Source organism: Hyposmocoma kahamanoa, unplaced genomic scaffold (assembly GCF_003589595.1).
Source record: "Hyposmocoma kahamanoa isolate Upper Pololo Valley unplaced genomic scaffold, ASM358959v1 182, whole genome shotgun sequence".
In the NCBI taxonomy this organism is placed as follows: domain Eukaryota; kingdom Metazoa; phylum Arthropoda; class Insecta; order Lepidoptera; family Cosmopterigidae; genus Hyposmocoma; species Hyposmocoma kahamanoa.
Window position 1 is genome coordinate 6,410,774 of NW_020653713.1, and position 70,833 is coordinate 6,481,606.

At 36.2% G+C, this 70,833-nt stretch overlaps 4 protein-coding genes across 4 annotated transcripts in view; 2 read left to right on the forward strand and 2 right to left on the reverse strand.

Moving 5' to 3' along the window:
• The window catches only part of LOC113226110 (long-chain-fatty-acid--CoA ligase 4), an 85,426-nt gene extending 80,103 nt beyond the window's left edge, over positions 1-5,323 (reverse strand). The window contains exon 1 of the mRNA XM_026458639.1: positions 5,308-5,323. The gene's annotated coding sequence lies outside the window, so the exon portion shown is untranslated. The remainder of the gene's footprint in view (positions 1-5,307) is intronic.
• Positions 5,324-7,233: 1,910 nt separating this feature from the next.
• Positions 7,234-21,619, forward strand: LOC113226169. The gene is made up of 16 exons (XM_026458701.1): positions 7,234-7,319; positions 8,044-8,190; positions 8,318-8,450; positions 8,597-8,723; positions 10,570-10,695; positions 10,847-10,978; positions 13,280-13,414; positions 14,088-14,140; positions 14,263-14,406; positions 15,369-15,547; positions 15,777-15,936; positions 17,116-17,353; positions 17,426-17,528; positions 18,089-18,228; positions 19,122-19,299; positions 20,485-21,619. The coding sequence occupies exons 2-16, from the start codon at positions 8,053-8,055 to the stop codon at positions 20,611-20,613; spliced, it is 2,115 nt and encodes a 704-aa protein (XP_026314486.1). The 5' UTR covers positions 7,234-7,319; positions 8,044-8,052; the 3' UTR covers positions 20,614-21,619.
• A 3,888-nt stretch (positions 21,620-25,507) lies between these two features.
• On the reverse strand, positions 25,508-30,910 carry LOC113226162 (sentrin-specific protease 1-like). Its single transcript, XM_026458695.1, has 7 exons — positions 30,777-30,910; positions 30,479-30,573; positions 30,156-30,400; positions 28,795-29,876; positions 28,445-28,631; positions 26,816-27,040; positions 25,508-25,964 (listed from the first exon to the last, which is right to left on the reverse strand). Exons 1-7 carry the CDS (start codon positions 30,860-30,862, stop codon positions 25,803-25,805), a joined length of 2,082 nt encoding a protein of 693 aa, XP_026314480.1. The 5' UTR covers positions 30,863-30,910; the 3' UTR covers positions 25,508-25,802.
• A 2,369-nt stretch (positions 30,911-33,279) lies between these two features.
• Positions 33,280-36,538, forward strand: LOC113226195 (septum formation protein Maf). The gene is made up of 4 exons (XM_026458731.1): positions 33,280-33,476; positions 34,014-34,255; positions 34,798-34,944; positions 36,336-36,538. Exons 1-4 carry the CDS (start codon positions 33,378-33,380, stop codon positions 36,475-36,477), a joined length of 630 nt encoding a protein of 209 aa, XP_026314516.1. The 5' UTR covers positions 33,280-33,377; the 3' UTR covers positions 36,478-36,538.
• The last annotated feature ends 34,295 nt before the right edge of the window (positions 36,539-70,833 follow it).

A 70,833-nucleotide genomic window follows, 5' to 3' on the forward strand; every position in this document is an offset into this window, starting at 1 on the left:
AGTGATAAACTGTCCAAGTTTTGTTTTGATAAAACTAGTGTTAAAGTTAAATAACACTGTTTTAGACAACTGTTATACAAAAATAATGTCCTAGATATAATTATGAATCACAAGTCAATTAATCTAATCAGTAATTAATTACACAATTCCGACATTGAACTATAGACTGTGTTATCGTTAGAAGGTTGCCCTTTTGGACAGATATAACAAAAATATATATGTCAGATATCAGCTGATCCTATATAATATCCTGTAAGGTTAGCACGACAGGGCGCGACTTCAGCGAGAGCGATATAAAGTGTGACATACTGCTACTCTCGCTCGCTCTCGTTATGTCGCTCTCGTGCAAGTTGCGCCCTATCGTGCTAGCCCTATTGACTAATATACTGATATCTTTTTAAAAGCATGTTCAATAGACGACAAAGCACTATGGATATCCTCCTGCAATCACGAAAAGTAGTTAAATAGTAATGGGTTGACCAAACAGTCCGTGCGTTTCAGATAAAAAATATTTTTTTTATTTAAAAATGTTTTCAATAAAAAATCAGGCCATCCGTTTGAGAGCTATGATACATAGACAAAGGTTTCAAACTTAGACTTACCCCTTTTGCGTCAGAGGTTAAAAAAATACGAACGTGGGATCACCCACGTATGTCAATTGGCTGATCCCAAATATGACTTTTAATTTAGTTTAAAAACTATGTATCACTTTTATTTAATACGTTTTTTTTATTATTTTTACAAGGTTTCCCAAAAACATTCCTATTCGAAATTCGTCATTTTATTATCAAGAATGCATAATGTACTTAAAAAATTGTACGATCTTTGTTTGCTTAAATTGATTAAAAGAAAAGTTACCAGTTACAAAGTTACAGAAGTTCACTAAATTCAGAGAAAAAAAATTATGACGTCACTACACCCACGTATTTGTGAAACCTGGTGGGAGATTATTGTGCACCAGTAATAAAACACATTTTAATAATACTCGTTTACGTCCCTGAATTTCCGCCTATAGGGAGTTCGCAAAGCCGATCACCTTTATTGAAAATATAAAAAGAAAATTAAAAAAAAATAAAAAAATAGTCTACAATTTTGATAGACGGAAAACACTGATTTGCGTTTGGAATTTAACGTTAAAAGAGAAAATTTAAGAAAAAATACATTTCCAAGCTCAAAAACATCAAAACCCTGCCTACGACAATTTCAATAAAAAAACTTACTGTATAATAATAATATGTATACTTTGAAAAATAAATTTTAGTTAAAAAAACCGACCTTAAAAGTCATTCATCCATTAGTTTGCTACCCTTAGGGTCGGATTCCAGAACTCTACTCAATGCTCAAGTCAGGATTTGAGCAGACTTGAGTATGATTTCAAGCACCGGAAACACGACCCTAATGGCAAGGACTTGAGTATGATTTTCAGTGCTCACTGCAATACTCAAGTCCTGACTTGAGTATTGAGTAGAGTTCTGGAATACGACCGTTAGAGGTGGAATATTTTCTTCAAAATTAAATGGGACCACTTCTGGGGTACCGTCTTTCCAACAAACAAAGAATCATCAAAATCGGTTCACAAATGCCGGCCGGAGTTATCGCGTAACATACATAAAAAAAACATACAGTCGAATTGTGAACTTCCTCCTTTTTTTGGAAGTCGGTAAAAAATGCCTGAATATTTTTGATATAGCTGTACAGAAGTCCACCAAGCATGTTTTTGCACTAGGTATTCAAGAAACATTGCATCCCATATTGTGGATCTAGAATTACTACCATCCAAAATTAACAATACAATTAACAAACATGGTTTACTATGAGAAATAAATACGTTTGAAGTTTGATCGGTAACAATAAATCCTCGGAATAAGCAAAACGCCGTGTTGCCGCGCGATATAAGACTGGTAGAAGGTCAAGATCGAAACAAGGTTGAGTACTTTGCTCTTCCTGCGTTGTTACTGTTTCCTATACGTGTTTACTCATATACGGACTTAAAGAGCTATAGTCTAATAGTGGAATTTTTCTAAGTATACTTGAAAATTCTTGATTTTAATGATGTGTTCTAATTTCTGCGTTTATAAAATGTGTATTATTCCCAAATACATTAAAGAAGTTAGGCGTTAAGCGCATCATCCGTTGCTTTGAAAAAAAAATATTTCTAACCAGTTTCAAAAAAAGGAGGAGATTCTCTTATAATAATATTATGATATCTTTTTTTTGGTACGTATGTTACTCGACAACTCGTATTTGTATTTTTAAACCGATTTGGATGTTTCCTTTTTGTTGGAAATTTGAAGAATATATTCCACGTCTAAGGATATCAAACTAGGGGACGAATCCGATTTCACGCACTTTCCGGTAACCGATTTCAATAAAACTTGGCAAACTGATGTAATTCCACGAACTTTTGAGATCGGTTTTTCGTACTCTGTACTGAGATTATTATGAATGGAAGATGAAATGATGGACGATTTCACCACGCCTTACAAGCCAGTGCCAAAAGTCGCTAAATCGAATGGTTAAATAACACAAATCACCGTTTTAAATAGCACAAAACTCTCTTTTAAAAACAGTTAAAATTAGTTAAAGTGTTCAACGTATCGCAACTTACCCTAGCGATGCGAGACTTTGAATGTTATAATACTAATACTAATCATTCGAATGGGCAAATCATTCAATCATTTTTTCACTTAACCGCGTTCTAGCTAGGGGCCGGCAGACTATTGCACCGACTTTAGCATACTTTAAAAAAAATTACGTATCCACACTAGAATGTAGCTTTCGATTAGAAACCAAAATACAACCACCACTCCTGTAACTGTACTACTTCATTAAGCAGCATGCTGCCTCAATTGTTACAAGTTTTGCTTCAATAAACTAGATAGTATTATAGTCAAAAACACGTTACATTTTAATTTGGTTAATGCAACTCGTTGTTAATTATATACACCCATGTTAATTAATATCTAGGAAGTCACAGTTTCGAGATTCAATTGTCTTAACACGATCACAGCGTGTGAGGTATACTAGACGACGAGGCCGCGAACTTTGCTCTTCCTGTCCTAAATCAATTGGAACTCCCTCCATACAATCACGTGATACACCACGTGTGAGTCGGTTACAGATTGATTGGAAAGTAAAGTTCTACTTAGTAGGACTGAAGTCCTAGGTCTTTAAAATCTTATTTTGTATAATGTTATATGTCAATTGCGACTTTTAACTACAGTATACGTGAAGTAATTCTATTTGCACGAACATTGTTGTAATATCCTTACCTATTTCTACGGCCAAGCAGTAATGTGAACTTTACTGAGTTCCGGTTTTGAAGGGTAAGTAAGGGTGCTGGAGAAATTACAGGCACATGAGACTTGTAAACTTATGTCTCAAGGTGATGGGCGCAGTGGCAGTGCCCCTGAGATCTTTATATAAAGTTCTGAGTGGTAATGCAACTGCTATGGAAAGGCGTGTCTTGTTCGTTACGACACTTGGTATCACAAAAAAAAACAAAGAGTATATTCCGAACGTACCTCTAATTTAGAAATTACTTTTTAATGCTGTTGGAACAAGTACATACCAAATTTTCTGATAAGCTATCTTGAACTTAAGTAGTTATTCCTCACTCACCTTTAGGAACATAAAATACAACATTTATGTGACAGATAAAGCAAATAAAGATAGAGATGATTGGCAAATGAGAAATGGTTATCGGTAAGGGTCACATTTGTGTAACAATTTTACGTACATATAAAATCATCATCATTTTCATCACGTTGGTGTTTAAATGTCTATTTTCGATATGTAGATAAAATTCTGGCCATCACATTAATATTTTTATTGTACCTTGTACAAATACTGCAGGAGAACGTTAATTCTCTTATCGGACAAAATTTGTAAGGAATGGAAAAAATCTGTGGGTGAAATGGGGACGTAAAATGAAATGTTTAAGCATTCTGTAAAATGACTGTTGACTCAACTAAGCAAATACTTTTCTAGGAAAAATCTCTATGGAGAATTCATTACACATGATGTAGATTGTTGAAATTATAGGAGATGCCGCTGCCAAGTCCTGAATTACCTTTCAATGGCTTTATACACTAATTAAAGATTTTTTAATTTTATTTCAACAATAGTCAACTGTAAAATTGTGAAATGATTTGTTTATCAATATGATACAAAATGCAAGAAACAGTCTTTAAACATAAATGTGTCTCATAGGCAAACAATATCATTGACTGTCTATTATGTACTAATTATTAACAAAAATATAAAATGTATGTAAATAAGTAGTGTGCAATAAGACTATTAATGTGACTAGATTAATAAAGATTTTCATATTTGTTTGTTTTTACTCGTAGTTATCATGATAGTTACTATCATGATATTTTAAGTGTTAAAAATAATAAATGTGACATGCAAGTGTATAAAATTATCACCAGGTTACTATATCACCAGACATCAGAGTGTATTTACTTCAACTTCAAGTACTAAACATAAATCTGATAAGTGTGAAATTCACAATAAATGAAATATTAACGGAAGAACTGAAATAAATATTCAGTCTATATCTTAATAGATGATAAGATACCGTAAAAAGTGTAAATGGAAATCAGGCATGTTGATCTCATTTAGTGTCTTGAATATCAAATGAATAATAAAATTGTTGAAAAAATTATTAAAACACACGTTGATACCAGATACATAATAGTAATACTGTCTTATATTTTTCAATCTACCCACTTTTGGTTATCTTGAGAAAAGACAATAGCCTACCTACAATGTCGTTGTATTTAATAAAAACTATTTTTTAACATCAGTGACATCAATTAGCAAATTAAATTTACGTTACGAAGTTATCTTGTATTGCGCTGCAGGGGCACCGTGTTTAGATGAAATATTGAACTTTCCGAGAATGATGGCAAGATTGTTCTGAGTAAAACCTACAAGAGTCGACAAAGTTTCGTGTAGAATCATTGCAACGTGTAGGTTAAACTCGCAATTAAAATTTTCGCACACTCTAATAAGAATAATTAGTTTTAAATTACGAAAATAAGATACAATGTGGAAAATATTACTATCGCGCGCAACACTTTTACACAAAATATTTTTACATAAAACCTAGAAGTTTAGCAAAGATTTACACAATCAAGTGTCTCAGTTATATTCTGCATTCATATTTGTCCTTTTACTATTCCAAACCCCTACAAATGAAGAGAAATAGACTCACTGGTCAGTGGAGGTTATAAAAACGAATAGTCATAAAAAAGTACACACGCAATCGCGAACTAAAGGTATACTGAAAGTAGGACTTACCTGAGGCCTGCCTGCGTCTAAAGCCAATATTACACTTGTAAATTACCACTTAATTTTCAAATAATCTCGATGTAAACACTGTTTTCAGAAACCCCGCACGTAACGTCCTGCGAGACCGAATTGGTGATGTGTAGTGTTCATTTGACGTGTATATGACAGCTCACCAATAATCGATTATGAAAAACCAATAATTAAAAAGTTTTGTTAAAGATTTTCGTGCAAAGCAATAATCGCGAAGCTTGAATATAACTCCTTTACGAGTAATATTCGTAACAGTAAATTATCTAAAAATTGTAAATAATTTATCGTCTTCAGTTCACAGGAAAGTAACTTTTATCATTTCACATATAATCGATTTTAAGGTTCTTATTCGAATGAGTCGGACTTTTACAACACTAGACATGTTGAATGTGTCGGATTTTCTCAGTGGAATGGGAAGCATGTCTACCAATCAGCGTGCAGGGATTGGTCTCAAGAAGGTGGCGTGATCGCTACGTCACATTAACAATACATACCTTTCTGAGCTATAGTATGTATTGTGATCAATATCAGAAAACTAAAGTCTTATAACCCTCTATCGGAAGCTGACATTAGAAATAATCTGTTTTAGAGCATTTATGTCAAATAGAAAGTAGACATTCATTGAAGTTACGTCTGGACAAAATATTCGAATAAGTGGCGCCATCTATTGCAAGCACGGAGAATTAATTATTTCTAAAGTTTGACCTATTAAACAACTTTAGTATATTTTAATTGTATTATTTTATGCATAAATTAGTTAGCACCATTTTATAATATATATTTACAAGATTTGAAACATAATATCAACCAGTATAAAATTAATGTATTTTAATTAGAACGCCACTTGACGTATTCAGAACATTCAGCTATTTTCAAAACTTCTTCCAGCTTCTTTACCAAATTCATGGTTCCTGTCATCATGAAACTTCTTTCGAAATTGTCAAATATTTTTTAAACATTATTTAATTTTACGATTTTTAAGAAACGTGTGTATAAATGAACTTAAATAAATATTATTTAGAGTTTGCATAGAAGGCAAAAATGTTCAAATACTACAAAGATTTGTGCGATGTGGTGTCAGTGCTAATTTACTGTCCTAGCGATAAATCTTATCTACTTACCAAGGAAAACAACGGTGAATTTTGGATTCCATGGAGTAAAGTTGAACGAAACTGCTGGAAGAGCACGGCAAACAAAATAATTTCCGAAGTATATATAAAATATTTTTTCGCGCGCGTGTTTTGTTGCGAGTGCGCATTGTTGTGTAACGCCGGTTCCCACTGAAATGAAAAAATTGAAGTTGACTGATGTGAAGTTTTAAAAGTTTTATTTCAGAAGTACTAAGTTTTAATCTCCTGTTTAGCCTAAATTAAGAAATCGTTGGTTTTAGTGTCATAATAAGTAGAATCGTCATAAAGTAGATTGGTTATTTTGATCCTGCTACTCAATAGCTCCAGTTATATATATATATATATATATTTTTTTTTTTAAAGCTGATCGGCGCTTGTATATCGTCGGGGATAGTGCAATTCCGCGTTAACAAAAGCATTAATAAAAGGCGCGTACCAAATTGTGCAGGAGAGGGAAATAAATTTATAGGGTACTTTATTATTTCAATGGCTACGACTTTTGTTTTTGCATAGTTAGTATTAATTTATGTTATGTACGGAATGATAACAATAGATTTTCGGAAATTACGCTAATTTGGTTGCTATGACATTTATGCAAATTTGATTTGGCCATTAAATTACCGAAATGGAAATTCCTAATCAAATGCTAGTTACGCGTAATTGCGCTATACCCGACAATATGCAATTTATTGTCTATTACGACGTCTTCCTCAGATATTCGGCACGGACTGCTTGTCTCAATGTCAACCACTTCGGATGTACAAGATATGGCTCCCGAACCATCAGCTAAACTGTGTTTACCATGCCGTGTATAAAGCAACAGTGAAAGCTGATGTTAAAAAGAGAATAAAAACGACAAAAGTATTAAATTTGTACTACTTCGTAGTTCATAGTAGTTGTAGGTATTAGGAACATCGAAACCTATACATTAGTGGATTTTGTTCACAAATCGTATAATGTTTTTAATAGTGTATTTATTAACTTGACTTCAAAAAAAGAAGGAGGTTCTCAATTCGACCGTATGTTTTATTTTGTATGTATGTTACGCGATTTGTGAACCAATTTTGATGATTCTTTTTTTTGTTAGAAAGAGAGCACCCCATTTTTGGTCCCATTTAAATTTGAAGAAAATATTCCACCTGTAAGGGTGGCAAACTAGGTGATGATTACGGTTTCGCGCACTTTCCGATAACCGATTTAAAAAACTTGGCTAATAGATGTAATTCCATGTACTTTTGAGATTGGTTTAAACTGCCTCTGTGGACGAACGGTTACCATGCCGGACTGCCACGCAGAGGTCCCAGGTTCGATTCCCGGGCCGGGAGAAATAGTTGTATGCCCTACAATTATTTCTCTCGTGAGTTTGGGTGTAATTTGTGGATGTCTATGTGTGTGTACATGGCACCCGCGACACAGGGTTTCCCTTTGGCGGGGCTATGTTGAGTGTGTGCGTTATCTATTTGTATTTATTTATTTGGTTTTTGTAGTACTCTGTACTGAGATTGTTAAAGAAACCATACGTGAACTCGTAAATAAAACACAGTTTACAGTTATTTATTTCGCGTTGTCTCTATGCAACTTACAGCAGACGGGCATGCGTAATCGGTTACAATGGCTCAACATTGTGGAGTTGGAGCGTCATCGTGCTCATACTACCCTCAGAAGTCCCGAGCTAATGGACTTTGTTTCTCTGGCAACTGGAGAACAACAAAGCAAAGATAACAACAACCCAGTAAGTTCTATGAAAATGACTCGTACTTTACTTTTTTTGAGCCACCAGTTGGCACTTTCCAGGCAAATGGTCTTATATTTGTCGAAATACTTTTTAAATGTTTGCAATAACAGACTTTTATTAACAGGACGTGGATGGGAGTTTATTAGTAGAGATCAGCGAGGATAACATTATCGTCGGAGCGGACTACAGCGGAGCAAATACATCAGTAATGTCTCAAAATTACCAACTGTTACAAGCTGCCAATTACAAAAAACATGGTAATTATAACTGTTGTTAGTTTTAATTCAAGGTAGACTGAGAGACGTTCTATCGTATTTTAACGTTAAATGTCACTAATTGCAATTATTTTATTATAATTACTTTGTCGTAAAAATACTTACCTGAGCAATTTATTGCTTTGCAGACCAGACACGTATTTACCGTGAGTTCGTGGTGATGGTGTATCCTGCATCATACATGGGACCTCAATCGTTTGTGCAATTCATGGTAGACATTGGCTGGCAAAAACCACACTGTTCCAGTCTTTTCAGGTGCCAATTACAACACTTATTATTAATTTAGCAGAATGAAAGAAAATGATTCCTGCTATTTGGACGCTACTGAAGAACTGCTAAATAAGCTTGAACTACTGCAAAACCTAAGGTATAAGGTTCGTCTTTGGGCTTCGTAAATATGACCGAATTTCACATTTCCGCAGTCAGCTCAAATGGCTTTCCATCCGTCTCCGCAGGAATTTGCATATTGTCTCCATTCTTTATAATATTTTACATAACCCTGTGTCTCCCGGGTACCTGAAAGAGCGTTTCAACTTCCTTGGGTCCTAGGTTAAACCCTGTCGCTCTCTTGTTAGGTCCCAGTTATCTTTTCCATGCTTCAATTCCGGTTTCTATTCTCACTCCTTCACTGTTTATAAGGTCAGACTTTGGAATATACTTCCTATTACTGTTCACGAAAGTAAATCGTTATCTGTTTTTAAAATGAGAGTTAAAGAGCATTATTTATCTACTATTCCATCCATATCTTAAGTATTATATTATAAAATATGTATTTATCTAAGTATTTATATAATTTATAACAGTTTAATATTATTATATTATTTTTATATTATATATTTTTTCTTGTTTTGTTGTGCACATATGTCCGTTCTTTTAGTTATAGTGTCCGGTATTTAGGTCTGCAGGAAGAAATTTCTATTAGAAATAAGCAGAACCTTTTGTTTTTAATTTCCCTTGTATTCTTTGTGACTTGTTGTATTTTTCCTGTACAATAAACTATTAAATAAATAATAGAGCTATAAATTTGGTAGTATAAAGAAGGTTTCTACTGGAGCAGCCTGTGGGTGAAGTATACGAAACGTTGCGTATAGCGAGCGCCATGTTCAATATAACAACGCTTTTAAAGTGCTGATGGGACTGCCAAGCTGGTGCAATGCCTCCTGGTGCAATGCCTCGGTCACGTTTGCGGAAGCTCACTCGGACGGCTTCCAGGCCGTAAAACGGAAAAAGATTGTCTCGCTGTTGAGTCGCGTGAGGCAAAGTCCCAACAGCATTCAAAGTGCAATTGCGGGAAGATTTGACTGTCCAATTGTAAAATTCTGGATAGATCAAATTAAGGGCGTAGCCCAATTTATTGTGTAGTTATAAATTATGTCTGCATTGTATTATACTTACTTTGTTTTTAAATTTTCGTACTAACATAGGCACTATGGATATTTTTAATGGTCCGATTTTTTTTTGTAACATCTAGTGACGGGATGAACATGATGGTAAGCTACACGTCTGTCCATAACAGTTATAGTGCCAGTCAGAGCTTTAAATTGCAAAGATCTGAGGGGAACTACCACTGCGCTCGTCACCCTGAGACATAAGTTGACAAGCCCCATGTGCCTGTAGTTTCACCAGCACCCTTACCCTTCGGAACCGGAATGCAGTAATGGTCACATTACTGCTTAGCGGCAGAAATAGGTAAGGAGTACTTCACTGGACGAACTCTTTCACAAGGAGCTCTACTGCTACTAAAATAATTATTATTGAAGGTAAAAAATTATTATTATTAAAAGAACTGTAGTGAAGGCTGACAAGTTACATATTCAACACTCCATTTTGCGAAATATGTGTTTTTATTTGGATTACTGATAACGCGAATATTATCACTAATATCAGGTTTCTTACCACGGTATGACTTCTTTTTATTTTCCCCATATTTCGGAACGGTTGCACACTCCATGGTCATGGGTTGACTGGCAACCTGATATTAGTGATAATCATTTAGTGAATAACCACGAAAGTCTTAAAATCTATATAACGTGAATATTGTTGTGAAAAGTCAATATTGCGCTTGTTTCGGGGTTAACAACTAACAAAATTTTTCACACAGGGCCGCAGATATAACAAATCGCGGTGGACTTACGTTCTCGGAGCTGCTGATGTGGTCAGCGGCGATAGAACCTGCAACACAACACAACGGTACAATCGCGGAGATACGTTGCCGATATATCTTTAGGTCAGGAAACAAACACTGCTGCAAAAACCCTGTTTTATAGGTCTGAAATAAAAAAATAATTATTTTTGTTCTATACAGTACATAGTAAATAGTACATTGTAATTATTTACTCCGTGTATAGATAGCGTAATAGCTGATTTTTGCTCAACAGATATTTCGACAGCAATAGCGATATGAAGCTAGAATACGTCGAGTTCAAAGAGCTGGTTGCAGCTGCACGTGGTAGTCGACAATTATCAGTCGACGCCTTAAGCGTTGCAAGAGATGCTGATGCTTGTCTTAGGTATTGATTTCAGGTCTTATAAAAATGTAACATGTATTTTTTTTTGTAATGTCAAGTGACGGGATAGACAAGTCGTGCGCCTGCTACACGCCTGTCCATAACAGTTTCAGTCCTACTCAACTCTATACCTACATATATCGCAAAGATCTTAAGCGCACTGCCACTGCGCCCCTCATCCTGAGACATAAATTGACAAGTAACGTAATTTCACCAGCACGTAAGGGTGCCGGTTTTGAAGGGTAAGCCTTTCAAAACCGGAACTCAGTCAGGCTGACATTATTGCTTGGCGGCAGAAATAGATAACGTGGCAGTAACTACTTCTCTGGGCGAACTCTTTCACAATGGGCTCTACTGCTACTAACTCAACTGCCTCTGTGGCCGAACGATTACCATGCCGGACTGCCAGGTCCCAGGTTCGATTCCCGGGCCTACATTTATTTGTCTCGTGAATTTGGGTGTAATTTGTGGTCGTCTATGTGTGTGTCCATGGCACCCGCGACACAAGGTTTCCCTAGTGCGGGGCTATGTTGAGTGTGTGCGTGGTGCATTATTATTATAATGTATTATATATACGAGACCTGTACCCCACCTACGGTGGGGTCGAGCTCTTCGGTGGCACAGCAGTTAGTACACACCATAAGCGCTTGATGAGGATGTCGATTCCCGATTTGGACTAATTTAAGAAACGAACATTTCTAAGTTCGTTTCGGTCTGAGTATTCTGGGTCGTATAGTTACCTTCATACGATAGCGTGCGTACGCTTCGGGCTTCGCCCTCCGCGGACCTGGGCCTACGGCTTCGGCACTTATGACTTTGTTTTAAAAAAAATGAAATAGCTATTTAATGGCGGCCATATTTAAAAATAGCAAAGATATATTTTGACCACTAATTTTTATCAAACAATTTAGAAATCTTTTCGTGCCGATCTTCAGTCCGAACAAAGCAAGTTTTTTCAACAGCCATTTACATAAAAAATTACGGCTGTATAAAAAAACGGCGGAAACAAAATTTTTACCCCAAATTATGATTGAAGCTATGCCATTTTCAGTGGAATTAGGAAAAAAAATGATCTACCACCAAAAAAGTTTGTATGGCAGCCATATTGACAAATGGCGAGAAATAAATTTTGACCGCTAATTATTATTAAACCCTCATAGAGACTCCCACCTGTACATTTTCAATCGAATTAGAGCAAATTTTTATATGCCGCTAAAAAAGTTTGTATGGCAGCCATATTGAAAAAAGACGAAAAAGAAATTTTAACCTCAAAATATTATCAAACAACTATAGAGCCACATACCGATTACCAGTTGAATTAGAGCTAAAAGCTTTTTATAAACGCATGTATGGCGGCCATATTAACAAATGGCGAAAAACAAATTTTGATCACAAATTATTATCAAGCACTCCTAGAGTCCTCCGCATGCCAATTTTCAGCCGAATCAGAGCAAGTCTGTTTCGGCAGCCACTTTTGACGAAAAAAACGATTATATGGCAGCCATATTAAAAAATGGCGAAGAAAACCTTTTGATTAAGGACTCCTGGGCGTCTTTAGGATGCCAATTTTCAGCCGGATCGAAGCGAGTTTTTCTTCAGTCGCCATTTTGAATTCGCAATTTTGATTTTTTTTTAATCCAGGTACTTGACCACTATTACCCTCTATGATATTCCTTCGAGCACATCGTACTTATCTCTAATAGTTTCCGTGGCAGAAGGCTTCGAAATGTGTTAATTAAAATGGAAGTAAGTTAATTTGCTACTCCGCGAACCCAGTGAAGGTTAAATCGTGCAAAATAGCTACGCTCGTGTTGAATTTTAATATATAATTGTATTTTAGAAAAATATTTATTTAGAAAATATTTTTTCATGCAGTTAATTAAATTTAAATGAATTTAAAAAAAAAATTCAACACAAGCGTAGCTATTTTGCACGATTTAACCTTCACTGGGTTCGCGGAGTAGCAAATTAACTTACTTCCATTTTTATTAACATGGACTTCCGCAAAGTAACGCCTGAATCTGTTAATTACTTCGAAATTTGTATGGCGGCTATCTTGTTTATTCGAATTTCGAACATTTTTTATTTTCGGCGGAAATTGACCAGGGTGTAGCTCATAAAAGTGCACAAATATTCCCTCCATATGTTATAGTTTTTGCAGGCCGTCACCCTTTCATATTTTCCACATTCCGATCTTCTCATATTTGATTCTTTGCCTTGGAGCCTATCCGCGTACAACGGTATAAATATGTTTTTTTCACCATATCGGGAAGTATGGGTTCTATTTCTTACGTCGCTTTTCAGACAACTAGGAATCCAGCCGAATTCGCAATTATCATTGACGGAATTCCTTAGAGCTGTAACAGAACTTCGTTTACGGGGCACAAGTTTGCTTTTGCGCTCTCCTCGCAGTGTACTGGGATATCTTACTGATTTACAGTGAGTATTGAAAGCATCGAGTATATAACCAGAAATAGAGACGAAATAATCCATCCAGGGCCATCCATCCCTGGCAACTCATCAGTCAAATGGTATTATTACTTTTAAATATCAACTCTCGTTTGTGCTGAAATCGCAAATTAGAAAGCTGAAATAGTACAGTGCCAATAACTGGTCTGTGTGTACGTTTTCGTATATTCCAAAAATCTCTAACTATTGGGGGTTGTTCCATTCGGTGGTGTGGTAAAAACAGCAAAACATCTAATTACAAAACAAACGGAATCACATTTCTTTGATAATTAAATATTAAATTATGTACTTTTTTGAATTTTTGTCCATTATAGCAAAGCTCAAGTTAAACTGGTCGATTTAAAGTAAAACGACAACCGTCAATTATTTCGAATTCGGGCTGGCCAATCAGAGCGCAGTTGTCACCGTAATGATTTGGCGGAACAGTTTTCAAACAAATTAAATGACATTTGGTCTCTATTTCTGGCTATATATTTGATGAGTCATTCAAAATGGTGTGATTTTTAATCAAGCTAGAATCAACGAAAAATCAAAAAAGTGCGACGTATTCAAATCAATAAAATTGTCAAATTTTCACTTCAAAGTTATTCTCGCAAACCGATTTCCTAATATTACAACAAACTTGAGATTATTTCAATTTCAGCGATCGTGACATACAAACAAATTCAGCGGTAGCCGGCTCAAATGCTACAACAAGTAAGGATTGTGACACTATTTTAAGACAATTAAAAAAATGCTTTTACATAATTATTCTTTAATTTTTCTGTGCATAAATAGATCAATATTTGTTATTTGATTTGTAACCTTTGCTCAACCAGTGCAGATTACGGATAATCCTGGAGTATCTACCACCGGAGGCCGTCAAAACGTTAACGTTCGGCCGCAATATAACGTCGCTATGTATTCCGTCCGACTGCACAGGCAAGCACAGAACGAGATGCTAGAACTTAGTCAGTTTGACGGTTAGTTCTACAGCTGGTGATAAACAAAAGTACCTATCGTCGGGGATAGTGCGTGCAATTACGTATAACTAGCATATAGATATAACGTTAAATCCCTCATAAAATTTTATTTAGAGTAAATACGCGTCTTTTACCAATGATGGAAATAATTAAAATACGCGGATTTGCACTATCCCCGACGCCATGTTCTGAACTTACATTATCCGCTTCCGGTTATACAATTCTCTTAAAGCGCACTGTCAAGCCCTTGTTTGAAATTCTGGTATTTGATGCATCATTATGTGCCGTCAATACCGCTATGGCGCATTTACACCAAGTTGCCCGGTGTAAATAGAGAATCGGGTCGAAGGCGAAGTAGTCTACGACGACCCGGTGTAGATGCACCATAACACTGTCAACAATGATCTTACATAAAATATCCACTTACACATAGGTAGGGCCCGGATTAATATGTAATTACATATATTTCATTTCATTAATTGACTTTCTTTAATTTGTGTGTGAATGACAAAGTTACTTTTATTTTCCATATTTTTCCATATTTACAGGTTTAGACCATATTTCTACATGAAACTTGCAATAAATCTATTTTCAATCATAAGTGATAATTTCTATAATTAAAAAAAAAAAATAAAGGTGCGTGCGTGCTTGAAATAAATTAAAACCTTTATTTTTGCACTAAAAAGAATTAACAGTGTATTGTGCGGAAGATTAGAAGACAACCTAGATGTGACCCACTGAAGTGGAATAAAATTTGTTGATTTTTTTTATAATAAAGCGTAATCTATGTGAAAACAATTGTTTTTTATCTGCATATTTTTTCCATATTTTAAGATTTTTTTGCTCATATTATAAATACATAGTTTGTAGTTTATAGTGCATATTTATCCGAGCCCTACACATAGGACTCGAGTGCAGGCAGTCCAACCGATTAATGAATTCATTGGAATTTTTACATTCAGAAGATGCGGTTAGTCCTTCAACGGCTCGGTTGATAACTGGCGCTTTGGCAGCGGCATCCATTGACGTTTTAGGCCCTACCGCGTCTCCAGTCGAAGCCATGAACACCGTGCGCTACTTCGCCACGCCTCTCGATAAGCCAACCTCTGTGAGATCCACTTCCAGGATACAACTAGAAGCGGTTCGCAAGCACCATGAAATGAACACTACCGTTGCTGTATTTTATAATTATTTGATGCATGCAAGCAACATTTTTCAGAGTATTCGTAAATATTATCAACTTGTAGCCTTCCCTTGCTTTGGTCGATAATTTTGACGTCTGCGAAAAGTTCAAGTCATTTTCTGTTTTTGTGTTACTGATAAAAACGTAAGACACTTTAGCGTTGAGGCTGAATGTGTTTGGGTTTCAGAAGCGCGCATCATTAAATGCAAAAGCGGCATTTGCGTGGGCAAATCAGGGTGAAGAGGCGAATCTGGGTGCGCTGCTGCTTAAACTTTGTGACGCTACACGTCCGATTTTCGCCAAGGAGTCACGTTTAATACGCGTTTCTTCACCAGTTTACGCCATAGGTGACTTTCCTTTAAATGTTAATTAATGTTAACCGCAGAACGTGAAGTTCCGGGTAATAATTTATCGTCCCAATTAAAATAGAATAGAATAAGCTTTATTGCACACAAAATAACACAGTGACAATACAAAAAATAAAACATAGTTAAAGGTATCGCTCGACAGCGATCTCTTCCAGGCAACTTTACAAATTATTACGGAGTTATAGACGAAGGGCAGTTAATGGTACACAAAGCAGCTAAACGATATATAAATTAAACCGAATTCATAAAAACGTACTACATTATATATTATAACAAATATCCACATTGCTACATACGAAATATATAACTATATACACATACAATATATAGAATATGCTTGTGATACATATTACATATACACACATTATATACACATTATTTTAATTTGGATGACGAATATTTAACTTACTCTATTAAATTGAAATTACTAACTGATAAATAATGTTCATTTACCCATTCCTTAAATTTGTCAAGCGATGGGCATGTCTTATCGCTTCCGGCAGGTTGTTCCATAAACGAGTTGCCTCAACCGAAAAAGGTTTATCCAGAGCTCTAGATGAGCGCATGGATATTTTCAGCCTCAGGTTCTCCGATGAACACAAGACATGCGAGTGACATCATGAAGGAAATTAAAATGCTCTTTGAGATAATCAGGAGAAGTGGGGTTAAATAGGACGTTGTAAAGTAGAGAAAGAATATGAGCATTCCGGCGAAGGCGAATTGACAACCACTACTTACTACGAAATTCCGTTATAATATGATCACATAATTGCGTAATCGAAATATGAATCTAATATCAAAATTTTGGATTCGCTCAAATTTATTCAGTTGCTCTTCAGTGAGATTGAGGTAGCTGACATCAGTATAGTCTAATATGAGTAATAGAAGAGATTGTGCTAAAGCAATTTTAGTAGCAATGGGAAGAAAATTTCGAAGTATCCGCAATGATGCCGCCAACGCAAAAGTTTTCCGGTTTACTTCTTGTATTTGTGGACCCAGATGAGATTTTTGGCAATGAGCACTCCTAAATTCTTACATAGTCACTGACCAGCAAGGTCACACTATCGAATGTAATTGGTGGGACAAGTGACCATTGTATTTTTGAAGTCAGATCAGTGCTGCCAACTACAATGCCTGTATGAAATATGTATGTTACAGGAGATCTCCATGGAAACTTGGGAGCACTTCTCGCAATGGAGTCGGCTATATGGCCTTCCGGACCAGCTTTAGCTCCAGCTCGACTGCTCTTTCTGGGTGATTTTGTGGATCGCGGCCCTCACGGTGCCGAGCTGATAGCTTATCTTTTGGCTGCCAAACTTCAAAGGCCTAGTGGCGTTCTTATGATTCGGGGAAACCATGAAACTAGAGATATCCAGAAGATGTTCACGTTTTATGCGTAAGCGAATCACGACCTGTTTTGTACGGTTTATTGTTCTTTTCCATTGCTTACAGTGATATTTTTGTGCAGCGAATGCGTAAACAAATACGGCGAAACTGAAGGTATCAAAATATGGAACGCTATCAATCAAGTATTCGACGTTCTCCCCCTTGCAGCTGTTGTCGACGACAAGGTTTATATAATTTAATAAATGTCGTTGTTCCTTGGTGTTGTTTGGATACGAAGTAAATACGCACTTTGACCAGTTTGGTGAAGATTTTTTCGGTCATTAGGGGCCCATATACTTATTGTCTGTATCCCAAATTTATCGTATTATATGTGTAGTGTCCATTTTGTGTCTCTATTTTCTTTTTTTTAGTTCTTGACTAGTATTGATAGAATATAAATTTTTATTAAAAAAAACCGAATTCAAAAAGTTCGTGAAATTACATCTATTTGCAATGACCTAGGTTACCGAAAAGTGCACGAAACGGGATTCTTCCCCTAGTTTGCCACCCTTAGAGGTGGAATATTTTCTTCAAATTTGAATGGGATCAATACTGAGGTACCCTCTCAACAAAGAAAGTATCATCAAAATCGGTTCACAAATGCCAGAGTAATCGCGTTACAAAGAAACAGCCGAATTGAGAATCTCCTCCTTTTTTAAATTGGTCAAAAATAAGTAGTATCGGTTACCTATTCTTCTGTGCACTGATGAATAAAAATTTTGTATGGTGAATTTATTCGTTTTAGATTTTCTGCTGTCACGGAGGTATTCCTCCACCTTGGGTGTGTCCGTTGATCACAGCGATTGACAAAATTCCAGTGCCATTAACAAGGCCCTTTGAGCAGAGTACAATCGCTTGGGAACTACTTTGGAATGATCCTATCAAGTGAGGTTTCGTTAATACACACGGCGGCATATTGAGCGGGAAAAAAGGTTTAATTTTTTAATTTGAAATTGCTTGCTGGTTTCTAGTTTTTTATCACCTAAATTATTTTAAATTTAAAAAATAAATTTACTGTCGCTTTTCTTACAAATATTTTAAATTTCGAAACGAAATCGAGAGGACGGACTTGGTAGTCATCATTGTAGATTCATCATTATAAGAGACGTTTTAGAAGAGCATTTGATACTCTTTGCTTACTTTACCGGCGACGATTTTATCTTATTGCATGATAATTCGCATGCCACTCGTTCAACTCGAAAGTATCTCAAAGTTATGGATGTTTTACTGTTATGGACAGAGCATGTTTGAAAATGACTGAAGCGAAGTATGCAATTCAGGATTCCGCGGCCGCTGAATAGGTGAATACGATGATTGAGTCGCAGAACCTACCAAGAATCAATAGATAACATTATTCTGCATGCTAAAAATGGGAACAAACGATCTTGAAAGCACGCAGTGGAACATTTTATTATTTTAAATAAAACTATTTCCATCAACTCTTCCTTTCAAAGATATTTTGGTTACATGAGAAGAGGAAAAAAGCGTATTGCGTATTTTTTGTATATTTCTTTTAGTTCAGTTGTTTTCTAAATGCAGTTATTTTTATTTATTTAAGAACTATCATTTTAAATGTGTATTATTTTAAGATAAATGTTTTTGAAAGGTTAAAAAAATGCTTTGTTTTCTTTCACAACTTTTTGTGTTCCGTTAAATTTGCCGCTGTGTGTATTATTTCATGAACGACGAAGATATGCTTTAAATTTACATTTCTTACAAAGTCTCGACTAAAGGGCGTTTTTGAAGACTCCAATTGTTTACGACAACAATTTTTACAGACCGAATAAGATGACGGCAACACTAGCACTCGAGCTGACAGCGAACGAAGGTTTTGCTGCTAATACAAAGCGCGGCACAGGACACGTGTTCGATCAGAATGCCCTGGATCGCTTCCTGGCCGCCAATCGCCTGTCGCATGTCATCCGCGCGCATGAATTGCATCAAAGTGGATTTATGGTGATGAAATACCTGGTTAAGACCCTTACCTGTCAAGCTGGTTTGGCTCTGCGTTATTGCGTCAAAACTTTTAATAGGCATGAAACCTGTGTCTTTATTAACACGCACCATATCCGGACGCTATCTCGGCCAAGCATAATTGACAATGACATAATAAATGGAAAAGCAAGTAGAGCAGAATCCGCGTGATGGAAAAAGGATGCCTCGTGCTACACGTTTTTTTTATAATATCAAGTGAGGGACGGACAAGTCGTGCGCCTGGTGGTAAGCTACACGCCTGTTCATAACAATTGCTGTGCCACTCAGAGCTTTAAATTGCAAAGATCTTATGGGCTCGTCCACTGTGCCCGACACCCTGAGCCATAAGTTGAGAAGTCCCATGTGCCTGTAATTCCACCAGCATCCTTACCCTTCAAAACCGGAACACAGTAATGCTAATATTACTGCTTGGCGGCAGAAATAGGTAAGGTGGCAGTACTTCCCTGGACGAAGTTTCACTCTACAGCTACTAAAACGCAGCAGCTTGATTTTGATTGCCTCTCCCGATCGGAAACTACGTCTTTTCCGAGTCGAGGTGCATAATTGCGATTCACAACTGGCTGATCGGAAACTTTGACATTTGTAATCGGAACAATAGCTGATTTAGAAAGAAATAGTAGGAATCAGGTTCATCTCGCTCAGAAACCCTTTTGATTTCGAGACTACCCGATCAGATCGATTCCCGTTTGAATCAAAATCAGGACGCTGGCACGAGTAGTAAGATGTAACGTAAATTGGCATCCTTTAGTAATATTACTATCAAGGACAATTTTCATTAGATAATCAATAATTAGCAACTTTTTAATTAATAACTGAATTTCGACAAATAAGAAAAAATGACCCATAAAACCGTACTGTTTTACAGGTCCTCGCCGGTCTTGTAGCCGGTATAGTGAAATTACAGGTACACGGGACTTGTCAACTTGTCTCTGGATGACGGGCGCAGTGTCAGTGGCTCCTCAGATTTTTGCGATTTAAAGATCTGAGTGTCACTGCAACTATTATGGACAGGCGTGTAGCTTACCATCAGGCGCACGACTTACTCGTCTCGTCACCTGATATAATAAAAAAAAATATCCATGAATATACTTGTTCTTGAATTTAGTTAGGCTAATTTTTAATTTTCCCGTTCTTTTTTTTTGTTAGTGTCAGCTTCGTGGGCGTCTGGTGTCAGTATTTTCGTCGTCGCACTACTGCGGGGGCAACAACGACTCAGGAGTGGCTCTTCTCGATTGCGAAAAACTGCGACTTATACGTATTAATAAGGATTATTAAATACAATGTAAATGGATAAATGATGTAATGTAAATCTAGAACTGAAAAATAAGACAAACTTGGCTTGTGTGCACTACCGTGCCCTATCGAACCTCGTTCTAGAGTAGTGCTCTGTAGCCACGCCACCCCATTTTTTTTATTATGATATTACCCACTGTAATATCATCATCATATGCAGACTGACTTCACCCACTGCTGGGTATAGGCCTCCAAGTTTCTGTGTCACTCCCCACGATCCCGTGCTAATCTCATTCAGGTTCGTCTCCTAATTCTTGCGATGTCTTGCGCCCATGTCGCCGCTGGACGCCCGACGTTCCTGTATCCAGTCCTTAGACGCCACTCAGTTATCGTCTTACTCCATCTGTCATCTTGTCTCCGTATCAGGTGTTCTGCCCAGCTCCACTTTAGCTTCGTGATTCGGTTCCCCGTGTCCTTTACCTTAGTTCGACTTCGAATCTGGACATTGGTAACATGGTCTATAAGCTTGATTATACGACAATAATAGACACTGTAATATACGGCTGACGTACTTGTATTTTTTTGTGAATGTACTACTATTGTTTGAATGTATTACATTAAAAGAAAAAAACAATTACGGTGACGTTGCTACGGGGAATTCTCTGTAGCCACACCACGTCTTATAAATACCTATAGATGCAATTTTAGGCGAATATAAGTTAATTCAGTTACATTTCAATTGTCAAATTGACCCGAGTCCATTTGTGTTTATCGCCTATCAATAATGTATTAGCAAAATTGTTATGCAATATTTTGTAACATGAATGTGAAGGCGTTTCATTATTATTTTGACAATTACAGACTCATCCGTAGAACAAAGATCTATGTGCAAGACTACTTGTTCTCAGGACATAGTACATTTCGTTCGTTCTTCTTCACTGTGGATGATCGACCATTGTTAGATTTTATTTTTCCGAAACGAAATAAGATATATAAATTGTCAAAACACCATCACGAAATTATTCTCATATAGGTGCTTATTCACTTTTCGCTATATAATCACATCGGATTCTGTTCTTAGGATGAGTCACAGTGGGTAATACCATAATAAAAAAAAATAGGGTGGTTACAGAGCTTGGAGCATGACACGTTTTGGAGCCTGTATTTGTCTTTGATTTTTGGAGTCTGTATTTGAGTCTGGTTTAGCAGTTTTACGTTGCTTTATTGCATTTAAATAAAAACATACTTTCAATTTGATATTTATTACTCGATCGCTTATAAAACTGACCATGGTGAAAATTAAACAATAGAACTGTGTGATTTATATAAATAATTGTTACTTACTATTAGTGGAACTTAGCTATTTTACATTACTAAAACTAAACAATGACTTCGGCAAAAATATGAATTGAAGTAAAAGAAACAATTAAGTAACTAACGAAAAATTCAAGTGAAAAAATTTGAACACAAATGAATTACGAATATTTACGAAAAGCTTTAATTAAAAACTAAAAATATCGGGAACATTAACTTTATACATAACTAGAAAATCTAGTGTAATCCAAAGCCGACATCACTTTTCATACACACATTTAAATTATCATACATCACAATAAGTCCGTCTTTTGTACAGTTCACACCAATATCTTTATTGTAAGAATTCGATCGTAAATGAAACGATTTTTCTCGTTGACGTGCTTACTGATTGACTGAAATATAATTTTATTTTTAAAGTTGTTTTGTTTAAAAATACAAGCACTATTTGTTTTGGCGGTGGAAAAACAGTAACTTGTATTTTTTAAATTGCTTTTTCGTTTTTGTTGTGTACAAGACAAGTTTGTTTAATTGAAAAATTACTTATTTACCAGAAACGTACTATTTTTATGGAAAAAGTATATTTCAGTCCAGTAAGCTGTGTAATTTTCAAGTCTAACTAACCTGCTAAATATTACTGAGACCACGTAATTCTCGTGTAATAGTGAACCATAATCATTATGTACACATTTCATCAATATACTAGAGATATCTTTACAAATCATAATGAAGGAAGTGTTTTGGATTTATTTATACCGACACGAAAGTAAAACATGAATTGGACTTCTACTTCTAGGTACTACCTACTTAGAGGTATCATTTGCGTTCGTTTTAATATATATGCATTTTCTGATTTTGTCCAAGTAAATGCAAAAACCCATTGTGAACCCCAAGAACAGAATCGTAAGTTCTAATTTCATGTCAAGAATTATAGAAAAATAAAGTGGATGATTTTTAAAGCATTTAGTATTAATTATTTAAAAAATGTAATAAATTGACAAATAACAGATCTTCAGCTATTGTATTTGGTCATATTTTTAAACCGTATCTGTCATTTCAATTTAGATAATGTGACTACAAAAAGAATCTTGCTGAAGTGTGCACACAGTCCACATGGCAATGTGGACTTGGCCTTGAACACTGCCAAACAGTATACTGTCTAAGTTAACACTAGGTGTATTTTACTAAATGCACCTCATCTTAACCTTACAAAAATACAAAAATGTATGGGCAACAACAAAATACTTTGTTGATCACAAACTATCCAAATTAAAAAAAAAACTTTGGAGAGTACTTCTACAAAGCCATCTATTTCACAGTGTATCACTTAGCAATATTAATAGTCGTTTAAGGCTATTGTAAACACAACGCATTTCCGTAAATAAAATGTAAACTCACGGGTCAAAATCAGGCGGCTAACAAAATTTTACAACTGGTTTTCTACCTCTTTTCACACTTTTCATTGACCTTTGGTCAAACATGACAAATAATAAATATTGTAAATAAGAATATTTCAGTAGGAGTACGTACAGCCGCAGCTCAGTACATTAATTGTCAAAATTTTTTGTTAACATTTTTAGCATAGGTCATTCTAAACTTAGTTTTAATGAATCAATTTTGATTTTGGTTCATTTATAAAGGATGGCGAAAACTGCAGACAGGTTGAGACGGGTTTGGCAGATTTGAGAATATTCGGCAAATTGTTCATTATTTTTGGGAACAAACTTAAAACTTGTTGTTTTCTGCTACTACGAACAAATATCTGAAGCGAAATACAGGACAATGTTATAAACATAACCTACATCAACTTTATAACCCCAGCTTCTACAGGTTATACTCAATTAGCTTTTTTTAACTCTTTGATTTGATGAATCACAATTATTGCTAGGTCTCCTTAACGCACGTCGTCAAAAACACTGGGTCGCAAAATACACCGGACGTCGCCATCCTTCTTTATAATTTTGCAAAAAACTTGTTTTTGTAGAATTTACACGGTAATTTTAAACAGAAAACTACCGTGAGACTCGGACGTTAACTAATGGATAATTCACGTATTTAAATCGAATTTTTGCGCCGCCGCTTGCACCCGTACCTGTATCAAGTGACCGGGATGTCAGAGCTTTGGCGGCTTGTTTTCAGACTGGTTCAAAACATGTCAAGTAAAATTCGACTTAAATATGTGAGTTTTCCGTTAGTTAGTACACAGACAGTTAGTATACAAGATGTAAAATTTATTTTGGCGATTATTAAATTAATATCAGGATATTATTTCCTTCGTTAATTTAGTTAGCTGCTTGATTTCACTTCCCGTGAGTGTTCTTTGACTGTATGAAACACTGTTTTTCAGTCCCACTGTCTTGATTAACGGAGGAAATGTTAGGAGTCAATGCTTGGGCAATTCGGCGTCAACGAAAATAATTGTTATAGGATCTTGATATTATAAAGGTTTTTATATTAGCAACCTTTCAAATTTTGTGTACATTTGTTTGATCCTTAAGTTTCCTGAAACCTCTTAACACGGTATTCATGTAATTAAAACAAACGACTTCTATTATAAGACACGGAATTCTCATCTATAACCAAATTCTCAACCATAATAAATCTCGATTAACACACTAATTTTGATTACAAAAACATTGTGACTAAAACTAGGTCACTAGTCACTAGTTTACTTAAAATTGGGCATTTATAAAAGAAATGAGATGAGTCAGGGACCGGAGCTGATCGGATCTGATCATTAACAATTGTAATAAAAAAGGCTCATTAGCCTTGGTTTTGGCAGCTGTTTAAATCCGCGATTTTCTTTTTATTTTTGAATGAGTCAGGTTTATTGTATACTATGCACATTATCTACATATTATTGTAACACTAATGTTAACTTGTCACAAGGTTTGAACAGTTACATGTGTAAATATTTCTAGTTTAATCTCGCATTTATTCATACATACAAACATTTGCTATGTAAACATGGCAAGAGCACATACTAAAATAAGGACGACGGCATGACATGAGTCTAAATGATCAGGTGCAAATGTAAATATAGCTTAAATACAGCGTATTTTTGTATTAAAATACTTGTTTATGGATTTTTCCCCAACTTACTATAATATAATATAAAGCAGAGCCCATGTAGCCAGTTGTTATGACTACTTGTACCTACTGAAGAACTTACTTTAGTGAACATTACGCGTCGTGTTCTTTCCAATTGCAATCTATTCTTATTCCTAGAAATTCTATGTACAGCACTTCCTGAATTTGGTCGTCTTTGATATTTACATAAAAATCAACCGGTTTAACTTGCCTGGTGAAATTAAATGTACATTGTTTTAACGTTTCGTTAATTATTAATTGTTATTAAAATTGTCTTTACTTTTAAATTATTCGTTATTACTCATTGTATCTAAAGTTTCGTTTATTTTCTAATTGTAAGTGGACACGTTTTAACCTTTTCCGTTTACAACTATAAAAGTATAATGGCGAACATAAGAATTTAAACGAATTTAAGATTGTATAATGAATAGGTATAACTGTACAAAAGTACTGGTTTTCTAGCAATACAAGCACATGCTTGTATCGCTAGAATACCAGTACTTTTGTTGACAACCTTGTGAATTTGGCTCCTTTTTTCAGAAGTATGTTTTGGTGACATTATTAGTTTTCGATACATTAGTTGAAATTTCACGTCACGTTGCAAATCAACGAACAGCAGGTGCAGTTTTGTATGAAAAAATCACAAAATGTTTGAATTTTTGTACATTTGTCATAGAACATAAGTTGGTTGTTTTAATTATAGAAATGCACATTGTTAAGAGGCATCAAATTCAATTCGAAATGAAAATAGCCCTAATAGTGTATATACCCAAACCATTATCTTTAGTGAACTCCTAACACCTCCAAATCACAAATCAGTCATCACATTACAGCATCAATTTCCCCTGCAATATCTCGAGTGCTGCTTTGCGGCGCAGATACGGCATGTGCGTCTGTGAGAAGGTGTATGGCGCGTTACGAGCCGAGAACTCCGCGAAAGTGCACGCGAACATACCACAGTCGCTCCCGTTCATTTGCTGGGGGATGTCCTACAAAAGATAATCACATGGTTAATGAATGAACAGACACAAAGGTGGACAAGTGGTATAAGGGAATACACTGGGCTAAAAATTTGGAACACTCGGCTATTGAACCCTAAACAACAAATCTGCCTTCGGCAGAATGAAAAGCACACGCCGCAAATTCTAAATTCGTAGATAAAAATTAAGATTTTCTGATAAAAAGAATAGTTAAAATATACATTTGATATTAAGTATATAGTTTATTTATGTTATAAATACTTAACCACATTTCGTTGTATTTTAATAAGCTGTTTTTAAAAATACTTTAGAAGAAGAAAAAATATTTTAACTGCATATAAAGGACGTAATTATTTTAAATGTGACTTACAAATACTTGACTCGTGAATAGAACAAAAGGGTACAATTGTATTTAGTTGTGCCCTTTTTGTGTTATTATAATATATTGTGATTGAACTACATAATAAGGGCATCGTTCAGTACATTACTAAGTAAAATCCTTTGATATTAGTGTCTTTAACGTAATAAAATATGACTTAATAGTAAAAAATCTAATTATTGAAGTCAGTTTGCGCTTGCTGTGTATTCAACAATTATTGAGATATATTTTCACAAAAAATAGTTTGGAGTGGTCTTTATTCCTTGTATGTAACTTAATTTTGGTAAAAATCAGTCAGCCCTTTGTTCAAGAGCACAAATATAGTTAACAATTTAGGCACACTGCTTTTGTTGTAAGGGAGGTCATCTTAGCTGTATGGTTCTCCAGATGATAGAATTAAGGTCAACCCGTTATACATTTGATGTATGAAAAGAATGTACTGCATTAGTTAATTTTTTTAAATAATGCTGCAACAAAGTACCTTAAGACATTCAGTTCTCCACCCGCTGTCATCAAATGGCTGTCCTTTTTTGTCCTTATGCTCATCACGTAAGTACTGAAGCAGCGCGTCCAAGCACTGCTGGTTGCGGCTGCCCATGCTGTCTAGGTAGTTGATCTTCTGCTCGCGGAAGTCCACTAAACTGAGGCACCAGTGGACCCCAAGATGCACTGGCACTATTATCATGTCATGCGCGAATATGTCCACCTAAAATATTTTGAAGATATTAACCAAAACATATTTTTTGCTGGGTTGTGGAGCAAACATACTAAATATATGACCTTGGTAGTCGAGTGGCTTGCGCACAAATTTTCATGGTGTCGCCATCTCCGAGGTCCCGGGTTCGATCCTTGGCTGGGTCAATGTAGAAAAGTAACTTTTCTGGGTGTTTGTGGTGCCATTGTTGTTAACAATTACCATAACACAAGTGCTTTAGATTTTCTTTGGGATCAGAGCAATGTATGTGGTGTGGTCTAATATAATAATAACAATAATAACGCGCACACACATAGCCCCATACTAGGGAAACCCTGAATCGTGGGTGCCATGGACACACACATAGAAAACCACAAATGATACCCAAACTCACGAGAGAAATAAATGTAGGCCATACAAATATGTCTTCTGGCCCGGGACTCGAATCTGAGACCTTTGTGTGGCAGTAATATTATTAATATTATTACAGATACATATCATATTACTTCTACGCACTGCCATTCATGCCCTTTTCTGTAAACATATAATCCACCTGAATGTTCTTTGGGTGTAATCACAGAATGATTTTCTTAAGTCTAATCCTCAATCGTACAAGTACAGTATGAGATAAGGCAAATACATTGATAAAGCTTCATTATGAATATCCCATATCTAAATTATTAAGATCAACTTTTCATTCATTACCACGGATATGACATTCTTACACGACATGTACGGACAACGGCACATCAGACTACACATTTTTGTTCGAAAATCGCCTCCAGTGCAATGGAACAAGATACGTGTATGTGTAGCTTCATGTGCAGGCGTGTGTACATATTTTCAAGAAAAACATTAGATAATTCAAATATTATAGAATATCACTGCATTTCCTTAAACTTGAATACAACCTTATACATAAAATCAAGACTCAACAGAGAAAGGGCCATTTGGCTTTTACTTTCGGCAATACCCTTCCACTCACTTGCTCAGTTTGAATGACTGTTAACTGATAAGTGATAACAGATTTCATAGTAAATCTTGACTGATTGCAGAACTAAAGGAAAAGAAACCCAAACTGTTTAAACTTTTAATTGCAGTTGGAAACTGATGAGTGAGAATATGATTTTTTTTTAATTAGCCTGCAATAGTGTCCCATTGTAGGGCCCAGGCACAGGAACTTCCACATCCAACTCTTTCTCCCTCCTAGTAAATAATTTATTTTATTAACTTCTCTGTAAGACTACTGATAATTAAGCTTACAAATAGCTCATTGATAATAAGCTTGAACTTCAAAGAATAAGTCTAGCTTCTTTCTCCCTATAAGGAGTCACTGTAGTGTACACATTATGTTTATATTGAGATCTTTCAAAATAAAAGCTTGTGAAGTTGCTTAAATTGTATAAATAAACTCACCTTTCTAGTCCAGCGGCGCAGGCCCGCCTGTCCGCTTTGCATGAGCTTAGGATAGAAGAAGGTATTAGTGGCATACACCTTGGGTAAATCTGGCCTCTCCTCACTCCGCTGCATCAGCAAGTTCATGTAGAAGTTTATCACTTCGTCATTCAGCCAGTTAAGGCCAGCTAGGGTTTGTAGGTCCCGTCTGAAACAAAGAAAGTATGATAATAAAAATATTGAATCATTACTTTGAAGCTGAAGAATACAGGGGAAAATATGAAGCTGTAAAAACCAAATCAACAAAGAAAGTCGTATTTTATATTGATCCTGAGTTAGATGTAATATAATTAGTTGGACAAAATGTTTACCTGTGTATTCTTAAATTAAATTTCTCTACTAATAGCTGGTTTGGAGGTCCAGGCCCTACAGCTCTGTTCACTAATTTTTCCTGCTCCGGAGTTAGTTTAGGTAACTCTACTGTAGGTTGAGGCTCCTCTATGAGGCTTTCAGGTATACTCAATTCATACTTTAGCTTATGCTCTAAGTGTGCTAGTTTTTGTTCATAATTTACTTTAGAAATTATATCAGATTCACGTCTCGCCTCCACTAACTTTTCCTGTGTCTCTTTCTTCTTTTGCTTATACTTCGAATCCAATTTCGAAAGCCAGTTGTCAGAAGTCACCGCTTTGTCCTTAAATGAGTCTTTCAAAGAGTTGATTGGATCAATTCGTACTGAAGAAGTTGAGGATTCTGAAGGAACAATCTCCACTTCGGAGTCTGAAGAATTAATTGATGCTACAGTAATAGGATCATACTCTCTTGTAGCTTCACTTTCCCGTTCAGCAGCAAGGCCTTTTTCCACAAGCTTGAGTTCATTTAATGCACTTTTTTGTGATCGTTGTGTCATACGGAATGATGCAGCTTCATCAGCTAAATTGATAACTTCTACAGGCTTATTAACCGACACAGGCCTTGTTGTTGATGCTACTCTTCTAATCAGTTCTTGGTAATTTCTTTTCTCATCTAAATTGAATACTTCTGACAACGTTGATCTAGCATTTCCATTAAGGTTTAAGTACCTATTCCGAACATTGGAAAGATTTGATGATTTCTGCGGTTGCATCCATCGTGGAATGGGTGTAGGTGCCTTTTTATACGTTTTTGTTATTCCTGGAGGCGCCTTGAATTTGCTATATGTTTTAGGAGAGTATCTGTCATTTGATTTTCGACTCAGTCTGTAATACTGTATTTCGTCATCTTTAGAATCCGTTAGATCATGACTATTCTTTGACATGAAGAACTTGTAAGGTTTAACGGGGGGAGACGAGACTTTCTTAACGAATATAACATCATCTTCATCTTGTCCCTCGTCATTTTCTTCATCGTCCAGATTTATGTACACTTTTGTGGGTTTCTTTGTATTTGATGGTCTATTTTCTACCAGTGTGACCTAGAATAGAGGTAGGAACAATTAAAGCAGTTTAAATAGTCAACACAATAAAAAAAAAACAAAACAAATATAAGAATAAAATATAACAAAGGGGTCTAACTAGTTTACTAGTACAGTGATATTGGGCTCTAAAAGCTTTTGGAAGCCACAATAATAGTAAAAGCCTACATTGTGAACTTAACTACTCTAGCCATCTACATAGCAATTTTGACAGTAGAAGTCAACTACTTCTGCAATTACATATATTTATATTACACTTGACGTTTATCAATGAAATACCTCAGGTTCATCATCATCATCAATCACAGCATGAACAACTGGCCGCACTGGAGTGTGCATCCTCGGCTTTCTGGCAGGTGTCAACCGACCATTCTCCGACACCTCCACTAGTTGGACGGGCACTGTCCGCAACCTACTACTGAATTTCCCAGGCTCATTTGGAGTGGAGGTACTGGGGTGGCCTGCTTCGACCTGAATTGGCACATATCGGACTTTGCTTTGCCTCTCCTCCTTGCCCCACAAGTCTGCAAGTCAAGGGTTCATTGTCAATTTGACAACAAGAATTATTACTTTAGAGGTTATCCAATTCAAATAACTTTTACCATTTGTGGTCATATCAGGAAAACTTGTTCTTTTCAACTGCTTGAGCCTCTTAATCGCTGGTGTATCATCGTCCGACGAAAGTTCATCGTCGGCTCTGCAAAACAAGGAAAATATAAACACGTTGAATATGCACGGAATTAGTACTTTCTTCAAACATTTACGAACTTCCAAAACTTTGCAGCAACTTTCAAAGGTACACTATACATGCTTTATGGCCTGTTGTACTAATTAACAACCATTTTCTCCGGCCTTTGCCGCCATAACTAACAGAAATGTTGTAAACAAGTAACGTCATACCTGTCCCGTTTAAAATTTATTCGGATTGCTGAATCTTCTTCACACCAACCCAGTAAATTCCGCACATAAGCCACTATGGACTTCATTTTCAGTAATTTATGCTTCCATCACCTTTTTAAGGCCAATATTTTTGTTGAAAAATCCTAAAATCCAAGAGAGCGCAAACGTGCGATGCCATTCACTAGAGTCGCACAAAAACTTACTTATTTAATCGATTTTTTTATCGACACCGAATTAATCTTCATGGTAACTAGGCTTTCTGTTCTACATAAGGGAAGAAAACTGCATAACTCAACGACTAGAATACGTTGAATCCAAATTCAACTAAGTACCAACTCTCCTCCCTGATGATGGAGTTGTAGGAACTCTCACGTCCCGACGCCGAAGCGTCTCTCCAGTTCCTATTACTCCTACGCGTCTGGATAGACCGAAGGATATTTAGATCATCTTCTACTTGTTATCCGGACTAGCACTGGAGATATCAGTCGCAGTGTCCTGCGACAGTGTCCGGACATGGTTTACAACCTAAAGATCTATACAATCTACCATTGAGTTGAAAATAATATGAGATAAGATAAAATCATAATAAACGAAATCTAATTAAAAAGGCGCCAAAAAAGTCGCTAAATTTTCTTGTCGCTAAGTAGAAACAAAATGTCGCTTTTGTTGTCAAAAGTCGCTAAGTGTGCAACACTGGCTCTCCTATTTTACTCCGATCGCTCGCTGTGCTTGCGCCGTACATGGCTTAATTATGCCTAATCTTATTTATTTATTTACACATTTTAGGAAAATTCGCTGACAAATAATACAATTATAGTATACTTAAATATGAGTAATCCAATGTCATTTACGAATTTCCACTAAAATAATGCCATGGAGTAAGATAATAATTTTAAACATGCTACACTACTAAATTTTACTCGTGACTCACTGCATTAAAATTCTGATAGCAAGTGCGAAATTCCAAGTTGTTATTAGCAACACTTTATGTTGTTTTCACATTATTGGTAAGGTTGCGTGTATAGGTTTCAATTGGCCCGGTTTTACATGCGTGCGTGATTCTTACATTGCAATTTTCTCTATTTATATGAAAAATTGGGTTAAAATGGGAAATGTATTCCTATTCCTTACATAAACAGAAAACGAGAAACGTATCAACTTAAATAAAATTGTCATCTAGTGTTCAGTCTGATGTTAAAATTAGGATTATCAAATTGAGATTGAAATTTTTGTTTTCCATGGTTCCGGATTACTAATTTTCATAGACATATAGGTAACTAAAAAAATTGTTGGTTGAAACCTTCGGTGAGCATGTTCGAAAGTTACTTCAATTTTTTAATGAATAATGTGTCATACCTACTTAATATCTGGTGGACACTATGAGTCGTATTCCAGAACTCTACTCAATGCTCCACTCAGGACTTGAGTACGAATTAAAGCACTAGAAATCATACTCAAATCCTTGCCATTATGGTCGTATTTACAGTGCTTGAAATTGACTTGAGCATTGAGTAGAGTTCTAGAATACGACCCTATAACGACTAAATTCAATAAAAAAAAAAATTGTAATTTGTAGTTAAATTTAAATGTTTTGTAATATTATGTGTAGTAATATACAGGAACTAACCTATAACTAAAAGTTACAGGTTAATTAAGTTAATACAAGAATATTTGTGAAAAAAGCAAACAATAACAAAAGAAAATAAAATACATTACAAAGCTATATGGATGCCAGTGTAAAGTTAAACAATAAAAAGCTCAACAAAAATTACTTGAAAAACGTCGTAACCTTATGTCCAACTAAATATTCGAATACTCTAAAATTTAACCGTATCGATATGACTCAAACATGTAGGTGGTACTCTAAATTTTATTCAATTCATACATTCATCTTTCATCAAATTATTGCGATAGATTGTATAAATTTAGATATTATCCAGTGAAATGAAATAGCTCTAGAACTTTAGTAAATTGCAATTTGTTTTTTTTTCTTTGTTTAAAAACAAGAAGCGTAATTAGAAGGAACAGTCATTATCATTCGTTTTTCATTCGTTCGTTATATAAAACCACAGATATAAATTATAATAGTTTTTTTTTAATAATATTTGAAAACAAATACACTCCTCCCGTGTAGAGGCTACCTACGACGTGACATTGGCGGAATTGTGAAAGACCAAAACAAGCCACTAATAAATAAAGAAGAAGATTATAATAGACAGGTATTGGGGTCATATTCCAAAACTCTACTCAATGCTCAAATTTAGGACATAAGTATGTTTTCAAGCACTGGAAATACGACCCTAACAGCAAGGATTTGAGTATGGTGTCTATTGCTTTAAATCATACACAAGTCCGGACTTGAGCATAGAGTAGAGTTCTATTTTTTTCCATCCTTTTTAAGACATATTATTCATTTACTTTTTTGACATGTTAACCGCGCGAATTAGGAAATTGTGAACATAGTATTTTCCTTAAATTGTTCATTGTATACTTTATTAATCACATGTTAATCAGCTACTATTTTAATTTACAAATAACTAGATCGTCGTTTATAGTTTTTATTTATATGTAAGCTTTTCGGTTTTGTCGCTTCGTTATTTCATGACAAATATGTTGCAACCAGTGATGCACATTCTGAAACAGAAAAACATTATTTTAGCGAGTGGATCCCCGAGAAGAAAGGAGCTTATCGAGAATATTGTAAGTAATTTTATGCACCTCAAGAAATTTCACGCTTATTGCGTATTTGATTCATTTTGTAAGTACGTACTTCGTACTTGACTCAATAGGTTAGATTAGATTGTTATCATAGCTTCGAGACGGTGGACTGATTTTGTTCATATTGTTTTAAATATAAACGATTAAATAGAAAAAAATGTAGGTAGTGGAAAGTGACAATGACGTTGACGACGGAGTATGTGCATTTATATCTATAACTAGATGGTGCGCGTTGCGCCGGGCAGCTAGAAGCACCGGACCTATGATGACTATTAATAATAATAACGCATACTCATAGCCCTGCCCTAAGGAAAACTTGTTTCATGGACACACATAGACAACCACAAATTACACCCAAACTCATGAGAGATAAATGTAAGCCATATAAATATTTCTTCCGATCCGGGAATCTAACTCGGGACCTCTGCGTTGCAGACTAGCACGGTAACTGTTCAGCCATGGAGGCAGTTACAGTTATTAATTGTTTCTGTGTTTACACAATGCATTTGTTGATTTCAGGGTCTAAAAGTAAGCTTATGCCCGTCTTCATTTGAAGAAAACCTCAATCCAAAATGTTTCAAAGAATTTTCGGAGTTTGTGGAGGAGACAGCATACCAGAAAGTGCTAGAAGTTGAGAAGAGGCTCACTGGGAAAGGGCAGGTGCCAGATATCACGATTGGCGCTGATACCATGGTCACACTGGGGCATGAGTTGTATGGGAAACCTACTTCAGAGGCTGAGGCCTTTGAAATGCTATCAAAGTAGGTAATCACTGTTCTACATACCTACATATTATATTTACTATAATAATTTGTAAAATCAGTTTTAGTAAATCCAGATATTACCTGATAGAAACATTGTCAATTAAGAAAAATATATTGTTATACTTGCCACTGTGTGTATGCTAGAGACTACAGAATCCATTTGCATCCATTAATTTAATTTAATATGTCTACCATCTCGGTTAGCTGAAAATCTGAATATAAATAGAAATAAAACGCAAAAAACAAAAGAGAAGAATATTTACATACAAAGTTTTTCCTCTAAATACACTACCCTATTGAAAATTTAACTGTTTTTTCCTGATCTAAATTGCATGGGTTTGTACTGGTGGATTTGAAAAAATAAGTTTAAGATCTATGTAAAAAATTCCCCATATAAAAAACTAGGTACACTATACTTTCAGACTGTTTAAATGTATGGAAATATAAAAATTCTCAATGCATACAAAAGCAATCAAACAAAAAATGTATTAGTAGTTAATTTACTCCACATCACTAAACAATACTTTTCTTCTTTTCAGCCTATCTGGCAGAGGCCACACAGTGTACACAGGAGTGGTGGTGAAGGCGGCCGAGAAGGTGATCAAGTTTACAGAGAAGACTAATGTCATATTTGGCAAGCTTGATGATGAACAGATCAGAGGCTATATTGCTACTGGGGAACCGATGTGAGTGTATTACCAGTAGCAAATGCTAATGAATATGTCCTATGCCAGCCAAAAATAGTTATATAAAATAAAAAAATATTATACACATAAAATTATTTACATGGGTTGTCAGTACTCAGTGACTATAGTTGAAAATGCCAGTGTCTCAGCCCTAATTTAGTAACAGAATTTCCTAAAACTGCTGAAAATGATCATATGTAACCTAAAAGTAAAGCATTGCATGTGCAAATAAACGAGCATGACAGGGCGCGACTTGCGCGAGATGCGCGAGGACAGCAAAGTGTAGATTTTGCCACGAGGCAGATGTAATTCCCAATGCTGCCCCTTGATGAGCGTATGAAGCTCCAACCTCTGAAGGCACAGGCCACATCTAGTGGACATCAGTCGAAGTCAGGAAAACCCTTCAGTTCTATAAAACTTCTTTGACTCTGTATTGTAATTTTAGTGGTGATAGCAATTGCTCAAATATTAATGGTTGTATTGCTCCATAGGCCCTGTGTCGTGCTAACACTGCAGATTTGCGCAAGATATCCTAAGGCCTAAAACGCAGGAAGCCAAATGTCCTGATTATACTTTTTTAACCGCCTTTAAAAAAAATGGAGGAGGTTCTTAATTTGACTGTTTTTTTTTCTTTTCATACTCGTATGTCACCTGATAGCTCTTATTTGTGAACCGATTTTGCTAATTCTTTTTTGTTGGAAAGAGAGTACCTCAGAAGTGGTCCCATTTAAATTTAAAGAAAATATTCCACCTCTAAGGGTGGCAAACTAGGGATGAATCCTGTTTCGCACATTTTTCAGTAACTGATTTTAATAAAATTTGGTAAATAGATGTAATTACACGAATTTTTGAGGTCGGTTTTTTTTTAAAGTTACAATTATAATGAATGTGTGTGTGTGTACGTCCTAGCTGGTTTTGGCTACAACGACTGATGTTTAGAATTAGAGCTACAGTTGTTTGCTCTTACATGTGCCCTTAGATGGTTACAGTAGCCAATCTTATTGGTAAATGTTCGCAAACAGTGGCGACACGTAAGGACACCGTCAACAAAGTAATAAAAGATGGCTACAGGCGTCTTAGCCTTGAGAGCATCACGTTTCGCGTCCAGGTCTGACAGTCTCTGCTTCTCAAATTTTGTCACCTTTGAGTTTTCACAAAGAGCCTCCACTCAGAAAGGCAACTCGATTGCATCTCCCACCTCGAGGGGTCAATGTTGCAACTTTTCAGGTGTCTTTTCAGAACAGCCTTGTACCTCAAGAACTGAAAATAATGAATGCAAACTATGTTTATATTGAATCCTGATTTAAAAGGTCACATTCAACTTTTTGTCTCATTGCCCTGCAGTTTGACACGTTGAATTTATATTATAATATCTGTTTTATTTATTTCAGGGACAAAGCTGGTGGGTATGGCATACAAGGAGTTGGGGGCACATTTGTTGAACGTATAGAAGGTGATTATTTTACTGTTGTTGGTTTACCTTTATACAGGCTGTGTTCAGTTCTATATGACATGTATAAGGATCAAAAGTAATTGCATCTTTGCATTGTTGAGTGTTTTTAGTACAATTATCATGATATGACTCAATTCCATTACATTGTTTCTTATAACAAGTTATAAGTTGTAAGTGTATATATATGTAATGTAAGTGCAAGGAAGGAATCTTTATTTTTTGTTGACAAATAAAATGTGATTTATTTAAAAGTTGTATTTGTTCCATTATAATGGTGATTATTACATACATTTGTTATTATCTCGATGCCCACACTGAATAACCGTGTATTATCTACACGTTTAGTAGCAGTAGAGCTCCTTGTGAAAGAGTTCGTCCAGGGAAGTACCTTACCTATTTCTGCCGCTAAGCAGTAATGTGACCATTACTGCATTCCGGTTCAAAGGGTAAGGGTGCTGGTGAAATTACACACATGGAACTTGACAACTAATGTGTCAGGGTGTCGGGCGCAGTGGCAGCGCCTCTCAGATCTTTGTGATTGAAACTCTGAGTGGCACTGCAACTGTTAAGGACAGGCGTATCGTTTACCATTAGGCATACGATTCGTTCGTCCCGTTAGTATTATAAAAAAAAAGTTTTACGTTTTATATATATATATATATATATATATATAATGATTATTGCTGCTTGCGACGCCGATATCTTGTTTTAGAAATTGAAATTGTACATAGTTTTTACAGTACCCACCGACATTGACTGTCTTAGGGTCGTATTCCAGAACTGTACTCAATGCTCAAGTCAGGATTTGAGCAGACTTGAGTATGATTTCAAGCACTGGAAATACGATCCTAATGGCAAGGACTTGAGTATGATTTTAAGTGCTCACTGCAATACTCAAGTCGTGACTTGAGCATTGAGTAGAGTTCTGGAATACGACCTATAGTATGGAATGTGAAGTATCGAAATAATTCATGAACATCCACAAAATTTTAAAAATACTATCATCATCATCCTATCAACCGGATGACATCCACTGATGAACATAGGCCTCCCCCAAAGTTTGCCAGACTAGCCGGTCGGTCGGACGCAACGTGCATCCATCGGTTACCCGCCGCCCTTACCAGATCATCCGTTCATCTAGTAGGGGGCTGCCCACTGAACGCCTTCCGGTTCGTGGTCTCCATTCGAGAACCTTTCTGCCCCAATGATCATCAGTTCTACGAGCTATGTGCCCTGCTCACTGCCACTTCAACTTGCTAATCCTAAAATAGAAACACTGTACATTTAATCAAATGAATCTTATCTTTAAGCAGGCTACCTGACATACAGAATCGTGTATATGAGTGGTCATGTCGTAATATAGGATCACGGTAGAGTAACATAACGTCAAAAAGATTTTCGGAACTTTCGTATTTCGTTCCGTTGTTTCTATATTTTTATTAGCATGTAAGTTTTTGGAAGCTTAGTAAGTAACGCAGTAATTTTCATATTTTGAATAAGTTTTTGAATAGTAGCAGTAGAGGTCCTTGTGTAAGAGTTCGTCTAGGGAAGTACTGCCATCTTACCTATTTCTGCCGCCAAGTAGTAAGATGAGATTACCAGCACATGGGACTTGTTGACTTATGTCTCAGGGTGATGGGCGCTGTAGCAGAGCCTCTCAGATCTTTACGATTTAAAGCTCTGAACGACTATGCAACTACTATGGACAGGCGTGTCGCTTACAACCACGCTCATGACTTGTTCGTTCCATCATTTTGTATCATAAAAAGGCCATTTTTAATTTACTTTTCGGAGTTTTTATTACTATCCAGTAATAATCAATAACTTACAAAGTAGTGCAAATATGTAAAAAAGGGAGACGTGGAGCGTTGTCCGTACCTTACATGCAGTCACAAAGTACAAAACTTATCACAAAAGAGAATGCTGCAAGAGCAAGTTTCTAAATTTCACAACATAAGCAAATGACGATGTGTTTGCAAAGACGAGCTCTCAGGTTGCATGAATGAAACAATCGACTATAAAAGTAAGTTACCAGAATTACAATGTTTGTTGCTGTGTTTCACTTATCGTCAACATCCATGTTACTCATCGGTGATGCATCATCGTCATAATGCCTTGCACAACCCTGATTGTGATCTGGCTCAAATGGTCTGTAAATCTCACAGGAAGGTATGGTTACTACGCTCGATTGTCTGCTTTGGATTTATCTTTATTTTTGGAAATAAAAAGTCAGTTGTAGAGCTCCTTGTGAAGGAGTTGGTTCAGGGAAGTACTGCCACCATAACTGTTTCTACCGTCAAGCAGTAATGTGAACATGGTTGATTCGTTCCAATTTGGAACATTAGGGGGCTGATGAATCTACAGACACACGACACTTGTCAACTTATGTCTCAGCGTGACGGGCGCTGTGGCAGTGCAACTGTTATAATTATATTTTTCAAAGAATTTTAATACTGTTTTCACGTTTGACCCTCAATTTACGCAGTGGCGGACTTGCAGTCTTGGTCGCCCTAGGCTCCAGGCCATGTAGTCATTGCCAGCCGCCCCTTTCTCAGCACTCATCATATACTGGTAGACATATCTATATATTTTTATACATAAAATGCACGAAAGTGATTTAGGAAGATTATTGTTATACGATGCGGTGCAGTGCGGCACGCCATAACGTGCGTGAATCTTTAGAATATTTATATCAGTGAATTTTTTGTCACGATTGGTCGCCCCTGAAATCTGGCCGCCCTAGGCCCGGGCCTACTGGGCCTTAGGGCAAATCCGCCACTGAATTTACGTCTGTATTCGAATTCCTTGGCAACCACCGAAAATTCGGTCGTTCCTCGACCGATATGCATGAAGTTAGAAACTAGCATAAAAAATACAATCTATACAGGTGTGATCAATGACAAAGAAGCGGTCGTGGTGAATCCCAAATTTTGAATTTCGATATACAACTTAAGAAACAAAAGAAATACCTTGCCCTTCTGTAGGGAATCGACCGCCTAGCTTTCGATTACAAAAGCACTTCGTTTTCCATGCTTGCCGATTACCTCAATTAAACATACCTAAGTTATGTTTTTGTCGGTTTTATTTCTGTAATAAAAACCCTTTTACAGTAGAAACGAAATAGAAATAAATTGGCATTTGTAACAATAGAATATATTCTATGTGCAGTGCATTGAGTGACAATGGCGGTAAAAAGTATAAAATCAAACTGGTCCTGTAACAGATAACAGTCACATTCACAATAGCAGGTACGTTACGAACTTATCTCACAATAATGATACGTTGCATAAGGTGTCTTATTTTACATTAACCAGCTTGTTTTCCCTGATCCGATGAATAGTTTGTCTTCATTATACTTTGTCTTATTATTGAACATATACAGACAGTATGTCAAGTTGCAATGCTATAAAAATGAAATGATTCTTCGTTAAATGTGTGTAAATATATTTGATAGGTTCTACAAATTAATTTCTTATGATTTAGATAAAATAAAACGTTCTGAAAACGAGTTCAGTAAAAAAGGTATCACAAAACTAAAATGGACAGAGCGCGGCTCTTTATTCGAGAGTTAACTGGCTGTTATCTGCTACAACAAGCGTGACAGTACGCTGCTTATCAAGAATAGTGGTCCAGTCCAAAATAGTTTTGTTATGGAATTATTTTTTGCTGAGATTTGTTCAGAAAATGCAGAAATTTACTGTGAATGGGACACCAAGCTTCTCATTGGTTAAACTAATCACATCACAAACGTTGAGAAGGTTCACGATATGTCAATATTACGAGGAAGACACGCCTTAGGTTTTTTGAATCATCTTCCTGGTGAAATAGATGTTTTTGAGATTGGCCACTATTGTAAAAAGCTATCGATTGTATCTTACGGTGCGTTCAAATTAGCCGCTGTTAGACGCAGCGCTGCAGCAGGGCGCGGCGGCCAATCGACTGGATAAAAAAGCATGGGAAAATTTATATCTAAAATTTATTGCCAATTTTGAAACTGAAGCTACAACTGAAAAAAACATAGCAGGTAAGTCATTTTTAATAACTGTATGTGAAGTGTGTGCTCCAAGAACTAGGTAAAGGTAATGTTTCTTCGTCAGAATCCATCGCGTAACTGCGCTGAAAGATAAAACATCACTAAAATATTTGATCCGTCGCGGTGCTGTCACGCGGCTGCAGCGCTTCTAACAGCGGCTAATTTGAACGCGCCTGTAGGTTTGCTTCTGAGGTTCTACTGCCGCCGTTCTCCGTCGTAGTACTCGACCAAATTACAAGACGCATGATGCGAATACAGCTTCATTCTTGACATTGTCTTTTGAGACCCCTAGTCCCGTAGGTCATCCATAGTGGAAAAACGGCCGCAACTACCGATTTCGTGCTGCGAGGTAGAACCCTGGTCGTATTGTGGTATGTTGTATCGTGTACCTAACGCTCTTCATAGAGGTATGATGTGAAACATTTTTTATCTAAGTACATAAATAATTAATTTATTAAAAGATTGCTTTGCCATTTTTCTGCATCTGAAACAAATTGTATACTGTGTCTAAATTGTTAGGTACATAGATTAATAGAGTGCTGCTAGTTTTCCGTGTATTGTGCGACATGTTCTCGTTTGTCTAGTTAGTTATGCGTATACGCCGTAATGTATGGGAGTGCGGAAGGCACTCGAACTTAGTGATGGGATTACGTCGATAACTAGGTAAATTGGCACTTACCAATTTTGGTGTAAGGAGAATAAATGTGCTTAATGACACAGTACATACTTATATAATAATAATGTGACAGAGAACCATACCAATTACCAGGGGGCTACCATAACCTTAAGTTTAAAGTAAGCTTATTATCATATTACTCATATTCGTACCATGACGAACCTGTCAGCCAAATAATGTATTATTCTGTGGTATTATTGCAAAAGTGATTGAAAGAATCAATGATTTCCCAATATTGTCTATTCCTTACTAAAAATAGGAAAGAGATAACGCTATGTGACCTATATAATGACATCTCTTTCCTTTATGATGTTTCGAATCGTCTTATCGTAGTATAATGTTTAAGTACTTAATGTTATTTGCATTCAGAGAATTTTGACTGTTAAGAAAAGAATATAATAATAAAATTTATTAAAATTACGTTGTTTTTAATAATTACTCCGCCTTTTCGTGAAGAAAAATAAATAAAACAAGCTGAGTCTTGATAGTCACGTGTTGTGAATTCGGAATTATAGTTTAGTGTCAACTATTAGTTTCGCCAAGGAGCATATAGATGGCAGTGTCATAATTTTACGAAATAAACATCGCGTATTTTTATTTAACGAAATATTATTTAGTTTGTGCTATTAAATAAAAAATAAACAAAATATTGAAGAGGTGTATGTAAATAAATAAGTTCAACTTAACTTTTAATCATTACAAAATATATTAATATTGTTTCCATTGCATCCGTGTAACTATTTTGAGGGTCGTATTCCAGAACTCTACTCAATGAGCTCTACTCAATGAATCTACGACCCTAGAGGTCGTATTCTAGAACTCTACTCAATGCTCAAGTCAGGATTTGAGTATGGTTTAAAGCACTCGAAATCATACTCAAGTCCCTGCCATTAGGGTCGTATTTCCAATGCTTGTGTTTCCAGTGCAATCCTGACTTGAGCATTGAGTAGAGTTCTGGAATACGACCCTAGGACTGCTAAATTTGACATAAGAGCAATATTACTTTACGAAACTTCCGGTCCACAAATTTATTTAACGTGAAGTAAAGGGTAAAGTAAAGAAAAAAAAACCCCTTATCGGGTTGTATTATGTTGAATTACAGATAGACTGTTATTCGCTTATTATGGTCGATACATGATTTACATTGATTGTATTAAGATTAAACTTAAAAAGAATTTAAAAAATTAGACAATTTGATTTAGTAGTATCCGCTATCGCGGTCAAGTAGGGAGTCACCGGCGAAAGAAATAAAATCAGAATGCGAAGGAAAATGGAACAACTCAAAATTTTACATTTAAATATGAGTAGAAGAAGAAAAACGATACGATACAAATGGCGGTACAAAAAGGTGGGATGACGGTGTAAGGAGGTCACACCGTCACAAGGTGCTGGTGAAATGCTGAGGCTTAAGTTGACTAATTCCACGTGCCTCCAATTTCACCAGCACCCTGACCATTCAAAACCGAAACACAGTAATGCTCACATTACTGCTTGACGGCAGAAATAGGCAAGGTGGTAGTACTTCCTGGACGAACTCTTTCACAAGGAGCTCTACTGTTACATTTTTAAGGTACCTTCAGGAATGGAGAAAATGATTAGTACCTAATGAAGATAAATGTTAATTGCAAATTGTAAATACTCCGACTGAGTGGACGGCAGAGTGGTAAGTTGTAGACGCCAAGATTTGCCTTCAATTGTTGCGCTGCGTCTATTGTAAAGTTCCTTAAAATTTTTTTTTAACTCACTGAGATTGGGAATTGCTAATTCCTGGACGGATTTGGACCTACATTTGTAATATACGTTTATTTTTATTACTATTTACTTTTATCATCGAGTACATAACGAGAATAAAATGAAAACAAAACTGTATCGTGGTAATTCAAATCGGTTTATGCAATGAAGTGCAATCGAAGCAAAAAAAAAATTTACCATTAATAGGTCAGGTAAATATTCTACGAATTCGATAAAAATCTTTGTGGACGCCCATCGCTAGCCTCATTATTTTTTGTGTGAGAGTCTGCAACGGCGGCGCTGCCGCTGCGTGCGCGCATCGCGCAGAAAAACGCGCATTGTTGGTGTGGGAACTAGAGATTTGCCACCTGTCGCCTGCGCCGCTTCCAAACTATTATCATAACACGGCTAGAATATTAAGCACATTTGACGAAGAGCATTTTAAGTCAAGAAAAATCTTGCCATTTTTGACGGTTAACCTGTTTTGTAGTTTAGAAAAGGTGGGTGGTATATATTCAATTTCGCGGTTAAAAAGAATGTTCGCATCTTTTATACTTGCCTCGATATAGTATCATTAAATAATTTACATTTACAACATATTTCTTTTTGTCCTATAATTAAAACAGCGAACTTCTCACTCAACAGTTAAAGATGTTCCTTAATAGATATTTCATACGACGATCCTATAGATTTTTCTTTGCAGTCTAGTATACATTTATTTAACAAACCCTATCTACAAACCTAACTAGAGACTATAGATATTACAAAGGACACGGAAGCAATAATCCAAAATACTTCAGATACTGCACTCCCAATGAAACAATAAAGCAAAAAAATCCCAATATCCGAACACGAGCAGGCGAGGGTGTGGGAATTACGGCCAGATGCGCTCGCGCGGCACCGGAACTCCGGCATGTGGCGGAATCTGAATATCCCGAGATGAAACTGAACGAGATTTAATAGGATGGCCATTTTTAAGATAATGCTGTGTAGTTGGTTGATAAATTACTGTATAACGTTATTCAATATTTTAAATACGCATAGAGGCAGATTTATAATTTTTTTTTTTTGTTGAATTTGCTTGAGTATAATCGACTCACATTAGTAATTTTATTTTACTATTAATTTGGACACTTTGAGCAGTTCTTTTCATAGGCTTTATAGAGTTGAATTTAAATAATGTTTGACGTGCTCCTGTACGTGTTTTTCACTATATTTAAGATTATTTGCAAAATACTACCATTATAAACAACATCTTTTGTTCCATGACTTTTCACAAAACATTTACCAGAAACAAACTTTAAAGTTTTTGTTGTACTATCTGTTACTTTCTAGATCTGTATTTGGTAGTAAGGTTGTAGGTAAGTTCAAATGTGCTGCGTTTTGCACCCTACCGTACAGAGTTATCACTGTTTAGAGCGATCTATTAAAATATTTTTATTTTTGTACGAAAGTTTAATCTGATGAATTATAAAAAGTTATGGAACAAAAGTCTTCGTTTATGATGACGTTAGAAATACAACCCTGGAAGGTTGTTATTATTTTACATATAAGCCTGTATATAGTGTGAGCCGGCACAGCTTAACTATGTAGATTAAGGTGAGAGAAGAGCATGTAAAGGAAATATATGTTAACTGCACGAAAGTAACCAATATAATGTCAATAAAATATAATCAACGATTAAAAATTATAAAAGGGAGAGTGTGTACACTATTACATTATCCCCCTAGAATAGACGTAATTTAATATTGGTGAAAATCATCGTTTTTTGTTTGATTTAGAATGTAATATTGTTATGGAAACAATTCATTTAAACTGTATTGTAAATTACGTTCATTTGTATTGTAAACAATACACTGACAACTATTACAACTTACAACAGTCAACAATTAATACCCTTGGTGTAATAAAGTCACATTCGCATAATAATAATGGCGAAACCCGGTGGTGCTTAGCACCGCTGACGGCGAATCCATATGGAAAGAGAAGCAGCTCCATGAGAGGTTCTTCTAGGTATTCCACGAGTCCTTTGTGGACCATAAAGCCGTCCTGCATTGCTGCGTTTCGGGGACCTTTTTGGGGGAACCGAAGGTTTCGTCTGTGCAATACAGGATCAGGTTACCAAGACGCGGAACTATCGGAGATATATTCAAAGATGTCGCTTTAATAATTGTAATTTGGGATATTTTGAATAGGATACCTGAAGGCACAGATACGAACTCCATATTCTGCGATACCAGTTATTCTAGCGACAAACATGGAGAAGAGTGGATAGGCGATTATTGCCATATAAGTAGTAAAGTACGCATTACTGCGTTCCGGTTTTGAAGGGTAAGGGAAAATACAGGCACATGAGACAAATCAACTTATGTCTCGGGGAGACATAAGTTGATATGATCCCGCGCACAACTTGTTGTCCCGTCACTTGATATCATTAAAAAAATCACGTATGTGATTTTTGTCGTTAGGATTTTAATTAGTACGAATTAATACGACCCTCGGGTGCCATATAACTGTTACTTGATCTCGAGTTGCAAAATATGATTTTTTTAACACATGTAAAGGTGGGGTGGGTTCTCGACCGTGGGATGACGTCACGCAGCTCCGACAAGTCAAAATTTCAAGAAAGTTGGTAGAAAAACTGTCTATTATCGTCAATAACAATTTCACCCTGTATGACGAAATTACATTTCCATCCTATATCCGGAAAGTATGGGCAGTTGTTCCCAAGGAGGGACTCAACCCCGGGACACCGTTTCAAGATGACGTATGAGCGTACTTACGTTAATTTCTGAAGGTCCGGGCTAGGGATGCGACATTACGATTCGATTTTTTTGAAGATCGATTCAAGTGTATACCTACGCGATTTTTTGTATCGATTCATTTCAATGCGATTTTTAAACAAATCGATTTGTCATTAAGGCGTATTCACAATTTATACAAAACAATATCTTTCTCTAACCCTACTGAAACATAAGGCCAGGCCTATTTTATATTGCTCTGCAAGAAAAGTAGTTTGGCAAAATCTAGGTACAATAGGTACGTCTACGACATTTGGCAGTTGTTGCTATTTCTGTCATTCTAAATGAAAGTCGTAACCGACAGAGGCCGAAAGGGCTGTCTCAATTATAATTTGTTTATCAAAATTAATTTTGAAACGATTTTTCTAAGATCGATTTTCGAGCATATTATATGATTCAGAAGCATACACTCCATTACGACCCAAAAAATCGATTCAAAGCAAAAAATCGTGCATCTCTAGTCTGGGCAGCAGTTCACAAGAAGGGAATCAACTCCTGGCAAACCGTTTTGGGCTCTTAGTATTCTTTACATAAACAATTTAACATAATTGTGTTAAAGTACTTTCATTTAAACATTCACGATTTTCTCATATTTAATTTGAATTTGGGACTTAATCATGTATGACGTTTCAGACGCCGTTATTACGTACGTAATTAAAAAATGTTTTATACATGATTAAGTCCCAAATTAAAACTAAATAATGTGTTAAAGTAGTCACCATTCGAGGGAAAATCTTAACACCGCGATTCAGAATTAACACCAATTGGGTCAATGCCATCTTGCGGATTTTTAGTGAACTTAAAAGTAAAAATTCTTGCTTAGGGCCGTCTAATACATAAATTAGCTCTGTTACAGTTTCCCCTCTGGGGAGACCTCAAGGACTGAACTTTTCCAGATTTTCTTGAGATGTACTCGACAGAGACGTGGTAGCCCTGTATGATGGAATTACAGGTCTACCCTAAAAGCAGAAGGTCTGGGCAGTTGCTTCCAAGAAGGAACTTGACCCCTGGATACCGTTCCGAGATGACGATTTTCACACTATATGATGGGCAATAAAGTTTCACCCTATATGAGCGTACTTCGATATCAGAAGGTCCAGGCAGCAGTTCCCAAGAAGGGACTCGACTCCTAGGCAAACCATTCTGAGATCTTAGTATTCTCCAATTTCTCAACATAAACAAAATTGAGTTAAAGTAGTCATTGTTCTCGAATGGTGGCAACAAAATCTCTTAGCACAGCGATTCAGAATTAACTCTAAACTGGTCAATACCATCTAACGGATTTTTAGTGAACTTAAAAGTAAACATTCACGCTCAGGGCCGCCTAATACATAAATTAGGTTTGTAACATACAAATTTATTTTTTATTATCCTGTGGTTACTTTATTTATTCAACTGATTGAAGATATACATTATAACGTATATGACTTCTTCGACGAGTATTTTTGAATGAAACCAATAAAATAAAATAAGGGGCCACATTACAACCTTTTCCTGATTGATATAATGTGGCTTTTTTACCAAAAGCACGCTTATTACGCTTCACAGTGGTATAAACCAGCCATATTTTTTAAACAATTTACTGCTGTTTATTTTTTTCAAAGACGCCTTTGTATTCTTATGTTGTTGCTGTACTTAAAATGTAATTTATTTTGTTTGCAATTTTTCTATTACATTAATGTTTCCGCTATTCAATTTGAATGTAGGTAACTTATAATTTATGGGAACGCGCATAACACCAAGTTAACAAAACTAAACCACAGAAAATTGACACGTTGACCGACATGGATAAAGTAGGGTAATGCTTTAAGCAGCGGAGATGGGACTGGGTGCCAAATAGACTCATTTGTTATTTTGGACACATGATTACTGGAAAATTGCGAGGTAGGAGTATGTGCGTTGCTGTAGTTGGTATGATCATTAGACAAGTATATAATTTTTGTTATTGTGAAACTATGTAGTTATCTTAATTCCGATGTCACAGGCCAGCACATAAAGCTACACATTGACGTATCTTGTTCCGTTGCAATGGAGGCGATTTTCGAACAAAAATGTGTAGTCTGATATGCCGTTGTCCGTACTTATGTACGTAAGAACAAGAACTCGGTACCTATCTTAATAACATGTGTAGGAATTAAGAAATAACTAGGTAAAATGATGATTATATACCAAAGCGCCGCCATCTTTCTTATTTTTCTTTTTTCACAGTTTACATTTACGTACGCATTTTTTTTTTATGATACCAAGTAACTGGACGAACAAGAAGTGTGGTAAGTGATACACATGTCCATAGCAGTTGGAGTACCACTCAGAGCTTTAAATCATAGAGATCTGAAGAGCACTGCCATTGCGCCCATCACTTGTAACGAAGATAATATTCAAATTGATTATTACCAAGTTGATTAATTTGTACCTGTCTAATAAATTAATGAAATGAAATAAATTGTAAATAATTATAATACATTTTTATTGTTAACGATAATTAATCGTCGGATTCTTCTCCATATGAACGAGAATCATCACTTGAATCCTCATTAATATGAATTATTAATTCTTGAGCACACAAATTGTCAAAAGCAGCATCACGATCCCAATCAGACAATATCTTCTTTTTTGAACTCGCTCACATTCACGATTTAAACTTCTTCATAAATGAAATCGATTGTTATAAAAAAATCGAATCGGAAGCGCATTAGGATATCACTAATTGATTAGAACTCGAGCTTTCAAAAGTTAATAATTGTTTGGACGGAGTATAATACTGGTGTAACAGCGAAGGTATAAACTCTCACCATTATCTTACAAACACCGAACAATCATTAGAACCTTCTAAGAACAAATCACGTTGACCATTCATTGTGTCGTTGTTGGTGGTAACGTAAACAAAAACACCTGTTACAATGGCTGTGGCTCAGTTTACGTAGCTGGAATACTGTGGGAGCGGGCTCTGATTCGACTCCCAGGCTGTAACATTAGTATTATTGCCAAATCATGGGCAGTTATACTTTTAATTATTCGAGATAAGAACTTAACGAGATAAGTTGTTTACGTTATGAGTGGTATACAATACAGCGCATATAGAGAATCTCTATATACGTATGATTAAATTCAAATTTTCACATTCATTTGTAGTTCTACGAAAGGTTGAGTGGAAGAGATCATTTGCTATGCAAGAAACTTATTAGAGGGTTCCAGGGTTTGAGAATTCGAGAAACGACTTCCGTGGTGGAGTGGTTTTCGCACAGGTTTTCATGGTATCGCCATCTCTGAGGCGCGGGATCGATCCCCGGCCGAGTCAATGGAGAAAACTAACTTTTCTATATTGTCTGGGGTCTGGGTGTCTGTGGTACGGTCGTTGTTTCCGATGTCCATAAGACAAGTGCTTATTACGTCATGTTTAACAATTTTTAAATATCGTAATGAATTAAAGCTTTACGTAGTCAAATAACAGCCGAAAAGCAGATAGACGATTTTTTAAGAAAAATGTTCACATCTTACGTGTGTTGCAACAATATGCACTATAGACAAAAATTGTCTTAGTAATATAATTACTTAAACAATCAAACCAAACATAATCGATTTTGACTTCCTCTATCAATTTTCTTTTTACCATTATTTTGCCAAAATGTATCGTCAACCCATGATAATATATCCTTTTCTTCTTAGTGTATCAATGGACAATAAAGCTTGCTATCGCCGTGAAAGGATTTTTGTTTTTTTTTATAATACCAAGTGATGGGACAAGCAAGTCGTGAACCTGCTGGTAAGCGACACGTCTGTCTATAACAGTTGCAGTGCCACTCAGAGCTATAACACAAAGATCAGAGGGCCACTGCGCCCGTCACCCTGAGACATAAGTTCACAACGGGACTTGTCAAGACGTTTTCCTAGGGCGAAGAAAGGAGATGCACAACCCTTCAAAAACGTGTATGGCGGACCAGCACGACGTACCATTCCATTCCTGTACTGGTGTCCTGGGTTGAAACCACGCAACATTAAATGTACCAAAACCAGTTTGTGCAAACAACTGCGCTCTGATAGGTTCCGTCCGAACACACTCCATGAGTAAATGAATCCATCTTCAGGAATTCCACACACATTTAAGTAGCAGTAGACCTCATTGTGAAAGATTTCGTCCAGGGAAGTACTGTCACCTACCCATTTGTTATTATTAGCTAAGAACAGTAAGTCTATAGTTATATGTATTTGAAACATACATACTATTAATATTGTAAGCACAAACAGATTTGTTTAATGTAACGTGTCCACTCATAAATCTTGTACCAGATACCTTTTTCCCGGGATCTCATGTTAACTTATGTCTCAGGGTAACGGGCGCAGTAGCAGTGTCCCTCAGATCTTTGTGAGTGGCACTGCAACTGTTCTGGATAGGCGCGTCGTTTACCAGCAAGCGCACGTCTTGTTCGTCCTGTTGGTATCATAAAAAAAGACAATTCCTTGAGAAGTTCTTTCAATAACACGTGTTAACCTTATGTTGTTAGGAATTTTCAAAGAGGTCGCAGGTCACTAACAGCAATGACGACTATCCACAGTATTCTAAACTGCAGTCACCCTGACACAAGCTGACAAGCTCGCGACGAACGTAGTGGCAGTGCCTCTCAGATCCTTGCGATTGACTGATGATCTGAACTTCAAGTGGCACTACAATTATTATGTAATGGCATGTCGGTTGATATTGTAAACATAAAAAAAAACGTTTTTGGATCAGTTGCAACATCGCCAGGTTTCACGTCGGTTTGTACAATAGTGTTCACATTTTGTACACTTTTTGAAGGTTCGCTCTATATCATTAGATTTAACAAACTTCCTCCATAGTTCAGTACTTAAGAAGACAAGGCAAATTGAAAGTATTTATAAATCCTTTTTAATACAGTTGTTCAAAACGTGGTATTTTTCGCACTACAAATCGTGCGGAAAGATGGATTTCTCGCACTAGTGCTTTTTACTTTTCCAGTTTTTTTTTAATTTACTGTTGTTTTAAGTCTTAAACATAGAACTAAAGAGATTGTATATTTATTTCATATTTATGTGCTATGTGACGTAAGTCATTCGTCATTACTATACTATATCTATGGAGAGACCCATTGGCTTACAAAGAGAGACCGCATTTTTACACCTATGAAGTAAATGCTCCTTAGTAGCGATTATGTAGAAAATAAAGTAATATAAAATAGTAATTTTAATGTGGCTGAATACTGGCAACAGTTGCCTTATTGAAAAAAGGTCGGCCAAAAAAAGGACTAGTTTTTTTCATCATTTACATTCCCGCCTTTTTCATTAACTTTTTTGCGATTTGATTTTGTTATTGACAAAATGAGTTTTTTTTTAAATACTGTTTTATTTACTTTCGATGTAGGTTTTTCGCAAATGTATTAAAAAACGTTGTTTGATACACATGCGGATTTGTCATTTTCACTTGTCTCGAGTCTTGACCCTCGCCTCTGGCTCGGGCCAAGAAGCCTCGAGACTCGTGAATAATGACTAACTTTCCGCACTTGTATCAAAAATAACTATTTAACCATTAAACCTTGTGGGCTCATTCAGATTGAAGGTGCGGGCGCGGCGGCGGTTGCGAGCGCGCGGGTCTTGGCGTGTTCCCTTTCACATTGCCGAAACGGCTACGAGCGGGTAGAACCACACGTCGAAATCGCAAACAGATGCTAGACGCTAGACCAAGCACTGTGAAAGGTACGGCCGGACCGAGCCAATAGATGCAACCGCGCGGTGCGCGCGCGCCCGCGTCCGCGCCCGCGTCCGCGCCCGCCTCGATGCAGACGCCAGCGGGCGGCGCGCGCGGCCATTGTGAACGCAACGAGCGTACACTACATTCGATTTACATGCACCCGCGCCCGCACCCGCTCCCGCCGCCACTCTGAATAAGGCCTGTGATTTACGAGTGTCAAAATAAAAACAAAAGTTATGCCGTTACGACAAAACGGGTTCTTAACCAGCGCCATAGAAGGCACTACCCTCACCGCCCCCGCTTCACCGACCTTCGGCCACGTGCCCTTAAGGCCTTGTGCTTTAATTATTTATTATTTATATAATACATTTACATATTGCGACATTGAAAGTAATACTTGATTTGTAAAGTAACTTTTGCCCGCAACTTTGCTTGTCTTTTAACAAATAATTTAATAAACAAAATTTCGATTGTGAAGAGCCGACATTTAACAAAAGAGTGCTATTCATTGTCTAATTTCTTTCTTTTTTGTTTATTTCTTAAAAGTGAATATCTTCTTTTGGAGAAAAAAAGCGGTCCTCTTAAAAACTGATCATATAATGATAATGGTAAGTTTTAGTAGTAATTTTTAATTTTGGTCATTAATCGCGGAAAGAAAAGAACTGTATTGTATTTGATAGTTTAACATAGTTCATTCAAATAGTGCTTGCTGGTGTATATTTGGTCGCGGGTAAATCTTTACGCGGTCACAGATAGTGAAAGCGAAGTGGCAATATAAAACTCAAAATTAATATAGTCTACCGACCGCCCTCAAAAGTTTAAATCGAGCGGGCGGTGAGGTTGCAGACCAAAAAGAACTGGGTTAACGGAAAGTGGGTGAAATTCAATAAACCGTAGTCATCCCCCTTTCCAACAAAAAAGAATCATTGAAAACGGTTAACAAATGTCAAATCGTGTAACATACACACAAAAAAACAGTCGAATTGGGAACCCCTCCTTGTTTACAGTCGGTTAAAAAAAGAATCGATACGATATGAAGAAGAAGTCCACCAACAGCCTTTAGTGCCTCACTGCTGATCAAAGATAGAAAAAAATAAAAACAGGTTCGATTTTCTTCGCCACGTGTAAAAGGCAATGTCCTGCAAAATGCTGCAGTGTCAAGAAGACGAACATTGAGAGTCTTTAACAAAAATGAGGTTTATCTCATGCGGACATCCAAATTTTACTTCTTTACTATATGTATGTACATATTTAATCGATTATTAACTGGTAATTAAGGTGCAATCTCTTCAGTTGACATTTAAGTTGAATTATGGAAGTATGGAAAGTAATAAAATAATAATTCTTTGAAAGCAAGGCTGCAGTCAAATTTTGGCAGTGATTTGCGTGAAGTTGTTTTTAGTGGTTTTTTTAAGTACCTGTATATATTTAGTGTTATTTTAGTACCCAGTTCATAGTAGGTATTCGGTAGGTAGTCGCCACAGACCACATAATTTTTTTCTTCCGTGTTAGCATTTACAATTTAATTCCACACAGCACTCCCATCTTACCCATTTCTGCCGCCAAGCAGTAATGTTACAATTACTGGGTTCCTGTTTTGAAGGGTAGGGGTGCTGGTGAAATAAACACAGGCACATGGGACTTGTCAACGGTGACGAGCGGAGTGGCAGTGCCGTTCAGATCTTTGCGATGTAAAGCTCTGAGTGGCACTGCAACTGTTATGGACAGGCGTGTAGCTTACGATCAGGTGCACGACTTGTTCGTCCTTCACTTGATATTATAAAAAAAACCCATGAGACGGTCCGGCATCGATTTCCGGTTAGATCACTTTAGTACGACAACCTCGCTGGCCTAGCGGCTTATACTGTGGACGCTGGATGAGAAGGTGCCCCAGAGTGAATCACGTTGCTCTAAATAATATTCGGAATTTCCTGGTTTGAGACCAGGCTATTGGTGTGGTTATCTGGCACATTAAGTAGTGCCTAAAGAGTTAATTTCAAAGTCAAAGTTAAAGTCAAATAGTCTGCTAATTCTTAAGGCAGATTTCCCTGCCTTGAGCAGAATGAGCAAGAAACTTTATGGCAAATGGTAAAAAAGGTAAATGGCAAACGCCCGGACGGAATGACTCTCATCATTTGGAGTATGGGCCGGGCACTGGTGAGGGACGCCACGTGTGCCGATACACTTGCCCCATCCCATCTCCAGCACACCAGCAAGAGGGCTGATTCTGTAGCTGAGCTGGCGGAAAGAATAAAAAGTAATAAGTACCAGGATCTCGGCTCCGACTACCTATTTACAACCTTTGGAGTCGAAACCCTTGGCCCGTGGGGTCCCAGTGCCTTTTGTGGGGTACCAGCACAAAATTTTATCCAAAAAATTTATAGACTGTCTGATAAACCCAAGGGCCGGCATCTACATTGCCCAATGCATTAGCATAGCAATACAAAGTGGGAACGCTGCCAGCATCTTAGGCACCTTGCCGCGGGGACCCAATTTTATTCATATAATTTAAAAATCCTACTTTTACTTTCTAGTATTTATTATAAATACTAGTATATAAAAACTTTTATTGTCTTTTTAACCTTACTTGTATATTATCAAAATAAAAATAATTACACCTAATAAATAACTATTAGACAACATCGCATACGTTGCTCTGACCCCTAAGTACGTACCTAAAACACTTGTGTTATGGAAATCCGAAACAACGATGGTACCACAAACACCCAGACCTGAGACGATGTAGAAAAGTTAGTTTCTACACTGACCCGGCCGGGGTTCGAACCCGAGACCTCCGATATGGCGATGAACACCATGAAAACCGGTATGCAAGCCACTCGACCACGTACGCCATCAAATATACAAATACAATTATCATTACAATATTTAATTTAAACATCTTAGATCGATACTACCTGCGAAAGCTAAACGAGTCACTACCACGGAATTTAGTTTTTCAAGTAAGCAGAAGCTGTAATAATAACTTTTAAGTATAAAGTTTTTGTTTCACTATAGTTTCAAACCTCGTACATGGCAAATTATGAATATCAATCGGAATCGTATTATAGAAGCGAAGTCGTTAACTCAGATGCTTATATGGTACCTACAGAGAAATCCATCAAATGTTTGGTATCATATGAATGATGTTTGGCACATTATTATTCGTTACTGCGAATCCAATTGTTATTTTGCTGTGTATAATTGCTGTGCAGTCGCAATGCACTTTGTGTACCACACTTAGTAGACTACTTTACTTAATTATAGTTTGTCTTTTTTGAAGATAGAGTAAAATGATATTTGTAGCGTTGCCAATTTTCGTAAAAGTTTTAAATAGTCAAGTAGTGGTTGTCGACAGTTTTATCGATAGATTGTGAATGAAATTACAATTTTGATAAAAATGACTGAATTGTGAATGTTACGACGTTCCAATGATTACTAATTGTGTTATTATATTCTTTATTCTTATTTTGACAGTCGGTCTATTACTATCCAGTTATACACATTTGTATATTGAATTAAAATGTTTAAATGATGTCTCCCATTTATATTTTTAATACATATATTTCTAAATTCAGTGTAAGTATAAATGAATTGTCAAAAATCAACAATTCAAATTTGCCTGTGCCTAGCAGTTGGACATATAATAGGCCGATGATGAATCAAATGAAACAATTTCGTCTATTTATTTCATAAGCGTAACCAACGTTCAATCGATAGTCGATATAATATTTATCGACTGCAATCACTGGCTGCTGGCAAGCGGGCAACACTTTTGTGCAATAAACTGTCATTTTACTCCATCTTCAAAAAAGACAAACTATAGCTATAGCCGAATACCTACTAAGTTGAATATTACTTTGTTAAATGGTGATGTAAGGTAATTTCGTTTTAAAACGAGCTATTTATTAAATTTAAATAAATAAATACTTAACAACTACGCGAATAATTTATCAATATACCATTAAGGGCGAGTAGTTTATTAAAATTTATATCTTCCTACATGAATTGAATAAAAAACACCATCAAAGTTACATAAAACCTAAATTCTACGTCCATAATCACATCCCACATGATAGCGTTTAAGGCAAACGTGTGTTTGTTGGTTAATTCTTCCATAAAAGCGTTGTTAGTGGGTGCGCCTACACTTACGGGAAAGGTTCCTTGCTTAATATCCACTAATCATTTGACAATTTACGTTTTGAGACGATGTTTTTCATTTGCAAAATATAGCAGCAGTAGAGCTTCTTGTGAAAGAGTTCGTCAACCTTAGGTACCTATTTCTGCCCCCAGGCAGTAATGTGAGCATTGCCGCGTTCCGATTTTGAAGGTTTATTTTTTTAATTTATTTTTTATTTTTTACATGACAGGCAAATGACTCCACTCCACCTGATGTTAAGTGGAAAGTGGTATCCAAACGCGAAGGAACCTAGTGCAGCGATGAAACCCTCACTGCACTAGCCACCTCCACCCTGCCTGCCTACAATATGCCTCTTTACGCCTCGTTTGAAGGACCCCATATCATAAGAGGGAGGGAAGACATGTGCCGGAAGGGAGTTCCATTTGTCAACCGTGTGGCAGAGAAAGGAGCCACCGAACCTTTTAGTACGCGATGGAATGCGGGAGGTAGTGAAACGGTGACTACGAAGGCTAGCGCGTGCTTCTGAGCACGAACGGGGAAGGGGGGATGAGGTTGAACAGCTTTTCAGAGCACTTACCATGGTACATGCGGTAAAAGGCGCTAAGCGATGCAACATCTCTACGCAGTTGCAGAGGTTCAAGGCGTGATGAGACCTCTTCGTCGCCTATAATTCGAGTAGCACGACGGTAAGGGTTCTTGGTGAAATCACAGACACATGGGATTTGTCAACTTAAGTTCCAGGGTGCCGGGCGCAGTGCCCCTCAGCTATTTGCGATTGAAAGTTCTGTGTCTCACTACAACTGTTATGGACAGAAAATATTCACATTTTTAATACAACATCGTATGAAATGATATAAATATGAAATACTTATAACATAAAAAATATATACAAAGTCAGAGTAATAAAAATATTGAAATGGTTATATTAAAGTGATAATATAAACTATTAGAACTTAATGTAAATTACGAAAATAGATATCATTATATGAATATAAAAACGATTTTAACCAAATAAATTTAAAACATTAGGCTTTGTAAAAAGGAGAGAGTTCATGAGCATATCACATAACTATCGAATATATCAATCAACGAATGAGTAAAAAAATACTTATCGACTGTGAACCGGCAACCGGTACCATCTCAATTTTCTAAAGATTTCACTTTTTAATACCATTTATACTATTTCATACTCCGCGGCGTTGCAAGAAATTCCATCTCAGATACATTTAATTTTGGCGCCAGAATCGACTTCATTGAACTTGTACTAACTTCTAACCAGATGGTATATAAATGATGTAAACAATTATTTTCCTCATCCCGTAAATTTATCAAACTTGAGATAGTACCGGTTGCCAGCTCACAGTCGTTATGTAATCTATATGGAGTATAAAACAAAACTTTTGAAAAGACTTAATTGCAATGTGGATGTAATAATAGGGGTTAAAGTATGAAATTGCCGATTTGTACTGAAAATCTAAATTGTTTATTTTTTAAATTTTTAACAAATTTATTTAATCAAAATAGTTGCCATTATTATCTATACATTGCTGCCATCTAATGGGAAGGTTATTAATGCCTTTGCGATAGAACTCCGACGATCTAGACTGCACAAACTGTGTGAAAGCATTTTGTACTGCCTCCTGGGAAGAAAACTTCTTGTCACGTAGATAATTGTCCAAATCACGAAAAAAATGGTAGTCCGTTGGAGCAAGGTCTGGTGAATACGGAGGATGACGAATGGTTTCTAACTGCAGTTCCTGAAGGGTCAAAATGGTTTCTCGTGCTGTGTGAGGTCTCGCGTTGTCGTGGAGCAATAATGGTGAAGATCGATTCATGAGTCGGGGCTGTTTTACTGCTAGTTTTGTCAACATGGTTCGGAGTTCGGCACAATAGACATCTGCCGTTATTGCTTGACCAGATCGGAGAAAACTATAGTGAATAACACCATGCTGAGACCACCAAACAGTTACCATTACCTTTTTATTGGTAAGTTTTGCTTTAGGACACTGTTGTGGCATTTGACCTGGGGTCAGCCATTGCATTTTTCTTTTCCGGTTATCATAAAGAATCCACTTTTCATCACATGTTACAATTCGATCCAATATTCCTTCATTTCTGTACCGGTTCAACAAGGCAACACAAGTTTCAACACGCGTTTCTTTCTGCAGATCAGTCAAATCATGAGGCACCCATTTTTCGTATTTTTTTATTTTATTGATTTGACGCAAGTGAGTCAATATTGTGGGTAAGGTAACGTTAAACCATGCCGCTAATTCCTGGGTAGTTTGACTAGGATCGGCTTCCACTATCTCTCTTAATTCATCGTTATTCACCTGTGTGGGCGGTCTTCCTCGTGGCTCGTTCTTTAAGTCGAAATTTCCATCACGAAAGCGTTTAAACCAAAATCGCACGGTGCGTTCATTAGTAGACCCCTCTCCAAACGCAGCATTGATATTGCGGGCTGTTTCTGCCGCGTTAGTTCCGCGTCGGAACTCGTATTCAAAAATCACTCGAATTTTCGCAGTATCCATCTTTCTTGTCTAAATTGAATAACAAAAACAATTGAAAGTCGATATTCAAATGTTTCAAATTTAAAAAAAAAATCACAGAAACCATTTGAAAAAAGTTTCATTCCAAAACCTCAAACCATGAAGATTCTATGAAAATTCAAAGAACCTATTGCAATAAAACGGCAATTTCATACTTTAACCCCTAATACTTATTGGATATCATAACTAAGCAATATGAGGTAGTGGAACCGATGATGGACAGTGCGCCAATCATGAATATTTTTTAACTATACCGCCAAAAATAAGGAAACGCCAATTTTTGTTCACTTTCAAATTTTCTATAATTTTTTATGGAAATAGAAGACGTCTCAGTTCAATATTGACAGCTGGCGGCCATTTTTATTCGCCATTATCGTGGTGTGAAATAAGACGGTGATAACAAATTAAAAAAAAAACTGAATTCTTAAACGGACCGTGTCGCAGGTATTTTTTTACATCAGGTACGTTTTTTATAATCATATTTACAAAAAAAATACATAAATGTGGTATTTAAGAGTGTGGTTATTTCTGCGGTTATTTTGTGTTTTGGTGTTATTTTATCTAAACATAACCGTAAATGAATAACATAACGTCTATTGGTAAATTTTAATTGTATATTATTGGATCCCATTTAGCTGTTTACCTAATTACGGATATTTTTGTCCATAATCGGATTTTATCGTTAAAGAGCTTTACTTGTGTTTACTGTCTTTTAACTTAGTTTACAGCTTGTTACATTATTTTAAGTCTACGCATTAACGGAAACAGTGTCCGTCACTGATCGTCCATTACTGGATTTGATTTTTTTTAGCCTCGAGTAACAATGTTTTCTTTATTAATTGATCTCAATAAAGCATTTTCAATAATTATTTGATGACTTTTTAATCATTTAAAACTTTCCGCGAGTTCTAGAGGGTAATTCAATCAAAATTAAATGACTAGAACGAAAAATAAATCCTTAAACCGTCCATGATTGGTTCCACTACTTTAGAAGCTTGCCAAAGCTACAAGCTTTCTTATATACTATTATGCAATATATATTTTTTTGAATAAGTAATAACTACCTCTCAATAACTCCGCCGTCCACTAACTAAGTGACAAATGATCAAATATTCGTTTTAACCAGCAAAAGATAGAGCACAAAATTCTCTTTTAAAATCATTTAAAATTAGTTACGTGTTCGACTTATCGGAACTTGCCCTAACGATGCACAACAGAAATATCATTAAACAATTTCAATATTTTATAACTGGGTCATGGTTTTTTACGATATCTCAAAAAAATATTTTGTCACTTAGCTGCGGTTCAGAAAGTATTTATATATTTAGTAACTATTGTCATGCTCTACTGGGCCCACAATGAACTTATAATGATTGTGAATTTATTGGAGAGCAATAAAATGATTTGAATATTGAAACAAAACATTCAATGACATTCCAAGACAAACTTGTACTTAATTGCCTTTCAAAGCGTATGCCTAAAACGTGACATTGTATCAACACCCCGGCCCAGATTTAGTATCGCAGTGGCGTCCTTCCCCGAAACATTGTTACCCCTTTCAGCGCCGCTTCCGGCGCGGCTTCCGGCGCGTGCGCAGTCGTCCGCTCCAAAGTAATGTCAAGTTCGCGCGTGCCATGTGTGCCGCCATAAACACACGATAGGTAAATATTTTTAGGTTACCTGCTTACACTGGATGGTGGAAAAAGTAGTCATTTGCAAATTGTCAGAGTTATAAGTCACTTGTGAGAGACGAGTTACTTTTATTGAAATTTTAACTCTAATAATCTTATTTTATAGGAAAGCAATATACGTTTGGAATCGTCATATTGATTAAACTCCTACTCATTCATAAGGCAGATTCTCTTGACATGACAAAAGTAAGAATCTCTAGTAAACATTTGTGTACCTATAGGTACATTTATCCTATACAATTTTTATTTCAAATATGATAGATCGAGACAACCTCCAAGAGTAAACGGGTCACTACCACGGATTTTTATCATCTAAGTACATGAAGGTGTATAATTAACTAAATTTAGTGTAAAGTTTTTGTTTCACTATAGGTAGTTAACCAAGCATTCAGTCACCATTAAAGCTAACTTACAAATTGCAGTGCGATTATCTTGTAACACTGCTATTAGATAACCACTGACAAAAAAGAATGTTATAATTATTAAATAAATTATTAATTATGCAATATATATTCATTTGAATATGAAATAACTACCTCTCAACAACTCCGCCGTCCATTAACTAAAACGTGGTTAAGTGAGAAATGGTCAAATATCCGTTTTAAATAGCAAAAGATAGAGCACAAAATTCTGTTTTAAAAATAGTTAAAATTATTAATACAAATAGCGAATACAGCAAAAAATTCTTCGACCCGTCTCGATTCGAACCAACGTCTTCTAGCAAACTGTGTCAGAAGCTATGCCAACTAAGTCACGGAACGATTATTTTAGGAATTTTTTTAAGTGTTCGATTTTGTATTAATAATTATAATAAACTAGTGAAACTATACAACGTTAAATAAAAAAGAGTTCTGTATTTTTCTCCAAAACTTGTACAGTCGACTGCATTGAACTATATAAACGTAGCACAGCCACACGTAATGTAGTCTATGTTACCAAATGTGTTCTTTGTTTTTTTATCGGACAAGTTCTGCGCCTGGTAGTAAGCGACAGGCCTATCCATATTATAGTACTACTACCCAGAGCTTTGTTGTCAAGTTGACAAGTCCCATGTGCCTGTAATTTCACTCTTACCCTTCAAAACCGAATCGCAGTAATTATCGCATTACAATTTGGCGGCAGAAATAAGTAAGGTAGCAATACTTCCCTGGACGAAATCTTTTACAAGAAGCTCTACTGCTACTAAATAAATTAAATTATCAGAATTGAACAAACGTTTTGCGGACACTTATTGTAATTTAACTACTTTATATTTTTCTGTCACCTGTCCAAATATTTTTGCTTGCAAGTGTACTGTGTACAAATAGTACTGTTTCTGTATTCGTCAGGAAAGTCACATGAGACTGCCATTAGCTCCTGTTAGAACTAAAATAGGCACACAATTTATTAGGAAATTCATGTCGGTACTTATGCGCTGATTTTTATTAGATCTTTTTTTGATATTTCAGACGTGTGTAGCAATCCATGTATTTGCCTAATTTTTGTTTTATTGCTTGAATCAACTCATATGATGATATCAGAGATTTTAATTGCTAGTGGTGTAGAATGCTATCCTATTATAGTAGTGTTGCCCAATGCAAGATCGCATAATTAAAGTAATAATTAGTATAAGACCAAGACTAACAACATAAAGGTGTTTAAAAAATATATAGTTATGGCTCTTGAAAGCTTTGCTTGCCTGATGGTATATTTATATGAGATCTGGAGTACATTTTCTCAATTTCAAAAATAATGTCTCATTTTCAGTATCTACAGAACTACCACAAAAATTTATTTTGTCTGAAAAAACAATCTCCATATTGATATTGATGCTGTGAGGCCTAATTACAGATAAAACGTTGTTTTTTTTTATAATACCAAGTGACGGGGCGAACAAGTCGTGCGCGTGGTAGCAAGCCGCACGCCTGTCACCCTGAGATATAAGTTGACAAGTCTCATGTGCTTGTAATTTCACCAGCACCCTTACCCTTCTCAACCGCAACACATTAATGCTGACATTCTTGCTTGGCGGTAGAAATAGTTAAGGTGGCAGTATTTCCCTGGACGAGCTCTTTTACAAGGAGCTCTACTGCTAGTAAAATATTACTTCATTGCAGTTGATTGTAAATGTTAATTGTTAGTTTGTTGAAGGAAAACGTTTTGAGTAAAAATACGTGACTTCGCTATGAGCGTTTATTAACCTCGGTATTTATCTCGGTAGTGGTCTCATTAAAATTTGAAGAAAATATTCCACCTGTAAGGGTCCCATATTAGGGGATGAATCCGGTTTATTGGATTTCACCCCGATTTTAATGAAACTTGACAAATAGATATAATGCCACCAACTTTTGAGGTTGCCTGTTTTATGACATGAAACGAAATGCTGTCAGGTCTATTTTGATCGAAATAACTATAGTTAAATTAATTAACTTTTTTACGAAAAAAAAACAATCTCAAAAGTTCATGGTATTACATGTATTTGCCAAGTTTTATTGAATTCGTTTACCGGGAAGTGGAATATTTTCTCCAAATTTAAATGGGACCAATACTTAGGTACTCTCATTTGAACAAAAAACAATCATTTATTTATTTATTTATTTATTTATGTATTTATGTATTTATGTATTTATTTATTTATTTATTTATTTATTTATTTATTTATTTATTCATTCATTCATTCATTCATTCATTCATTCATTCATTCATTCATTCATTCATTCATTCATTCATTCATTTATTTATTTATTTATTTATTAATATATACAATTTCACAGCATTACAGTTATTTTACCAAGGCACTGTGAAATCCATAAATTTGAAAACAGACATATTTTTTATTAGTTCACAGAAGACAGACGTTCATCCATCCTCTCACAAAACCTCAAACATTCATCACACACAACCGCCCATCTACTAGCAAAAACATCGCAGTCAGGTGCCGATACGAGAAGCTCGTTTACGTAAAGCAAAGCGCGAATAAGCGGCGATTTTCTACGGGATACAGTGCGGGTCGCCTGCACTGCCAGCAGGTGGTAACTGCGAGGCCGTAAATTAAACTTGTTTTCTAAAGGGATGAACAAGCGCACTAGTTGCGCCACCACTTCTGGACAGTCTGAATTTCCACGCAAGGCGCTGGCAGCAGTAGTCAGTATATTAAAATCGGTCGGTAATGGCGGTGTAATCACGTAATATACATACAAAATAAAATACAGAAATGTCGAACTGGGAACCTGTTAAAAAGAGCGTCATGTGGATTTCGTTTCAGAAATAAAACAATGAAAGTAATGCAACATGCATATTTACATTCCTAAACACACTTCAGTGTCCTTGCAAAAATTCGCGATTTTGCATGACTGTATACTACATTTGTGATCGATATCTGCCATATTTTTTCTTCGTCTCTCTACTGTATTAAAAAAACTTCTAGTGAATTAGAAAATCTATTATATTGACGATGAATGTACATGTTTTTAAATAAAGACATGACTGCCACTTCACTAATTCCACCAGTCTCGAAAAAAATTAGTAAATAATAATTGAATAAAGTGGGTTTTTATGTCAAAGCTAATAAAGCGTAATTACTAAACAAACACACATACTTACATATTAATGCGTTTGATCAATACTTGCTGGCGATAATTCCCCGCCCGCCCACACTCGCGTGGTGGGCGGCTAGCGGCTTGTGAAAGGCCATATGAGGCTGGGCTCCAAACGTCTGGTTGAAGGGCCCGCTCTGTCAATGTCATGTCGACAGTTAACTATTCATAGACAAATTATATGTTTGTATGTTTATTAACGACTCTATAACAAGTGTTTTTTTCTAATAATAACAAGTTGTATGCCTAGTGGTAAGCGACACCTATCCATTTCTTATCATTATTGTTATGGATAGGTTAAGTCGCAATGATCTTAGGGGCACTACCACTGCGCCCGTCACCCTGAGACATGAGTTGACAAATCCCATATGCCTGTAATTTCACCAGTGCAGTTAGCGGCAGGAATAGGTATAAGTTGGCAGTACTTCCCTGGGCGAACTCTTTCACAAGGAGCTCCACTGCTATAAAGAACTTGCATTAGTAAATGCAAGTACCATGATTTCTTTATTTATTATGCAAGCTCGTATTAAACGTTCTGTGCCATCGTGAGACGTCGTATAGCTTCTTTTGTGGAGAGGTTTGAACTTGGCAATCTTAAAATTTAAAATTTCTGTGTCTGTGCTGACTTTCCCTTCTCACAAATCCGGAACACTGGTGTTACAGTTACGCTTTAGAAAAACGCGGTGGTAGGATCGATGCCCTCACTTAGGTATCCACTATGTGTACTAAGCGCTATACAAATAGTGGATACCCAAGTGAGGGCACCGACTGTACCTATACAGGCGCATCCTGCGTAGACAGCGAATGCTATAACTAGTAATTCAATGAATGAATATATGATGCGTGGTTCACCAGTTCGATATCTTCACTACCTTCAGATAGATAGATAAACACTTGATTGCTCTCACACAAGAACAAGAAAAGTACATAAACAACTTAAAACTAATGTGGGCCAAGACGGTCTTATCGCTAAGAGCGACCTCTTCCAGACAAACTTTGAGGTAGAGGAAAGCTAAGTTCCTTTGAAAAGAGATAAAAGCTATAAAGATTAAAAGATTTTATTTTCAATGATTATGGATGTACGATAGAGGGTTATGATATTAATTAAAGACGTTACCCATAATCACATTTCAATATTAAAATTCATTATCGTAGTTACTAATCAATATGATATTGTAAAAGTGTGAAATATATGCAATAACAAATGTTGACCTTTAAATATTTATAAATACGTGAAACCGCAAGCAGTGCTTGTATGTCATTCGTAGTACAAAAATAACGCCTACATTTTAAAGTTCCATCACCGGTGCAGGCGCACAAAATCAAACCTCAATAATTTCCATTAAAGTTAATGCAACCACCACCTACGCTTCTCGTTAAGCGAATATTTTAATGACGTGGGTAGATTAACTACCTAATAATATATTGAGGCGTCTGAGGAAGGGAACTCTTGAAGCACGAAATCTTGTACGGAGCAGATGAAAATTGCAGCGTGAATACATATTTTTTCATATGGACGTAACGCTTTTTGTGACACGATCAAGCCGATTCCGTGTTATTAAGCCGTGAAACACACAGAGAGCATGTGCGGGTCGGGCGCGTGTCGGGCGCGGATCGGGTTGGGACCGTGACGAGACTAATTTTGTGTATTTATCTGGACGAAAACACACCGAGCGCGGGCGCGTGCTATCCGCACCCGCTCTCTGTTTGTTTCACGCTTTAGTGTGGTGATTAAGATGGTTGTCAAACGTACCCATTCATTCTCGAATAGGCCTTCGTTGTATTTATCGGAAACAAAGTCGCTGATAGAGAATTCCATTCTGTTGTCCGGATTAAGGAGCAGAAATCCGTTTCGTGCAGCGGGACGTATGTCCTTTGATATCGTCATATTTAAGCATTGAATAGAGCTATGGTGTTTAAAGTATACGGAAGAGGGTATTCTCACGCGGCTGCCCGTGACGGCCTTAATAAACAATGAAGAGATGCTATTTTGATATTTATTCTTATTACAGAGATTTAAAGTTTTGTTCCGTGTACAAATAAACATAATATTAAACACTATTATTTTTTGTCTCAGTCATTACATACCTACCTAATTAGTATGTTATCAAATCTGCACCTTGTTTTTGAGAGTAGGTTCACCACACAAACCCATCCATTTGTGTGATGAATGTTTCAGGTCTTGTGCGAGGATGGACAACGTCTGGTTTTTGTAAATTATTATTTAATATGACGTCTATTTATGGATTTCACAGTGCCTTGGTAAGTTGCTGTACTGCTGTATGAAATAAAATAATATGTTTTTTAACGAGGCACTAAAAAGAGCCAATGTACCGAGGTTTGGAGAACTTGGAACATTGGTTTGTTTGAAAAAACAAATATACGTGACATAAATCCGAAAAAATTGTTTGATTTTCAAGGTGTAGCAATACCGAAAACCTAAAAAACGCAACATAGGCAAAGAGATTAAAGATTAAGCGTTACTGATTTTCAGTATTCACCTATAGCAATTTACTTTACTGTATCGGTGATGTACTCGTATACCATAAAAATTGGTGAAAAAATGGACGGACAGTGAAAGACAAAATATATACATGAACGGAGAGAATAATAAGGTGACCGGTGATAGAGACAAATTGAGAAAGAAAACGTGCCAAAATTTTGGATTTAAAAATTTTATGGAATTAACATTTTCCCAAAGTTACTTCGAAAATTGCGACATTTCTCATTTTAAAAATAGAAGCAATTTCTTTTCGTGTTTTCCCTCATAGTTTAGGGAATATTACTAATTAGTAATTTATAAAATAACTAGTTATTGTGTGGGTAAAAATGGAATAAATAAAACATCTATAAAGCACGCGACGTAAATTATTTTTCATAGTACTGACCGATATTTGTGGCTAGCTTAGTGGCTTTGCCTTTGCCTTTTGATCTCCAAGGTCGATTAATTCCCAAGATTCGCGCCATTGTTTGCTAACACAACATTATATATATAATTTATTTTTTTAAATTGTCTCCAGACTGTTATTATTAGTAAAAAAAAACTCGTTTAAACTGTTTGTCGGCCACTTCGCTCTTAGAACGAATGAATCCGGTCAGGGAACTAACTTTTTATTTTACTCTTATTAATATTTAGTAAAATACACTTATTTTATCCCAACTTTTTTTTCCCACACAACCACATTAATAACCTGCCTGATTTCAAACTAGGGACAAATGCTGTACACCATCAAAGGTGTAAAACTATACTATATTTTAGTGAATAACGTGTAGTGAAGAATGTGTATTTTTTATAATTTTTTTGGGATATTATTTCTTTATTAAATAAACGATTTTTTTTGTTGATATATAAATAATAAATGAACTGATTCAAGGTAACACTATCATTATGTTTAAGCATTGGTATTTGGTATTAAAAAATAACATTTGATCTTCTTTTTTCATATAGGTCAAAACTTGGTTGCGCTGCCCTCCATCCAGTAGGTTAGGTGAGGTTAGTATTATGAAAAAATAGCGAATGCCTTTGGCGATTTATGTAGAATTTTTTTTTTAATAAAATGTTATCGAAATTTTTGTAAGCGAATCTTTGGAATATCCACTACAAGGGGTGGAACCCAAGCCTACGCCTAGTCCCCCAGTGATGGAAAGGGGAAGCCGAAAACAAATCGTGCAATTCCATCGCACACTCTCCGGTATATACGTATTACTGCACTCCGGTTTTGAAGGGTATGGGGTGCTGGTCAAACCATGAGCACATGGGACTTGTTAACTTTGTCACAGGGGCCTCAGATCTTTGCTATTTAAAGCTGTGAGTGGCACTACAACTGCTATGCCTGGTGACACCAATGATGTGATACCAATCACAGTGGAAATTTATAGATGAGTAAAATAAGTAAAATAATTCTCTAGTTCTAGATTTATTGGCAAGCAAGACATGTGAAGCCGTGGTAGCCTAATGGTTTGACCTACTGCCTCTCAAACAGAGGGTCGTGGATTCGAATCCGTGCTCGCGCCTCTGAGTTTCTCGGAATTTATGTGCGAAATTTAATTTGAAATTTACCATGAGCTTTTCGATGAAGGAAAACGTCGTGATGAAACCTGCACGTTGAAGAAGGTTGACAACCCTCGGAGAACGTGTGAAGTCCCCAACCCGCATTGGGGCAGCGTGGCGGACTATGGCCTAAGCCCTCGTCTGAAAGGAGACCCGTGCCCAGTGGACGTATATATAATCTGGCTTGTAATAAATGAGCGATAAGCGTGTTTTAGTATTGTATCCGAATATTAAGCATGCAATAGACCATAGTTTCCCAAAGTGGTCCCTACCGCCCCTCAGTGGGCGCTGAAGAGGCCTAGGGGGTAGTATGGGCTTCGGAAACAATTGGGGGGGCGTTGACGCTGTCCAAAAAAAAAACTAAATTGTCTATATAGTATATAAACTATACTACATACATATAACGTTTTTATTATGATTTTTTGTGCTAAGTATATATAAAAAATACGTGTTTTCAATTATTTTTTAGTGGTCGGCGTTGAAATTTTTTCATCTTGGCCAAGTGGGCGGTGAGCCAAAATGTTTGGGAACCTATGCAATAGACGAAGAAGATAAAGACAAGGTATTGAACTGAATGAAAATAACAAGGAATTTTCCGAAAAACTTCCATAAACTGTGAGACATTCAAAATTCTCAATATTAACGTTGTTGAAATGGGGAAAAATATCATGAAATTATAGTCAAAAAGGGACTTGTCAATTTATGTTTCAGGGTGACGGGCCGAGTGGTGGTTCCCCGTCAGATGTTTGCGATTTAAAGCTCTTGGGTGGCACTGCAATGGAGATAGGCGTTTCGGTTTCCATCAGGCGCACGACTTGTTCGTCTCACTATTTTATATCATAAAAAAACTTCCCAATAACCGCTTCAATTCCAATCCCCCATATTGTCAAATTATCGATTAGTAATGTTGAAACCTCAGCTTTGCCCATATCTCAGTTACTGGGTCGTTGGATCGAATAAATTATGATATCTAGAGCGGAAATTACATTACATGTTTAACAATGTGTGTCTTAATTATGGTATTTTAACGTGCAAATCTCTTTAATCTCTTGAAATATGTACTAAATAAATAAATAAATACTTATGCCCTTGGTGTGACACAGTCACATGTGATTACGTTAAAAGTACTTTTTTCACATGAAAATTATAAAAGTAAAACGACCTACATGAAACAAATTTTAAGTATACGTGAAATTTTATAACTCACCAATAAGCATAAAAAAGTTCTCGACGTATTTTGTTGTCTTAAAAATTGTCATTATGTAGATATGAGCTTATTAAACCAAGGGAAAACTACTACTTATGGAAAATGAATTGGGGTCGATTGCAAAAATCTTACACAGGTTAAAGCAAAATTGATTAGTTGGACAGTTTTTCTTAGCGTTCTATCTTTGTATTAATAATTAGGCATCTAAATAATTTTCAATTTTTGGTTCTCTCCTTCTTGTTGTTTTATTTTAAATTCACTTCTTTAAATTTGGAAAATGAAACTATTTTTGCCGGATCTAAATTGCTTATATTTGTTTTTTCAACCAAACTAACGTTTCGGACCTTTTGGCCAAGGTTCCATGGTTACGGCAGACCAAACTAACTAACGTTGGTCCGAAAAAAAGTTTCATTCCATGAATTTCATATTAAGTTGGCATTTATTCCCGTCGTGCTTTCTTTAGATACCTTTTGATGTAGTTTATTTGATAGGTACCCAATAAGAATACATATACATATTTCTAACGCGCCCATTTCATTAAGATTTTACTTATAGTGTTTGCATAAAAACCTTTCTCTGATTTTTAAACAGCTACCTTTTTACCTTAAATTATGATAATATTGCTTATTTGGCTATTACGCAAGGATCCTCGCTTCCTGTTGCCGGATCAGATCTCAAATTCCGATGCAAATCAAGCAGCGCGGCGCCGGCGCAGCCGATTGTTGTTTACGGTGGCGGTGAGACGTGTAGAATTAGACAACGTAATTAATTTAAAATTCTTTCAACTTTAATTTTGAAACGGATATTCTTTGTCACAAGTGGCAATTCATTAATATTACTGAAACAAAATTATAAAATCAACGGTTTTAACTTTAACAACCTTTTTAACTGCCTCTGTGGCCGAACGGTTACCATGGTGGATTGCCAAGCAAAGAACCTGGGTTTGAATCCAGGACTGGAATAAATATTTGTATGGCCTACATTTATTTATATCGTGAGTTTAGGTGTAATTTGTGATTATTTATGGATACAGGGTTTCTCTAGTGTGGGGCTATGAATGTGTGCATTATTATACAAAAAAGACATTATACTAAATAAAACTCACCTCAGATTGGAATGTTTATTGTAGTTATTCTTACCTTGGTAGGACATGTTCTTACCGTAATGTATGTATATAACTCTTCCTTGGCGTAATGAGGCGATATCTGTAAAACGACAACTTTTCAGGAGAAAGGTTTAAAGATTCTTTTTTTATAACATCAAGTGACGGGACGAAAAATATGTGCACCTGATGGTAAGCTTCATGCCTGTCCATAACAGTTGCAGTGCCAATCAGAGCTTTAAATCGCAAAGATCTGAGCCCATACCCTGAGACATAAGTTAACACGTCTCATGAGCGTGTAATTTCACTCTTACCATTTAACATCGGAACACAGTAACGCAGACATTACTGCTTGGCAGCAGAAACAGGTAGCGTGGCATTACTTCGCTGTACGAAATTTTCATAAGGAGCTCTACTGCTACTTTCTATCTATATTATTCTACGGACGAAAGAAATCGCCTGTGTAGGTATAAATTAGTCGTTAATAAATTTATGCTTACACAGGAAAATTACAAAATGTCATATATATATGTACATAGTTTACATTCGTTGTATTTTTATGACTGATGTGATAAAAGCACTTGTGACATGTGTGAATCGCTTAGGCATCAAGTACATAAAGTGCTTATAAGTAATAGAAAACCGATCATAATGTTCGTTCACCTGTGGACAATTCTTGGTATTAAACCCTCTATTCTTGCGACTCGGCTGTAGAAACTAACAATAGACGGTGTTTTTGTTTTTAATTTACTAGCGCAGCCTTTTCAGCTAGTGAAATGTACAACAAAAACTCAATAGAAACTTTGAGTCTTTAGATAGCTGTCATAAAGGCGATTGACACATTTAATAAAGCAATCAAAATCATCGTCACGCATTCCACAAAGTTATCGATGATAAACGGAAACAGCAGCAGGGAACTTAACGGTAGGGTACCATTTTGAGTAGCTAGTTCTGTCGACAAATAGCGCGCACAGTGTGTTGCGTAAAGTAACTGATCGACCGGTCGCGTGCCTGCAGTTCTACACCGTGCTGATTAAGTTAAAAAATGAGGAACCATTTTCGGTACAGACCTGCATCAAGCAGTGCCTATCACAGACCAGTGGTGCCTATGCTGAAGTTACACACACACGTGAACACACACACACACACACACACACACACACACACACACACACACA

What these genes read in the sequence shown, in the direction of transcription:
- LOC113226162 (XM_026458695.1), bottom strand. Translation starts at nt 30,862, where the DNA reads ATGAAGTCCATAGTGGCTTATGTGCGGAATTTACTGGGTTGGTGTGAA. An exon ending in ATGATGATGATGAACCTGAG is followed by an intron (nt 29,877 to 30,155) that starts GTATTTCATTGA and finishes CCTCTATTCTAG; the next exon opens with GTCACACTGGTAGAAAATAG. An exon ending in GGAGAACTGAATGTCTTAAG is followed by an intron (nt 25,965 to 26,815) that starts GTACTTTGTTGC and finishes TATCTTTTGTAG; the next exon opens with GACATCCCCCAGCAAATGAA.
- LOC113226169 (XM_026458701.1), top strand. Translation starts at nt 8,053, where the DNA reads ATGCGTAATCGGTTACAATGGCTCAACATTGTGGAGTTGGAGCGTCAT. An exon ending in GATGCTGATGCTTGTCTTAG is followed by an intron (nt 10,979 to 13,279) that starts GTATTGATTTCA and finishes GTCGCTTTTCAG; the next exon opens with ACAACTAGGAATCCAGCCGA. An exon ending in CGGCTCAAATGCTACAACAA is followed by an intron (nt 14,141 to 14,262) that starts GTAAGGATTGTG and finishes TTGCTCAACCAG; the next exon opens with TGCAGATTACGGATAATCCT.
- LOC113226195 (XM_026458731.1), top strand. Translation starts at nt 33,378, where the DNA reads ATGACAAATATGTTGCAACCAGTGATGCACATTCTGAAACAGAAAAAC. An exon ending in AGGAGCTTATCGAGAATATT is followed by an intron (nt 33,477 to 34,013) that starts GTAAGTAATTTT and finishes TGTTGATTTCAG; the next exon opens with GGTCTAAAAGTAAGCTTATG. An exon ending in ATTGCTACTGGGGAACCGAT is followed by an intron (nt 34,945 to 36,335) that starts GTGAGTGTATTA and finishes TATTTATTTCAG; the next exon opens with GGACAAAGCTGGTGGGTATG.